At 38.4% G+C, this 72,089-nt stretch overlaps 1 long non-coding RNA gene across 2 annotated transcripts; it reads right to left on the bottom strand.

The window, feature by feature from the left end:
- Positions 1–32,843: 32,843 nt before the first annotated feature.
- LOC133282796 (uncharacterized) lies at positions 32,844–63,425 on the bottom strand. 2 transcript variants are annotated; one of them, XR_009747709.1, is made up of 4 exons: positions 61,721–63,425; positions 61,490–61,603; positions 36,150–36,294; positions 32,844–33,367 (listed from the first exon to the last, which is right to left on the bottom strand). It is a non-coding gene; the product is annotated as an uncharacterized LOC133282796 (long non-coding RNA). The 2 variants fall into 2 exon arrangements; XR_009747708.1 differs by lacking the exon at positions 32,844–33,367 and having other exon boundaries at positions 36,073–36,294.
- Between the last annotated feature and the right edge of the window lie 8,664 nt (positions 63,426–72,089).

Below are 72,089 nucleotides of genomic sequence, written 5' to 3'. Positions count from 1 at the left end.
GCAAATATTCAAGTTAACTCTTTTTTTTAACTAATTTTCTTCTCACAATTACTACATTTCACAGTGTTGACTTTGGAACACATTTTTTCAAATTGTCTCTTTTCTGGCTGTGAAGAATTAATTATTTAAAGTATTTAGTAAACCAATAGTCTGTGACATAGACCAGCCAACTCATTTTCACTTGCGGATTTGAACTCACAGGCCACATTCATCAATGCAATAATGAGACATTTTCTGTATTTCACTTTTTAGTAATTTTCATATCCATATCCATTAAACTTTAAAAGTTGATAAATAATGGATGGTTCTAGTGATGTCTCTTAAATAAATTCCATAAGAAGAGGAAACAAGGACTTCATAAATGTTGAATTGCATTATTGTTTAATTTCTAATGGGTTCACTTAAATGGATAAATGAGATTATTATTACCAAAACTATTCAATATTTATTAGTATTTGCATCTTAAAGGATAGAAATACTCATTTTTTGTTGAGAAATTGAAAGATTTGTAGTTGTTATTGCTTGTGATCAGCCCAGTTCTCTCTCTCTAAAGGTAAAATACAAATACAATAAACTTCATCTTCAGTTCTTGACTCAAAATGCCCTGCATATTTTTATGTTACCAAAAAATTCAGTGCTAAGTTTCATTTATTGTTTCACAATATTCACATGCCTCTGCATGTTAGAGAAAACTACATATTTCTACATCTTCATGATTCTTTGATTTTATACATAAATTACTTAAAGCTCTTTAGATAGTTTCTTTATAGTATTATAGAATACCAGAGTGGTTTGGGGTGGAAAGGAAATTAAAGCTTACCGGTTCCAGCCCCCTGGCATGGGCAAGGGCATCTTCCATTACAGCACGTTGCTCCAAGCACCATCCAACTGGCCTTGATGGGGCAGCCACAGCTTCACTGTACACCCTGTGCCGGGGCCTCACCACCCTCACAGGGAAGAACTTCTGCCTAAGATCTCATCTCAGTCTCCCCTCTGTCAGGTTAAAGCCATTCCCCCTTGTCCTGTCCTTACAGGCCCTTGTCCAAAGCCCCTCTGCAGCTTTCCTGTAGCCCCTTTAGGCACTGGCAGCTGCTCTAAGGTTTCCAGGAGCCTTCTCTTCTCCAGGCTGAACCAGCCCAGCTCTCTCAGCCTGTCTCCAGAGCAGAGCTGCTCCAGCCCTTGCAGCATCTCCATGACCTCCTCTGGACGTGCTCCAGCATCCTGCTTTTGTACTCTGTGTTTGCATGTTGACTACCACATCTATAACAATGGAGTGCTGCTACAGACAATAAATTAATGATTCAGCAGAAGTAAGTTACACAAGTGAGTAGACCAGGACAGCACTGCTCAGCAGTCATGCATTTCATCTTGCATGTCAGAAACTGATACTCAGCTTCTTCATCCCTGCAGGTTTATGTGGTTGATCCAATCTTAACCAGGCCTCTGCAGCATGTTATCCTCAGTAGAACAAGTGTGCCTAATAAATAAGTGACACCAATAGGACTGGAGTATTTGCTGCAATAACTTTGTATTTTGGAAAGGTTTGTTTCCTGCCTTTTCATTTTTACCTGCATTGCCAAGGGCGTGTATGTACCCAATGCCGCACATTACTAATGTAAGAGTAAAGGCAATGCACACCAGCAGTTATGGCATCAGAGAGGAAGCTCTGAAAGCCAAAACAGTGAGACATCTACAAGATCTCCTGTGTAGTCTAAGGTTCAATTGTCTCTGTCCATCCCTAGGCATCTATGTGAGGAACATGCTGCTAACAGTGCCATATATCACAGCTGTCTTAAGAAGGTTGAGCACCTGCATGTGTGGTGTTCAAGGAGCAGGTCTCCTGTGGGTGAGCTACTTGTTAACACAAACATGGAGACAAAGCACGAGGACTGGTAAATGTGTTCTGAGAAACCTCAGCCAGCTTGGATTTTACACAGGGACCAACACCACATCTTCTTTTAGGACTATTCACAGGTCTGTCCTGCCTCATCTGGAGTTCTGCTTTCCCTTGCTTCTTTAAAAAAGTTCTTTCAGTCCGTTAAAGCACAGAAAGAGTGGGATCCTGCACGTAGCATAAGGCCACTTGTGTAGAAAATTATTTTAAAGCCTGGTGATAATCTGTAAGGCAAGTGAAGCACTATAAATCAGTTTCAAATCTTGGACAAGACCAAATTAACTTAGTTCAAGTATTCCTAAGACTGTTCAACAGACTAAGAAAACGGAAGGAATCCTATTTAATTATGGTGAAAAAAAGGTGCTCAGACCTTAGTACTCACTGCACCTCAAACAACTTTCTGTAATGAAATACACCAAAACAAGTTTCACAGTGAGTTACTGGTTCAGGTGATAAGCCTGTCACAGAAGCATCCCCACCTAGCAGGATAAAGCCCCCTGTCCAAGGGAACATGTATTTTCCCTTGTGTCAAATTCCTGGAGCTCCGTGAGCCAGTGAAATGGGTATTTCTTCATGCCAAGGGTCAAGCAGATACAGCAGGTGATGAGGTAATGCCTATTTGTGTTTCAGAAAGCACCACATCTTCAGGTAGTGTGTACCCAGCCATGTTCATTACTCCATTTGAGAGACACATATTCAGAAGCTTCTTCTTTGAGATGTATTGACTATTTCAGAGGAGAAGAGCACCCAGATTTTGGTGGACCTGGGGCATTTAGTCCATCATAAAAGGATGGTGAAATAGTCCATGACTTCACAGTGTGCAGTCAAGGCAATAGTCTGCTCAAAACTTTACATGTATTTGAAGAGGTAAGATGCAGTTTGAATGTGAGAAAAAGTTGCCATTAGAAAAGATGGCATCATTTTTCAACCCAATTGCTTTGGTTTGTGTTTGATCTTTAATGAAGGAGATTGTGCTCAACTTAGGTCAGAAAAGGTAACACACATCATAGATCTTGACCATGGTCCAGCACAAAGGTACTAACAAATACAAAATCCTGCTCTGACTGGAGCATTTGGATATTTTCATTATTTCAACAGAGAACTCATTATATCTTCTGAAACTGATCATAAGCCTATTTTCTCACTGAAACATTTCAGCTTCTTTAAGCACGTGTACAATAAATGGCTTATGTCTTGAGGCACTCCTTCATCGTCTTCCATATCCCAGGGAGATCCTTCTTGAAACAAGTGCTCTGTCAAGACATCCCATTTAAAGAAGACTGATGACACATGTGAGATATTATTGGCATGCAGCACTGCAGCGCCTGCAAAGAATTTGAGCCTGGTTCTGCTACTCAAGAGCACACATGTCTGCACCAGCGCCTGTGAGTCTGCTATGTCATAAGCCACACACCTTTGACCTCCTCAAGAAAAATAAGGAAAAGAGAAAAAAAAAACTATCAGTGATTCCAAGAAGTGTAAGATGTCCTGGCCAAGGGGAGGTCAGTCAGTCTGGATAAGCAGAGGCAACCTAGACCAAGGGAGCATATATCTATCCAAGATTATACACTGTTATACACATACAGCCACATAGGCTGCTCCAGAGAAGCCATATGTTCTCATGCTCTCCCACAAGCAGTGAGAAGACAGTATAGGACATCGCACACGATTTCAGTGGTAAGCTGACATCAGCTGCCTATCACACTCTTGACCTAGCTGTTCCCTGGCATTTGCAGCTGCAACACCAGCTCCTGTGTATTTTATTGTGAGCTGAGCCATGACCAATTATTTTGTCAAGAGCTCATCCAAGCCTGGATCCTAATGCCACTTTTCATTTTCTTTGCAAGTGATTTAATTTGGCTCTTCAAAAAGATGAGATGAGCATCAAGGGCATGCTTGCTCCCTCCAAAAAGCAACAAAATGTCACTTTAGGACCACTTGCCACTGGGCCTTGGTTTCATTTTGCTGGTCTGGCTCACTAGCTGCAAAGTAAACACAGGAGATACAGAACACAGAACAATGCAGGAAATTACCATCTAAATAAATCATTAAAATAAAACATTATAAATGGATGCTCTGAGTCAGGTGTATTATTTAGTGTAATCCTGTTTATTTATCAAACATAGCTGATGTCTTCTTTCCACACTTGTAATGAGCATCAGAGGGCATTTTCCCAGGCCAGAACTCCCACATATGACACTGTGGTCAGCTTTGTGCCCAACAAGCTATCTAGAGGATCCTACTCTTAACTAACTTTCCAGACAGTCTGGGAGCCTTTTGCTGTAGCAGCTTTTAGGGTTGCAAAGGCAATGTCCTAGGCTCTGATTTTAAGTCACTTTCCTTACTTCTAACTCAGCACCCTCACCCATCATTTGCTGTTAGTTTTGACACATGCAGGGGCCTAATTTTTCTAGAGTCTGAGGAATTTTTAGAGGGATCCACTGATTGAAGAAAAACAAATTATCTGGGGGTTTGAAACTCACTTTAGGACTGCCATTAACACCATCATTAAAGCAGTGCTGTTGTACATCATGGCTGTCATCACATTTCTTGCCCATCACAGGGTAAAAACTTTATGAAACTTGCTGCTAGTGAAGAACTTGTTTTAAGCATATACCATGTCAAGATTTCAGTCTAAGATAGAGGTCTGTAAAGGCCAGGTTGGACGGGGTTTGGAGCAACCTGGTCTAGAGGAAGGTGTCCCTGCACATGGCAGGGGGTTTGGAATTAGGTGAAATTTATGGTCCCTTCCAACACAAACCATTCTGTGATTTTATGACTCTGAAAGTTTGCCTTCCTAGATAACCAACAACCTGAACACCTGCACTTCATATTCCCTTTTACAATAAAGTGCAGGGTGAATAAGCTCACTACATCCATTTGAGACTGTACAAAACCCATTTAGAAAAAGAGCTGTTATCTAAAGGTTCATGCATTGCTTTGCTTCACTTTTAATTCATAAAGCCATCATAATTAATTTAATTCATAAAGTACCATCAACAGTCTCCACTTGTGCAAATGTCTGTGCCTAGAAAACAAAAGTCTGACTCTGTTCTATTACAAGGCACTTCCATTGCCAAAACCTCCTGTGCAGGAGCCGCCATTTGGCAAAGCCTCCTCAGGGTCTTTCAAACCGTATTTCAGTTCAGTACCTTTCACACTGAACGAGGAGCAACCTGCACTATGTTGCTCTATTGCCATTGATTCCTGTGAGGTCTGGATCATGTTCTTGGTGAATGGAGCTAAAGATGTTGATCAAAATGGACGGCAAGATGATTACCACAAATATGAGTACTGATGCCATTTCTGAATAACTAACTCCTATGCTTACCTCCATTTTGTTTGAGAAAACTAGCAAGTATATTAGCATTGATTACGGAGTCAGAATTGAATTTTCCACACTATTTAAATATATTAAAAACACATTGACAAATTCTGGATTTTTTAATAAGATTTATTCAACTCATTTTAGGCTGAACTCTAACTGAACTTTATTCTACTTTTGCTGGAATAAGAATGGAGCAAGAATATGAGACCATCTCTAGGTACACATTTATGAGTTTTAATTGTCGACTATTTTGACCCTAGAATTTAATGTAAAAGTGAGACAGACTAATCTATTTTTTGCTAGTAATATCTACAGGACACTGAATGTTTGCTCTGATTATTTTGGTTTTATGTTAAGGAATAAATAAAAAACTGGGGACTATAGGTAAAAAAGAGATTTACATGCACAATTCCCATTACTGCTAGTGGAATCACAGTCCTAAAAACTCTTCATGCATTCACAGGAAAGCAAAAGCTCTACCTTGTTTTGCTAGCAAATGTAGCATATACTGTCAGTATTTAATCCAGAGATGTATGGATTTTCATAAATTAAAGGGGAGTTAAAATAATATGTGAATCTTGAGACAAAAAAAAAAAAGAAAGAAAAAACAGAAAAAAAGGAATCTGACAGTTTAACTAAGTTAACTGCATGGATTAGATAGCAAGAGGAAATTTGAACTAGTACAAAATGCTAACAAGCACAGAACAAATAAATGGATAACAGGAAGGGAACTGAACCAATATAAACAGCTGCAAAGGGTATTGTTGGCAGGATTTCAGGCCGAACAGTTTGAAGAGGACAGAAACATTTCATTGTTGAGCAGTATTTTTTAAAATGTGTTTTACCTCAACATAATTATATTTGAAAACTATTTTCAAAATTACAAGCTTCCTGTAACCATGGGGCTGCTGAATTAGCCTGGGCTTTCTCTAGGTCTTCCCTCTCTTTTCCCTCTACTGGTGAAGGAAAAAGGAGTTGTGTTTGTCTTGTCCTGAAATGTCAGACTGCAAGGAGACCCTAATGGTACCCATGTGAGATGCCATGCCTCTTGCACACTGTTCTCCTCAGTTCATTTTATCTCCACGGTTTGTGGCTTTCGCACTCTGCCCAGTCCTGAAGACCTTTGAGTCTGCCATAGAGGGCAGGTCCATCAATTAGCTACTACACTTAGAAGATTTATGAATTTTAATTTTTTTTAAGAAGTCTTTGTTGTTCTGCGTAAGAGTGATTTGTCTCACAGTCACTCCAAATTTGGATGAGAATTTGGTTCCCTTTGCAGGTCTCCAGCTACTGATGTTTTTTCACCACGCAGACCTGCAGATCATCCACCATTATGAAGAAAGCAGACAGCACAAATGGCAGTTTCCAAACAACAAAAACATAAATCCTGATAAGCTGCCTCCTCTGGATTCAGCCTGAGGTGAGGCTGCCAGCCTAGCAAACACTGGCTCCTCTTGGATGAAAACTAAGGGATTGCCAAAGTAATCTATTAAGAGTGGCTCTAGTTAGTCACCATCACCAGCAAGTCAATATTAGTAATCATTCTGTTGTATCAGAATATTCTTTTTTTTTAATTCACCTATTACATCTATTACATTTTTTAAGATATCTAATTAGTATCCAGACATGCAAATAATCCATATGCCTAACACATTTGTTCAAAGCTTTTTCATTTGTTCCAACTATTTTTTTCCCAACAAAACTCTTTTTACGGAGTGAGTGATTTCTGGGAAGACAGCCCTTTCCAGATGCTTGAGGCTGGTTATTCAAACTGGTCATCATTTCTGGATTATAATCTTATTTTAATACATAAATTAACTTTATTAATCAATAATTTTATTAAAATGCTTATGATTTCTACTACTGAGCCTTTTTCTTCACCATGCATACCCATTAGTAGTACTCCATCAAATAAATTTTAAAAGTGAACTTCTCCCAACTTTTGACACTAAAGTTTTGATTTTCTCTCAGAACAGATTCTGTTGTAACTTCAAGGTACAAATTCTGATTCTGTGCCATATATTTCTTTCTGTATTTTGGTTGTTTTCAATCCAAGTTAGACTGTATATTATATCTTGGCAGGTCATAAGAGTACAGAAGCCACCAGTGGGCTATTTCTGCAAAAATCAGGCAACTATTTGCTTTTAAAGAACTTCTAGCTGCTGATCAATTCTTTAGATGACTAGCATAGCTTAAAAAATCTAGACACAATTCACAAACCTTAATAACACTTAAATGTAGAATGAACTGGTAAGCAAACAGTGTTAGAAGAGCTTCATAAAGAACACATGTACAATAGTCAAAATTTAACCATTACTCTGCTTTGAATTGTCTTGCAGGCCAGATGACACGTAAGGAAACTTTCTCCATAGCTCTCAAATTATTATTCTAATTTTTTTTGTCATATTCACCAGGGAATTCTACTTCAGGTTTTCTTTGCTTAAGTGTTTATGTTGGGAAACTAAATGATTTCAGTTAGGGCTCTTGGTTCTCTAAAAAACAAAATGAAAGTTTAGAATTTTGGGGTACAAAATAGAACTGATTTTCTTTTTTCTGCTGACTCTGTAGGAAAGATCACTGATGATGTTGTAAAGCACTAAGCAGTCACCTTGATTTACAAGAATAATAAAAATGAAGCAACCTGACATGCATATTAGGAGGTCTGAGATTCCTTGAAATCTGAAGATGATGAGACTCCCTCTGCAATTTCATATTGTAATTAAATGAGCATAGGAATGAGAATCCAGAATAACTGAATTCTAGTTCAATTTCCACTCCCCATATGTTTGAAACATACCTCATGCTTATGCAGCACAACATTTACATACTTAATTTTTAAAAACCACAGCATTCTAGCAAAGCTTTATTCCTACGTGTTGCTCACATGTATATGTAAAACCTGTTTCTCCTTTAACAAACATTGTTGGAATCACTGCACTTGACATGACAGTGAAAGATATTCTGTGTTCACAGACCTAGGCAGTGCTGTTAGAAAATAATCTTATTATAGGACAATGCTAGTGTTTTGTTTTAATCTAATTGTTATGCTACAAGGGTGATACTGGAAAAACAAGTGAATACATGATTGTGGCAATAAAATGCTTTCAGAGACAGCTCACTTCTGCAGGCTTATGTGTTCACTGGTTTATTTTTAGCCATATTTCACCTCCATTGTAGCCAAAACTAGTACATGACAGTTCGGTCACCTCTTTGGGAAAAGATCACTTTATGTTTAATGAAGAGTTATCATTCTCTGCCCTTCCACAGTGTAAAGAGGACATTACAGCAGTATTTAGGAGCTCCTGTTTGGAGAAAACATTTAGCCCTATCCAAATAGTTGCACAGTCCAAAGCTTAGGATTCAAAATTCATTTTTATGAAGGACAATGAGGGATAAAGGCCTAGCAGCAAGGCATTGACTCTCCAACTCAGACAGAGATCTTCTGAACAACTCTTTGCTGCATTTAGCTTAGGCTGTTTCCAGCTGAAAAGAGAACCTAAAGGGCATTACTATTGCAGTAGGTTCAGAGTTATCATGATGGTGCAACATTGACAGCCACAAAGGCAGAAAGAGTTCAAACTGTGGCAGCATTTTCGCAGTGATACTGTCTTCCAGCTGGTTCATTTGATGAACTTGGTAACAGAATCGGGTACAAAAGGAATATTTAGGGAAAAAAAAAACAAACTTCTTTGGTAACTCTGGGCTTTGTTTCAGCCTGTAACTAACTCCAGTTACAGGAAGTATACAGTGAAAGATCAAAGTAAGAGACACTAACTGAGCCTGTTGAAATGAAGTGTTACAGGCATATGTTCCTCATATCACAGCTCCGTCAACTGGGTGCTGTAACAGCTGGGATATAAGGAAAATGTTTCAGGAAGATTCAGCAGAAGAGCCTGTACCTCATTTGGCCAGCTTAGAGCGTGCATCTCACCGAAGGACTACAGCAGCTTGATAGAGGAATGCTTTTTTGCAGCACATGGGCTGCATGGAGTTTATTCCTGCTAATCACTTTTACATAAACCAGTGCAAACCTCACTGTGTGGCAAGTAGCCAGCGTGACCCAGAAGTCCCTGGGCTTGGGGTGTGCATCCTTCTCCCATCCTTAAAAGCAGCACAAGCAGGGGACTGTGGGATACAGGTCCTATGTTGCCCTCCAGTCTCCCAAAGCAGGAATGAGGTCACCCCTTGGGTCCTGCACCAAGGCACCTCAACTTTACAGCACTACCCCCTTCTCCTCCAATTTTGCTCAAGAGTTGGTGACAGTCTGAGCATATGACAATACACATGATGCATCCCAGAGCACATAGCACCCCTGCTGGTGAAGTCACAGCAAATTAGGGTGATCTGTGCACCGGCTTCATGTGCCAATTAATTCCCTTTGCCATCAAGAGCAGCATAGTCAAGAGGATAAGTCTGAGAACTGGGAGAAGGGGGTCTCATGCTAACGAGACAGCTGACCCTCCACGTGCCTCAGGGCAAAGGGAGCTTCTCCCTCTGCCTTTACCTCTTGGGTCTATCCCATCTGCAGAGGGCAAGCGTCATTGCTGCCCAAGGCTTGTCTCCACACAGCCTTTGCACTGGTTCCACTAGTTTTTAAGGGTTGCATTAAATTAGTACATCTTTCTACAGAGGGAAGTCTGTAGCTGCATAGACATTGTTTTTGTAAGGATGTGCTGTACTTGATATTAAAGATATTCGTACCACACTGAATGTAAATATGTCTGAAAAGCCATCAGTCAACCCACTACTACAATATAGCTAATTGTTATTATCATTCCTGTTGTTGTTAGTCCTTTTATTAAAGGTATCTAGTACGTAGCAATATTGGCATTTAAAAAATCAGGTATGCACATGTATATGCCTAAATCTCCATGCTCTAATATCTGCATGTTTGTATTGGTATTTCTGTCAGGACTTTCCTATCTTGGAAATGCACTGCAGTGGCAGGAAGGATTTTAAAGTGCAAATGCATGTACTTGAGGTGGTTAATTTCTGTACAGTATGAAATCCTCAGTGTTAGAAGCCATACTACTGATTTGGATTTTAATACAACTTACAGGTGAACATAAAGGTTAGATAAGACAGAAATTGTAGAAGCAAATGCAGTCCAGGTATTTAGATCAGAGAGTAGCTCATGCTGTGTTGTAATATTTTTCTGACTTTTTGCGATCCTCCAGACTATTATATGACAGCTTAGCTTCTCACCAGGTAATATTAATCACTTCTTAATCAAGGTATATTGGTTTTCAGCTTAAGACTGAAGAGAACTCTTTAACAATACAGCTTTTAAAAAACGGTTGAATAATTCCCTGGCAGGTGTGGGAAGGGTGAATCTTTATTTACCTAAAGAATTAATATGTTTTCTACAAGCAAGGAATATTTTTTACCCCCTATATCCAACCCTGCCTGGCTGCCTGAAATTAAACTCTAATCACAGAGACTCAGCACACTAAGTACTTTCATTCCAGGCAGAGTGCTTTGTAACATGTAAATTTGAAGCAAGTTTTATTTAAATGAAGTCCAAATCCTGGTTTAAAAACAATTCTGTTGCCATAGCTAATTGCTGCATGTGACTAGCACTGTTAGTTCTTTATGCTTCTTTGTTCAGCCTCACACTGTACAGTAAGTGATTTTGCAGTACTGTACCCGCAGCACTGCCAAGAAATCAGCAACATATTACTTCTTGATTTCTGAAGTGAATCTGTATTTAGTGGATTTTGGGGGAGGAAGAAATTTGATCATTTCTCATGTGCTTAAAAGTAATATTGGCAATAGGGGTTGTATGAAAACCTTTTGTACCTACAAAACCGCACAACTCATTCACTCCTAAATTAAAGAACGGCTGATGGCTTCATTTGTACAGTGTTATGAAGTATGTTTTACATGTTTGCTCACAGACATTTGCAATATTAACATACAAGGTGTTAGCTTTGGCCCTCAACTAGTGCAGTCAACACACAAAACAGAGGGGTTTTTGACTTGAGCACAAAAGCAAAAAAGGAAGTTGCAGTCACCGGGCTATGAAGATACTGTCTAATCTTCCCAATATAAACATACCAATTATTTCAAACTTTGAGGGAGCTCTGCTTTTTAAAATCAATGGTATTCTACATTCCTCTGTCCAACTTCTTTTTGAAGCTCTTAAGCAGAGGCTGACAGCTTTTGCCGAAGTGTAACAATTTGCTTACCAGTGATTTCCTGTTTTCTCAACTGATATGAAAAACACAGAGTAAGTTTAATACAATGCAAAAAATACTCTTTTGGCAGCCTGCTTTTTAAAAGTCAAATTACAAAAATGTATTTTCTATCTAAGTTATATTTTAAAGTTTCTAGATTTCATTAAATAATTTTTCTTTTTTGACTTACATTGACTAACATGCTGTCAGTCAGTTTCCAAAGCATAATAGATGCAAATAAACTGAGTTTGATATTGATACAACATGTTGATTTTATCTCAAAAGCAACATGTTAATCAGAGGGACATATATCAAAAATACAGACATATGAAAGTGTCCTGGGTTCAGCAGTAGCAGTCATGTTTTTCCTTTGTGTTAGCTGGTGCAGTGCTGTGTTTTGACTTCCAGCCTGGGAACAGTGTTGGTGAAGCCGATGTTTTTGGTTGTTGCTAAGTGATGTTTACCCTGACCAAGGACTCTGTGAGGCTCATGCTCTGCCACGGAGGAGGGGAAGCCGTGAGGAAGCAGAGACAGGGCGCCTGACCTGGGCTAGCCAGGGAGGTATTCCATACCACAGCACGTCATGCCCGGGGTGGGGGGTAACTGGGAGTTACCCGGAACGACGCGGGTTCCAGGTGGGACTCATTTTCTTGGCCGGTGGTATCGTATTCTCTTCCCTTGTTATTTTCCCTTATCATTGTTGTAGTTGGTAGTAGCTGTGGTGATTTGTGTTGTACATTGGTTGCTGGACTGTTCTTGTCTCAACCCGTAGGAGTTGCACTCTTTCGATCCTCCTCCCCGTTCCTCCGGGAGCGGGGAAGGGGAGAGCCCCGGTGGGGGGGGGACACGGACCTCGATTGTTGTCAGCTCGGCACCACTCACTGGGAGTGAGTGAACAAGTTACCTGACTGGGTTTAAGCCACGACAGTTCTTTTGGCGCCCAACGTGGGGCACGAGGGGTTGAGATAAGAACAGATCTGACTGGATTGATAGTCACTCGTCACAATGCTGATTTATTGGCTGTCAAGGTTGTTCCTCTTGATCTCACAGTTTCAGTATATCGTATCTCACGTCCATCCGGTATTTGCTGTATTAGTGTTTTTCAAGTGTGGGGCTTGGGCTAAGGCTTTTGTCCCATTGTACTTTATGGTAATGACTTGTAATACAATAGAATCATTGATCATGAAACTGATCTGGCTTATGTTCCCAGTGTGGTCACCACCTTTATACTTTGGGAGGTATATGATGGAGGTGCTTAGCAATTACACATCTTTTTTCTCCTTCTCAGGTGCTCAACCTGTGAAGGAGACATCCTTTTACCCTCCCAGTCCTCCCCCCAGACTATTTACATTTGAGAGTTTTGAAGTTTTTGAATGGCCTTTTAAGGCTGTTGAGACTCGTTTGCTGATCGTGATGGGAATCACCATGCTAGCACGCATACAGAGTGTGTTTTGCCCGCGACTGATTTCAAGAGTTAAGCAGAGTCAGGTTTGGGTCTTGTCTGGGGTCAAACGACGATGTAGGAGGACCAAGAGATTTTCCCTGAGGCTAGACAGCCATGAGTGGCAGGGTGTGTGGGACAGTATGGGCAAGTATCTAGGTCAGTGGGCCCCTCCAGTACTTTGGAATTTCACTACCGAACAACTGCAAAATCCAGAAGAATTAGTAAAACACTTAAATGAGGTGTGTGGTCATTCTGGCCATACCAGAGAGGGACAAATCATGGCAACGTGCTGGGGCTTGGCCTATGCTTACAAGGCCTTGTTCAACACTATCCAGCACCTTCAAAAGGAAAAGAACTGTCGTGGCTTAAACCCAGTCAGGTAACTTGTTCACTCACTCCCAGTGAGTGGTGCCGAGCTGACAACAATCGAGGTCCGTGTCCCCCCCCCACCGGGGCTCTCCCCTTCCCCGCTCCCGGTGGAACGGGGAGGAGGATCGAAAGAGTGCAACTCCTACGGGTTGAGACAAGAACAGTCCAGCAACCAATGTACAACACAAATCACCACAGCTACTACCAACTACAACAATGATAAGGGAAAATAACAAGGGAAGAGAATACGATACCACCGGCCAAGAAAATGAGTCCCACCTGGAACCCGTGTCGTTCCGGGTAACTCCCAGTTACCCCCCACCCCGGGCATGACGTGCTGTGGTATGGAATACCTCCCTGGCTAGCCCAGGTCAGGCGCCCCGTCTCTGCTTCCTCACGGCTTCCCCTCCTCCGTGGCAGAGCATGAGCCTCACAGAGTCCTTGGTCAGGGTAAACATCACTTAGCAACAACCAAAAACATCGGCTTCACCAACACTGTTCCCAGGCTGGAAGTCAAAACACAGCACTGCACCAGCTAACACAAAGGAAAAACATGACTGCTACTGCTGAACCCAGGACAGAAAGATTGAGTTTTCCCTCTTGGTACAGACAAGGTGTATTTCAAGTCACCTTAGAGGATGTCTATAGGTATAGACAACACACACTGTTAACTTAATTTCTGTTTACAAACTGCTAGGTGAAAGGGCAGAGCCTGTTTATTCTGTTTTATGTCTCATGACAACTTGAAGCTTTCTGTTAATGGTACTTATCAGTGATGAGGGTAGGAGGTAAAGTCATGAAAAACTCTTGGCAGAGTAAGGCGAAACACTTCATCTGAGAGCCTGGAAAGTTAGCATCCAGGTGCATCACTTTCAGGTTTTGGAGCAGCTGAGAAGATTGCCCTTGGAAAAAAAATGGTTGTAAATTTTAAAATGAGCCCAAAGCATGCTGGCACAGCAGTGTGGGAGCTTATTCAAAACCACATAGATACCGATGCAGTGGACACATTCAATACAGCTTTTAGTTCTGTACCTTGATATCAATTCTCAACACTCTGATTCAAGGAAAAGCTGGTAATGAGGAACAGAGAACAACTTTCCACATTGATTAGTTTGGTTTCTTTGACTCTAAGGGAAAGACCTATTGATCTTTCTGTTCCAGGACACTGCCTCCTGACAAAGTTAACAATAAAACCTCAACAAACATACTAAACGATAGTGGCGAGCATAATCATGAAGGCAATTCATAGACAAAATGTACTGAAGTAAATAATGCACTAACAACTCTGAAACAAACTCTTTACCTCCATTCTTGCACATACTGACCTTTACTTTTTGTATAGCCTTAAGAACACCACTAAAAGTGTCACCATTCATTCAGCCAGAGCTGAAGATTTTAATGCAACACTTAAAAGCTGAAACTGCAGTAGATAAAGTCTTTGACACAGCACTTTCAGAGAATGGGCTTCTTTAAACGGTCATAGATACTCTGATTAGTTTACCAGCCCTCCCTTTCCTCAAAATATCACTACTAAATCAGGGTACTATTTCTCAAGGTACATAATTTGTGACCATATTACAGCTGAAAAAACACTGGTTTGGGGACTCTTTTAGCACTTAATTAGAATTTTTTAGCTTTTTTTTTTTTTTTAAATAAGAAAAGGCAAAACTGAATTGCTGAAATCCCACTGACAGCCTTCCGGCACTGATAGTCCTGGCTGCAGCAGAAGAAAAAGCAGCTGTTGGGAAGCTGCTATGGAAAGCCCACCTTCAGTGTGGGGGCATAGCCCAGGATGGGTTTGATCATGAGCCATGGGAAGCCGAAGACCAGTAGAGACATCAAGGGCCATCTAGGGTTGCCAACTTACCCCTGATTGCCATGTGGAAATTGTTCTGCTTAGCTCAAGCTGACCTGTACTCTGAATACTAATGATGGTCAGTTAAGTAAAACAACATGAACTGTTTCACTGGAGTTCTTTTAGCAGAAATTCAGGTCATAAAGGAAAGGGGGGAGCTAGCTGCTCTCTCAGTCTGTTGGAGCGGAGACAGATATAGTCAACCTCCCCCCCATTAACTAGTTTCAAAGTTACCCTCGTTTCTCGCCTATGGGTGGGAAAAGGCATGTACAGCTCTTTCCCATCAAACCGCTGTGATTTGTGGTCATTGAAAAACAGAGCAGGTTCAGCGTGCTTTCCTTGGTCACAGAACCGCAAGCCCACTTGCACAGTCAATTACCTGAACACAGGGGCTCAGCCCTAATATATTTGCTTTAATTTTAAGATTTAAAAGCAGAATAAACCAGCCATTTTTCATTATTGTCATATTTATTATTTACTAATTGTTGTAAGAATTATTTCAGAATAAAAAATTACCTTGCATAAATTGCAGCTGGTGAATGGAATAAAGGGGAAAGCAGAGTTGTGGGAAGGTTTCTGTGTCATAAATAATATTTGCATGCCACATAGGAAGTGATAGCTTAACTAGATTTGAAGATATTATATGTTGAAGGCTATACGACACAGTTGATATGTCATCTAACTCATCTGGGATCAGCGGTCTCCTTTGCTGCAATCTTAGAAGTGCATCTCCTTGTACATTTGTAAACTGTAAAAAGTATAGAAGTAATTTTAAAAGAAATCCACCTTGTGAGTAGTCATTAAATTTCTCTCCCTAGTGGGTGAGGCTCTGGTGCCACTGTATGTTTTAAAAATCACCAGCCACTCTTGCAGTTAAACATACCTATATGCCAGCTAAGGAATTGAAGATCACTGTCGTCGGGTTATTTAAATCAGGCTAATTCCAAGCTTTAGGACAACTCTTTATTGGAATGATATTCATTAACACTACACACCAGTGCATTGATTTTGGTGGTCTTTAGTGGCTAAGGACAAGGCAGCCAATCGCAACATTGCTTTGATGGAGGAAGACAGAACCAAAGCAAGCTGCTTGCTTTCTACCCAATCCTTCATTCATTGTTAATGTGATTGTTTTCCCCCTGGCCCCTGGCCCCTAAAAAGAAGGGAGGGCTCATTTCATTTGCCTTTGACGTCTTATTTTCAGGATGAGGACTTTTTCCATTTTCATTTATTCTGCCAGATTATTCTGCAGACATCCTGCTTGTTCTGCAGGCTTATTTTGGTTTTGCCAGACATCTTATCTCCCCGTTCTTTCATAGAATCATAGAATCATGGAATGGTTTGGGTTGCAAAGAACCTTAAGAGCATCTAGTTCCAACCCTCAGTCATGGGCAGGGGTGCCTCACAGGCATATTGCCCAGGGCTCTGCCCAACCTGGCCATGAACACTGACAGGGGTGGAGCATTTACCACTTCCCTGGGCAGCACATTCCAGTGCCTCACCACTCACACAGTAAAAAACTTCTTCCTTATATCTAACCTGAACTCCCCCTGTTTAAGTTTAAAGCCATTATGCCTTGTGCTACCACTACAGTCCCTGATGAAGAGACCCTCTCCACCATCCTTGTAGGCCCTCTTCAGATACTGGAAGGCTGCTATGAGGTCTCCATACAGCCTTCTCTCCTCCAAGTGGAACAGCTCCAACTTTCTCAACATGTTTTCATACTGGAGTTGCTCCAGCCCCCTTGTCATCCTCTTGGCCTCCTCTGCACTTGCTCCAACAGCTCCATGTTCTTATTGTGTTGAGAAAACCAGTTGCAAGCAGCAATCCAAGTGGGGTTACACGAAAGCAGAATAGAGGGGCAGGATTACCTCCTTCAACCTGCTGGTAACGCTCCTTTTGATGCAGCCCAAGATACAGGTGGCTTTCTGGGCCGCGAGCAGATATGGAAGCTGGTTCATATTCGTTTTCTCATTGACCAACACCCACAAGTCCTTTTCCTCAGGCTGCTCTGAATCTCTTCACCCAATCTGTAGCTGTGCCTGGGGTTGCCGCAACCCATGTGTAAGACCTTGCACTTGGCCTTGCTGAACTTCAGAAGGTTGGCAATGGCCACCTCACAAGCATGTCAAGGTCACTCTGGATGGCATCCCTTCCCTCCAGCATATCAACCAAGCTGTACAGCTTGGTGTTGTCATCAAACTTGCTGAGGGTGCTCGATCCCACTGTCCATGTCCCCAGCAAAGATGTTGAACAGGATTGGTCCCAACACTGACCCCCAAGGAACATCACTCATTACCCATCTCCAGTTAACATTGAGCCATTTATCACAACTCTCTGCATGTGGCCATCCAGCCAATATCTTATCCCCCGGGTGGTCCATTCAACTAATTCATGTCTCTCCAGTTTAGAGACAAAGATGTCACGTGAGTGTCCTCTCTCACAGACTACTTTTTGCACGTTTTCCTATTCCTCATTTGGGCAATTATACCACAACTCTCAGTATGACCTTTTGCAATTGTGGCTGTTGCTTATATACTTAAGGCAAGCTGTTTTACTAAATGTTACCAGTGTTAACTATGGTATAAAATGCCTATACATTCACTGATTACATTGATTTAGTGTGCTTATTTCTTGTTTCCAAGACAAGAAATTATTAATTTTATTATAATTAGACTGTTTCTACTTTTTCAATACAACAGAATTCTGCTTGGTCTATAGTGACAGGCACAGCCCTTATCAAAACAAGATAAGGACAAAGAGTTATCACCACCCCCACCCCCACCCCCCCCCCCGCAATGTGTAATGCAGAAGATGCAGAAGAAGCTGCCATATTGGCCAGTGCTAACAGACTCAGTTATGCAATTTCAGATGCCATTTCATACCCTTGGTATAAGAACTCCTACCTGCATCTTTGTTTTCATTAGCTCATGGTGCCATTCAGCTCTTTGAACCAATATCAGAGCCCTGATCTGCTGAGTCCCAGCAGGCACAAAAAAAACACCTTTGCCTAAAGAAATAAAAATGTAAAGTGGTGAGATGGTCCTGGAGCTCATCAACATCACAAAGATCATAGAATCATAGAATCGAACCATAGAATCATGGAATCATAGAATAGTTAGGGTTGGAAAGGACCTTAAGATCATCTAGTTCCAACCCCCCTGCCATGGGCAGGGACACCTCACACTAAACCATGTCACTCAAGGCTTCGTCCAACCTGGCTATGAACACCACCAGGGATGGAGCATTCACAACCTCCATGGGAAACCCATTCCAGTGCCTCACCACTCTAACAGGAAAGAATTTCCTCCTTATATCCAATCTAAACTTCCCCTGTTTAAGTTTTAACCCATTACCCCTTGTCCTATCACTACAGTCCCTAATGCAGAGTCCCTCCCCAGCATCCCTATAGGCCCCTTCAGATACTGGAAAGCTGCTATGAGGTCTCCACGCAGCCTTCTCTTCTCCAGGCTGAACAGACCCAACTTTCTCAGCCTATCTTCATATGGGAGGTGCTCCAGTCCCCTGATCATCCTTGTGGCCCTTCTCTGGGCTTGTTCCAAGAGTTCCATGTCCTTTTTATGTTGAGGACAGCAGAGTTGCACACAAGACTCCAGGTGAGGTCTCACGAGAGCAGAGTAGAGGGGCAAGATCACCTCCTTTGACCTGCTGGTCACACTCTTTTTGATGCAGCCCAGGATACGGTTGGCTTTCTGGGCTGCGAGCGCACACTGAAGCTCGCTCATGTTCATTTTCTCATCAATGAACACCCCCAGGTCCTTCTCCTCAGGGCTGCTCTGAATCTCTTCTCTGCCCAACCTGTAGCTGTGCCTGGGATTGCCACAACCCAGGTGCAGGACCTTGCATTGGCATGGTTCAACTTCATGGGGTTGGCATCAGCCCACCTCACAAGCGTGTCAAGGTCCCTCTGGATGGCATTCCTTCCCTCCAGCATATCAACCGAACCACACAGCTTGGTGTCATTGGCAAACTTGCTGAGGGTGCACTCAATCCCACTGTCCATGTCAGCGACGAAGATGTTAAACAAGACCGGTTCCAACACCGATCCCTGAGGGACACCACTCGTTACTGGTCTCCAGCTGGCTATTGAGCCATTGACCACAACTCTTTGAGTGAGTGGCCATCCAGCCAGTTCTTTATCCACCAAGTGGTCCATCCATCAAATTGATGTCCCTCCAATTTAGAGACAAGGATGTCATGTGGGAAAGTGTTGAATGCTTTGCACAAGTCCAGGTAGATGACATCAACTGCTCTACCCCTGTCCATCAGTTCTGTAGCCCCATCATAGAAGGCACTAAATTGGTCAGGCAGGATTTCCTCTTAGTGAAGGCTTAGTGCTGGCTGTCACCAAGCACATTCTTGTTTTTCATGTGCCTTAGCATGCCTTCCAGGAGAATCTGCTCCAAGATTTTGCCAGGCACAGAGGTGAGACTGACTGGTCTGTAATTCCCCGGGTCATCCATTTTCCCCTTCTTGAAAATGGGGGTTATATTTCCCTTCTTCCAGTCGTCAGGAACTTCACCTGACTGCCATGATTTCTCAAATATGATGGCCAATGGCTTAGCAACTTCATTTGCCAGCTCCTGCAGGATCCACGGATGGATTTCATCAGGTCCCATGGACTTGTGTACGTTTAGGTTTGATTGTCTTGATATCAGCCAGGAAAGTTTCTGTACAGCTGGAAAAGAAATTAGTCTAATGAACCATAACTTTTGATAGATAGCCAGGCAGACAGGCAGGCAGGCAGGCTGGTAAGGCAGGCAGAGATGATAGATAGAGATAGATAGATAGATAGATAGATAGATAGATAGATAGATAGATAGATAGATGCATACAATACGTACGTACATACATGATTGATAGATGATAGATAGATTGATACATAGATGCATAGATGCATAGATCCATAGATGCATAGATGCATAGATTAGGTGCATAGATACATAGATACATATTCTGCCTTACGAGGGCAAGCCTGAGCACATATTTTGATTTAACAAGATGTTTTGCATACATACTGTACAGAAAGCACTTCCTTCAGGTTTTCTTACGTAAAATTGGGATAAAACTATGATTTTCTCCTTAGTATGGACCTCTCCATAGCTACCTGCTCTGTGAGTAGACAGATACTCTTGCATAGCTGCTCCAACAAATCCTACCTGCACAGAGTGATGCTACACAGTGCTGTAGGAGCAAATGCGATCTATAGCAGAGATTGCATCTGACTGTGGAGCAAGCAAAGGTTCTCTGTGCAGCTATAGGCACCTCTGCATAGTTCAGCATGCCCAAACCTGGCTTCTAAAGCCAGACCATCAGGACCGTGTCACTGCAGACCAGACAACCATCTTGTTGTAGAGTTGTCGTGGTTTAAGCCGAGCCGTAAATCAGAACCACACAGTCTCTCTCTCACTCCCCGCCTTCCCCCCCACCACTGCTGGAGAGATGGGAAGGAGAATTGAAATAATGTAACCCCTGCGGGTTGAGATAAGAAGAGTCCAGTAACTAAGGTATAACAGAAACCACTACTGCTACAACCACTCACGACCCGCCTACCGATACACTGATACCCCCCCCCCCCCCCCCGCCGACCGAGCAGTGAACTAGCCCTTCCGGGTAACTGCCCCCAGCATGAGACTCACAAAGTCTTGGTCAGACTAAACATTACTAAGTAGCAACTAAAAACATTGGTGTTATCAGTGCTGTTCCCAGGCCGAAAGTCAAAAACATAGCACTGCACCAGCTACTAAGAAGGAAAAAAATGACTGCTACTGCTGAACCCAGGACAAGAGTGTGATTGATTTTCAGTTTAATTGTTATTTATACATTTGCATCTCAACCTTAGATATATATCAATCAACTGCAATGCACAATTCATATCCTTTTCAGTGGGGCTAACATAATTACATTATGCAATGTTAGGTGAAATAAATTCACGCTGCCAAGTACTATAATTAAGACTGTGCTGGCCAGTCCATTTCTAAGGCCTTTCTTCAGTCAAGAGGTTTTTTTAAAATGTATCTTGTCTAGCAAACTATATGACATATATCCATGTCAGCGGATGGGAATAATTACTCCAAGTATAATTAATGCAATCTGAAGGGCTTCAATAGTCATGGAATTATTATGTAACTGCACAATAATTAAATGATCAAGTAACTACTCAGTAATTTCATGGTGATTTGTACAATATATTTGCCTTGCACAAACAGACAATGCTGTCATAAAACTCAGAATGAATACCTGCATGTCGATACTAAAATACATTCCAGATTTTTTAGTGGCTTGCTCCTGTAACAGACACTGCTTCTAAGCCTGTTTTATATAAGCATGAAGATCAAGAAGTAGTCTATTTTTAATGCAAAGTGTATATTCATATAAACTTCCATGGCAAAGATGGAACTATGTCATATTTAAGACTTTAAAATGTTTGATACACAAAACATAATGATGCACATCTGGGCTCTAAAATCAGGCCCCTGGCCCTGGAGAAGGTTCTTCACAAACCTGATGTATACATGAGGTGGAACACGTGGACCAAGTTCTATTTTAGTGTTCACATTTGCAAATCCCATATTGAGAGCTCACCTACAGCAACCAAGTTCACAAACGTTTTGGTAGCTCTGTGCTGTGGAAAGTCAGACCATGCTATTGGAAGTTCTAACAGTCTTTAAAATATGAGAGTTTAAGAGTGTCATACCTGGATTTCATCTTTAAAAGACCAGATAGGGGCACATTTTTTCTGAATTTTGAGGGGGAGAGTGGTGTGTGTTTTGGTGTGCAGAAAGAGGTTCTTGCTGGTTTCTCTTTTACATGCATGTTATTAAGTATTGTCTGGTGAAACAATAATATAGTAGTTGCAAATACAGCTTGTCATTGAAAAGTTCATTTTATTTTTTGTTTCAATGAAATCACTACTCTAATGACACAGATATTATCATCTCACTTTCTGCATTATACTAATAAAGTGACTGTGTCTCATCATATATGAGCACACAGGGAACAGAAAATATCCTGGGCCATACTCAAAATGCCTATACAAATCTAAACCAGAATGTATTGATTCTAGTTAAATAATTGCATGCATTTTTGGTATTTGTTTGTACCTATGTAGAATAATGCCAGTGAGAAGCCTTCTGGCTTCCTTTACATCTGATACTGAGGACATGCCCCAAAACTATGAATACATGGTATATGAATAATTCACGTGCCATGTAAACTGAGTCAGAAATGTGCGAATGCTATCGGAGGAAGGAGATCCTGTCTATTCAAGTAGGCTGCAGATAAAGAATATTTTTGGAAGCTAATCTCTGCAATGTTTTATGTCATCTCCACTTTTACTTTTGCATCTTTTTTGATAAGGCTGTGCTTGGTTTGTGCTGGCTGCAGGGATCAGCACAGAAATTGGTGGTGAAAAAAAAAGGGGAAGGGGAAGGTGGGGGAAGGGGAAGGGGAAGGGGAAGGGGAAGGGAAAGGTTTATTTTCATTTTTGTATTATGTTTTTAAATATATTTCACAAATTCCTTTATATAGAGAACATGAGGAGAAAAAAAAAGTCTGCTAAAACTGTGAATAACCTTTAGTTATTATTCAGAGAATAGAATCACAGGTAGGTTGCTTGAGGTTTTTTTGATGAATTTCGTTTATTACAGTGTAACAAAGCCTAACACATTGGAGTTATGTTCCTCCCCCTATGGATCAGTAGACTTGAGTTAGTGACCTTAACAACATTTATCGATTTATTTCTTTTGTCATAAGAAATATTCACAGATTGAATTTTCTTCCATACCAGCATATGTATAGTTTAATGCAGTGCTATTTCAAAGAGGCATTGCTATCTTCCTAAATGTCTTAATCCTAATTGCTTGTTAGCTTCCAAAATTTCATTCCCCTGACTCGCAAACATGTAACTTTTGCTGAGGTGGTGGTTCAGAAGATAAGCCTGACTAGTTCTAAAGATGTCAGTGAAACCTCCTCCACAGTAATATGCGCTGAAAACTTCCTAATAACTCCAGCTGTCTGATGGGATCTCTCATGGGTCTCCCAGGCCTGAATTCATGACAAAACCCTAACCCCTGCTCCTTCTGAGGAAGAAAGGTAAACTTAAGGAACATACACACTACAATTAATGAGAAGAAAGAGTAATGCATACCTAAACAGAGCAAGCCACCTGGACCAAACTATGTCTACACATATAATTAATCTTTGCATTCACAGTCCAAATGCACAACAAAACTGCAGCTGCCATACTCTAAGTGGCAGGAAGAAGAAGACAGAGTGAGGAGACTATGCTGGTCAGCAAGGTCATGGCATGCAATTTTTACCTGGAGGCTTTTAATCTGGGGGGGAAGCTTCTCTCTCTCTCGGGGGAGAACCACTCTGAGACAATACTTCCTCTTGATTTTTAGATTTCCAGAGACCACTCGTGCAAATAGCAGGAAAGAGGAATTAATATCTCCATGCCTATTTCCAGCTATAACCAGAAAGTGTTTGCAGTGTTCCCAAAGCTGCTTGCCAGTGGCAGCCCAGACTATTGGAACTGGCTGCCCTGATCTAAAAAATAAGGCTACAGTCTTAAGGTTAATGCCATACAGAGGTCTCAGAGGGTTTGTGATTGTAATTAGAATGTCATCAGTACTACTTCATGAGCCAAAATGTCTGAGCTACTATGTCCATTGCTTGTAGGAGTGGATAGCTTTTCACTACCATTATCTACACAACCACTCGAGTGGCATGGCCACAGTGAGAAAACACAGAAGGGTGCTTGGATGTTTGTGTTACACCAGTGAGGAGCAAGTTTCATCTGCTCTGTTTTAGGTTTTGCTTTTTACCAAAAATTTAAATATTTAGGAAAAGTGATCACAGGGAAAGAGAGGAAAAAAATACAGGGGAAAAAAAAAAAAGAGAAGAGCATCTGCTTTCCATGCAAGCCACAAATGCACAAATGGAGGCTGACTGTATGAAAACATCCTCAGGAACAATAAACTACTAGGTGAGAATTTATTTGACTTCAATTAAAGAGAACAACAATTGTATCTAATTCAGGACAGAGATCCTGGTTTTGAGGAATGTTTTTGATAAAGCCAGATCTGCTGCCTATCCAGATGAAGGAATTAGCACATGCAAATAATTCTTTATATCCTGCAGAAGTACTGCCATACTTTGTCCCTGCTTTGAATATAATTCTTTACTTCTTTCTTCTATCTCAAACTCCTGTACTGTATTCCTAGCCACTAATGGCACAACACCACGCATTTATCCCAAAGTACACAAGTAGATTAATGATGCAAAGCCTCCCAGTTTCCTTTCTGGGGGACCAATACTGATTTATACACATCCTCTGCAAAAATGGTGTACCCCCTTTGTCCACTCTGTCATTTTGCTGACCTATTTCCCGCTTCAAATGCTGAAGTTGAACAGGTTGAACAAGTACAAATTCCCTTTATGCAAAGTAAAACACAAGTTTAAAAAAAAAAATCCTCTTGGATGTGCTAATATCTCATTAGGTTGGGTTTGTTCATTAATCGAGGAATTATTCCTCATGAAGACAGATATAGATGTCTAATCATTGTAACAACAGTGATAACAAATGCACTATCAGTGCTTCATCAGTTTTTGCAAGAAAGTGTTCCGAAAGTATTTTTGCAAGTCCTTGTATCTTGTATCCTCAGAAGGGAGACAGCTGATGCACTTTGCATAGCTAGATTCAAAAATAAATTGCTATCAATTTCTTAAACACTTGAATTCCTAAAGCTTCAACATTCATCCTGCTGGTATAGCTGGTGAATCAGGAAGAAGCCAAGGATAACTAAGATCTCACTGGCATAGCGCTGAAAAATGTACGTGTGACATCACGTGTTCTCAGAAAGAGGAGTACTAATATTTCCAACCAGGACATTGGTGAAAATATGTACAGAAGTCTGTGATATATTGGTTTTGTGTAACTCTGAGAAGGAGAAAACCAAATTGCAGGAATTAAGTTAGTCAGGGAAATATCGTGGGATAGGGGACTGAGGAAGCAGGATATTTTCGTGACACGTTGGCTTATGCAAAGTTGGGGCCAAGCAGGGTTAGAATTGTTCCCTATAAATACATGCATGTATAAATACCAGAGGGAGAGTCAAACTGCTCAAGTCAAAATACTGAAAAGAAAACACATTAATTTCCACCATGCATGAGCATTTTTCTAGCAGAAATTAGAACTATGAAAGCACCAAGCTTCCAGATTAGTTACACAAGTTGGAGGAAATGGCTTGAAACAGCAAATTTTAAGCAGGAGATGTTTATTTTTAAGAAGGCATTGCATGATGCAAGTGGTGGCAATATTTGGGGGCTGGACTCAACAACCTTTGAGTCAGAAATCCTTATGTCACCCACTGCTCCCATTTTGAAAGCTGTACTTTTAGGGTATTTTTTCCCAGGATGCTGGTCAGGTTCCATATTGATTTGCCAGTACTTTGCCCTCACTTCCATTCCATGAGTCTCCTTAGCAGCTGTATTCTTTATTTTTCTTAAAGTTTCAGGCCATGGCAGTACACATTCATATCAGCATACCTAAATAAGTCATATGCCAACTTTAACCTTTTTCATCTGCACAATCTGCTCACATTTTCCTGTATGACACAGGTATCACACTGGTTTCAACAAACCTGCTATTAAAACACACAATAAAATTAATAGATATAATACTGTGAAAATACCAAAGAAAAATAGTCATCTCTGTAAACTGCATTATGGGTTCCTTATATATGTTGTAAATATGTCTTTTATTCTGCACACACATTTTCTAGCTGTCCAAGACAATGCTTGAATCTGCTATGCTCTGAAGATTAGGGATAGGAACATTTACTGTAAGACTATATAAATTTCCATGTTAAGCATTTTCTATCTTCAAGTGCTTGCTGAGGTACAGATAAGGAGACGTAGCCAAATGAAACCATACTAATCTGTATGGCAGTTTCTTTCCTTCAGGTGCTTTCTCTTCACAAAAACTGATTAACTGCAACATCATGTTCTCTCTTCCAACTGTATTAGCGATTCAGGTCTAAGTAAAACTACGTTGTGCCAGCACAAAAAGCTCAGAAACATTTTATTTGATAGCAATACTAATCATGCAGTCTGGAGAACTCATCGGCATTTTATGGCTTGAGTGTAATTAATAGTCTTTGTTATGCACCTGTGGCATTTGAGGAATTCAGTTCCAAACACCATATTTTATCTTAAACTGAACCAGAGGGCTGTTTACACAGGAACTTTAGGTTCGGAGCAACACAGGAAAGCTAATACTTTGCAGAAACGTGTCTGGAGACCAAAAGAAATTTTTCAAGTGTCCAGCAAAATGTGCTCTCCAGACTGCTGGGGAGTCAATGATCTGATTCTCACTACAAGCAGCTAAGTCTTTAAAGTCCAGCAGTTAAAAGCAGTGGTCAAGCCTCAGAGAGTAGATATTCCCACATGAAACATAATATGGCATGAAATGGAGAGAAAGGAGATCCTATGCTTTTAACCAACAACTCTTTGACAATGAGGCTGAGTGTAAGCAGATGTTGTTGCTTCATAAACAACCAAGTCCTTTGTCCATATAGGCCATAAGATCTTAGCTTCTAATGGAAGGGTGGATGGCCTTGATTTACACAGCTGGGCTATAAGGCTAGAAATACCTTTTTATAGCCTAAAGATAACTATCTTCTTAAAGCCACACATTTTGTGACCAATTTACAACTCTTATAGATGGCAAATTTATTGCAACGAAGCAAATGTTTAAGGGATTTTGCTAATTAGGTTTTCCACCCTTATCAGAGGCCAGGTCCTGAAAACCAACTTCTAGTTCAAAGTGAAAGCTCCAGACCTTCAAGCAATTTGCTTGAAGGACTATGGACTTAAGAGGCCAGTAGGTAAAATTCAGAAATACTTCAGAACCGTTTTTTTTATAAAACCTGTGTCTCTGTGCACCTAGGTTCTGTTTTTTCTGACATGGTACACAGGCTAGCTGGCCTCAACATGGGCTACCATGGAATCCATGTATCAGTTTTTCATATATCTGAGGTCTATGCTTGTCTAGGCAAAGGTTCTGAGGTCCAAATTCTGGCTAAAAGCTACTCTGAAGTGAAGCATGAGAGCAGGATCCGTCCTCTAGCCATCCATCAAAAGTATTCACCAAACGCCCTTGAACTTTGCTTCCTGATACATTTCTACTGAGGGATGCATGGACGCATCATCCCACACAAGGAATTACCTCCCTTATCCCCAAAAGCTGATGTAAAATCATACAACGTGCATGGCAGTATTGGGTTATGGCTGAGCAGCCCCCTACACAAGTGAAGAAAGGTGTTTTGTCCATTTTCTATCTATCTTGTATATTTTATACACTGAGCAGAACAAGGCAGGCAAGGCAGTTGCACTTCTCCTGTTGCTCTAGAGGGCACATTAACTGTTGTTTGTCACAGTATTGCATGTTTAGCCTCCAAAACCATAAGTTTGAATAAGAGAACTGTTTCCTTTTCCTAACAAATGCAGCGTGTTTATAAAAACAAACCACTGAAGCAACAGAAACAGAATGGAGGAAAGTTTTCTGAGCAAAACAGCAATGCTGTCATGATTAATCTTTCTGAATGTTGTGACTGATTCCAAGACTTGTTTCCCTGTAAGTCTGTGTGATTTGCTGATGATAAATGCACATTTCTGACCAGAACACAGAAAGCAAAGCACTGAGAAAAAGCCTGATAAAATATTATCCAAAGAACAAGTAACTGGTAACTGCAGGTAAAATCAGTTTCTGTGATATTTATTACTGCAGATATTAGAAATATACTTTATCAGTTTAAATGTTGCATGTTTTGCTTTTTGAATATGACAGAAATATATGTTTCTGATCATAATACAAAGTGCAAGTCATTGTAAAAACGTTGTTACAATATTATGCAAATAATAACTGATAACTAACTACAGGTAAAATTGGTTCCTGTGATATTAATTGCAGCATGTATTAGAAATATATTTTATCATTTTAAGTGTTGCATGTTTTGTTTTTCTTATCTGACAAGATGACAAAATATTTACCTGGAAATAACCCTGAAATTAAATTGTTTTAAAGGGAAAAAATACAATAAGTTTTTTAACATGTAGGTTCTTGTGTGTGTCATTGCCACTTTAATATGAGATAATAAAGTTTAAATAAAAGAACAGATGTCACTATAAGCAAAATAGGCTTTAAATTATGCTTAAATTTAGACTTCAGCTTTCTTTTAAAATAAAAATAATTTTTTAATAAAGATTTTCAGCTTTTTTAAATATAGAAACTTTTCAGTACTGGATTAAATAATGCCCTTAATATATTTGCCTATTTAAAGAAGTAATGCATAAATCAGATAAGAAGGATGTAAATTCTGAGTCCTCTGAGTCATATTTTACCACTGTTTTTCATAAGGAAATGCATTTGTTATTTATTTTAAATCTTTTTACAAAGTTCTTAGACAAAACAAGGTCAAATCACATATAACACCAGATCAGCAAAGAGCAAAGGTCAATGGTTTGCAATGCTGTTTTTTAAAGGTGGTAGGTCAATGTGCAAAGCCATAGGATTTTTGAAAATAAAGAAACACATCTTGCACTGAGGGTACAGCAAAAGAGAGATCCTTTTTTAAAGCATTTATTTTAAAAGGCAAATACCTCCCTAACAACAAGCCCTTGATGTCTCTGACACAAGAGACATGCAAAAGTCATTAAGGCTGTCCCAGTGGAGCTCCTACGGTTGCTTCACTTTAGGGTGGGTGTGAGTATGCTTAAAATTAAATTACTTTAAAATAAAGTTAGAGCAGTAAGCAATATCCTGCTTTTGACTCAGCAGGGTTTCCCATGAGAAAAGAAAGTGGGCAAAGAGAGCTTAGAAAGACAGACAAACGTATTTACCCCTAGGTAGAAAGTACAAATTAAATTAGCTTGCCACAAAAGGGAGATGTTTTCTCCTTCTGTTCAGATGTCATGGTAGTGAGGAAACATCGTCTGGGGCCAAGAAAAATGGCACAAATGCATTCATCTAAGCTACCATTCATCCTGTTCCAAGGTCTAAACAGAGCACATAAAAGAACAGTGCTGCTGAAGTACTTCCTTTCCTTAGTTACCAAATGGGGACTTGCTGCGGAACATGGGAGAGGAGGGTGGGGATATTTCCAGTGTGGATTTCGCTATTGTGGTGGAAATGACAGGGGATGTCAGAGACCTGATGAAGCTGGATGTGAAATGCAGTTGCCACAATCTGATTGCCTCTTTGCCACGGGGGGAAGCTTCATGTTGCACTCGGTGCAGTATATTGAAAGGTGCACTGCAAACTTTTCCTCTTCCTCTATAAAGCTGGAAAACAATAGAAGCGCTTCCTGAACCTCAAGTATATCTTTTATTGTGCCTCATTAATATGTATGGTTTTGGCATTTAGTAGGGTTCAGCTGGTATGCTTTCTAGTATCTCATTCTTTATTTATATTAGACTGGGAGGCGTGACCTATGGAGCCAGTTGGCTGTCATGAATTGGAATATTCATTAAGCCTTGTGAATTATGCATTGGGCTGCTTATAAACCAAGATCCACAGTTGATCCAGCCAGGACTCTTAACTGCTTCCCATTAGGTAGAATGATCCACAGATTGGTAGAAACATACATGTGTGCTGTGTGCTACAGAAGTGCTTGGGGATTTTGTGACTAATGCTCAATAAAGTCAGTCTAACCTTTGGTTTTGTATTTATTTTAGGAGTTTTAGAGTTGATTTTCTGCTCTTGCAAGTCAAGCCACACTGTGTTCCTCTAGATTTTAAGCTTTCCTTCTAACCATTCAGCAGCCTGTATAACAAATTGTTTTCTTGTCAGGCTTAGAGGTCTGCATCTGGCAAGAAACTCTCTTTATATAGATATCAAGGGCTACTTGTGTGAGAAACTCAGTGCTAAGAAAGAACTCTCAAGAATACAGATATTCATAAATATTCACAAAAGGAAAATTCTTGCTTGCCTTCAAGGTCATTTCTTATTTTATTAGGTTAACACATAGAGGCTAGATTCGATTTTCAACCATTACTTCTGAGTTTTGTACGTGTATTAAGGTCATATTTGTCTTAGTGTTTATGAACTAAAGTTGTTCTTCTAAAGCCAGTGGTCAGCATCTTATTTGTGTTTTGAAAAGCATCAATTGCATACTCTTCTTAAACTCTATTATTTACCTAAAGAAGACTTATAATGGAAACAAGTGGTTAAAATAAATTAAAAAGAAATTCTCAGAAATTTGGCATGAGGAAGTAATGAAGGATTTTTAAAACTTTGGTTAGTTTAAAAGCAACAACAGATTGATGAAAATGATGCAGAAAATTTGTCTTGTCACTTTATGATCTTTTAGCTTGAGATTTATAGTTGCAGTATGATTCACGCAAGACAAAACCGTAAAAAAAAAAAAATTAAAACAAAAAAAAAAAAGAGAAAAATAAACCCCCCAAAAAGCTTCCACTAAAAGGTCTCTGTGTGGATTTTCCATTTGCCATGATGCATTACTCCCTATATTTAAGTGGTAGCCTTTCTGCTAAGTATACCTGCCAAACGAGTAGCAGCATTACTTGAAGCAACCGGGAGAAGCAAAGCCCTTCTTGTGCAATCTGAATTCACTGCATTGTTTTTGATAAGTTCTGTGGCCTGGCCTGAAAGTGGATAGCCTCATCTATGAAAAGGTCATGGGTGAGGCCTGTGTAAAATGGCATTGTTTACCTTTTTTTTAGTGAAGAGATTAGCTGTCATTTATTTCCACATACCTTAACGGAAGAGCTTTAAAGGTTCCCAGCAAGAGCATGTTCTTTTCTCTTTCTCAGCCTGTCACATACTTGTCAGATTCAATAAAATTCCTTACCTGAATTATGCAGATGAGGTTTTGTTGTGTCCAGCACCCATCATTGTTCATCTCCACTACAGCTGAAACTTCTGGCAGCCCTCTTGCTTATACTGCCTGATTTCCGCACTCTTTAGGTCAAGACCTTTCAACCTCAGGGCTTGACTTATGCCACAACCATTTGACAGATCGCCCAGGCCTTCACAAAAGCTGGTTGAGCTCCAAAGTGACTGCTCTCTATACACCACTGTTTCACTGTTTTGACATTTCCTTCTCACTTTTCCCCTCAGTAATTAGACAAAGGAAGAAAAAGACATTTGTGTCCAAGGAATGCTTTCATTTAGGACTGTGATAAATGGCTACCCTTTCCAAGAAGCTACAGTCCCACCACAGGAGAAAGTTTCTTCACAAGGAAGCTGAGCAGGGGCAACTACTCACTTTCTGCCTTGGAGGGAAGAGGGCGTGTGGAATACACAGCATCTTCTACTGTAAAATCTGCACAGCACATCTATTGATCTTATTTAGCTTTTTCACTCAGGCAATGCAATGGAGTTGAACAAGTTGTCCAAATTCCATCTTCATTCATTGTTCATGAGACGGCATAGGACAATGTGTCATATTAGTATAATGGACGGAATAGCAAACCAACCTGGACTGAAATGTAAATTGCAAAAACAAATGAAAGCATGTCTCTGACATTTTTTTAAAAAGAATTCTGGGGTTTGTAGGATGGACAGAAAATATAAGAATATTTCATTCCAATTTTGACACTGATTCTTTTTGTTTCTCTGGTCAATTTGTTTCTTGGCTTTAGTTTCTGCATACATGACCTGCAAAATATAAGTCTGATATTCACAGTCTTGGTAAAGTGTTTGGGAATCTCTGATTGAAGAGCTCTGAGTGAAGCAAAAGACATTATTAGAAGCAGCAGTGGCTGTAGCATCATTCTTCTACTGAGTGTATCCAATTTAAAACACTGCTTAATTCAGAAGAGCTCATTCCCATCCGAGCATGTTAACCCCTGCTGCCCATAATTTTTCATGAATTTCTCCTAAAATAACACTAGTTTATTAGGCTATCAATGATCTGACATATTAGTGGAGCATGACAAATTTGAAAGCATTTTTAAGGTATTCAGATTAAGATCTTTTAACTGCAGAAATTAGTATGGTTAAAACAAAAGCAGCATGTAACGTCAAATATTTTTTAATAGACGAAACTTATGTCACACATGTTTTAATAAGCTTCTTTCAGATTATTGTGTTAATGCTTATTGTTCCTTTGGGAAGAATGGCTGCCAAACATGTGAAATAATTGAAACTGCATGTGACTCAGTTGTTAGAGCCACAATGAGGAATTAGTGTGTTACAATTCATGGTATGGTTAATCTGTCTCTTCTGTTCATGGTAACGCATAAATCAGAGCATTACCAAATCACATTACCAAATCACTCAAATTGTTTTTATGATCTGATACTACAATGGGATTAATAAGCCAACAAAGCTGCCCTTGGAGTTCTGTGCATGATAGATGACCCTTTTCTCCAAGGCTTGTAATTAAGAGCAGTGCAAACACCAGAATCCTGAGTACTGAATTTTGTGACACAAGACTAGCATGCCTTCCTCTGCTTGCAATATTGCCATCTCATTACACTACTTGTTCCTCAAGAAACAAGGGAGCTGGAGTACATTACTTATTATAAGGTAGGTTAGATGGCCTTGCAATGTTATTGGTGTAAAGTGTGAACATAATGGGGGAAAATAATTGCATCTGTATATGTTGGCTTTCAGGAAACTGAAAGTCATACGTGTTCTTCCTTTTCTCTTCCTATGTACGTCATGTAACCAAATCCACAGTATAATTATTTTGGAAACAATCTTACTATTAAAACATAAAAAAAAAAACAAGCATGGATTTGGCTTGGGTCTTTGTCTCAGAAAAAGGAAAGGCTTTCTAGAAGTTTCCTAGGTTAACAAGCTGGACCAGATAGCTTTATATACCTGAAATAACGTAGCCCCAGGGCTGGTAAGGGGACACATTCCAGCTCTCACTTCCCTCCTTGCACTGCATGCAAATGCATTCAGTAGGGAGGTAGAGTGGATTGGGAAACCATGAGAACCTGATTGGGAAAACTTTAACCAGTATAGCATTATCAAAACAGTTAACTGAGCTGAACCAACCATTGCAAATCTAATGCTGCTAGAAAGCAGAACACCTATGTCTGCACTGCTTTCTAAAAGAAAGAGTCATGCTGCCATTAGGATCTTAACCTGCCTTCACTTACCAAGCTCAGTCAGATGCAGACTGACACATTCCTGGCTGTTTTTATGAACTGGCACTATTCACATTTTCAGGGGATGTTCATCATGTTGTCTTCTTCCAGCTTTCTTGAATCTGCAGGATCTTGTTACGTGGGACTCAGTGAACTTAAGTTTAACTTTTTGTTAATTTCCTACTTGCATCTTGAATGAGTCCATCACCAGCTTTAAAGTCTTAAATCTCCATTAACAAATACATTTTGTGGCTTGCATTAAGAACTAATCATGCATTGGTCCTAAGGAAGTGCAATAAGCAATAAGATAAAATTCCCATCAAAGACTGTCCTACTGAAAAAGGACCAAGGATTTTGACACCATTAGAGAATTTAGATTGATAAATGTTTTAACACTTGTGTAATAAGCATTATATCTATTAGCTCTTTTCACAGCCATAAAAGAATAGATTGCTGTGAATAATTTTCCACTAAACTATTTCCAAAATAAATTTTCCACTAAACTTGTTTCAACTTGCATTCAAAAATGCAAAAAAAAAAAATTAATATATTATATTTAGATATGTTAACATCAGCAATTCAGCATAAATAAGAATACCAGAGTAACTATTGTGAAACATACCTTCAAAAATATTCTCAGAGAGAAAAACATCAACCTTCTTAAAGGTAAATATTGCTCAATTTTTTTGTTCAGTCAGGCTAACTGGAAATAAAAAGGATTCATCCCATTTTTTATTATATGAAAGCTTAAGTGGCTTAAGTGTTGGCATCATCCTGTTAGAGACTTCTACAACCTCAAGCAAGGAACAGTAGCTTATTTCATGTGTGTGCATCTGCCTTTCTACTCTTTTACAGAGCAAAATTAGAACTTTGAAAAAGAAACGTGGTTTCTGAAGAATTAATTTGCTCATCAGCCTTTTGATCATGATTACCTCTTCCTACCTCTTCTAGAATTAAATGAACCACCTTGTATCTAGACTTATAGTTAACTAAATCCAGTTTATACCAAATTAATGTAGTTTGTTCAAGATGGGCAGGCATAATTTGGTCTCATTTGTCTAGGCAGTGTTCAGGTAGGCTACAATTAGTGACAGGCAATTAGTGACCTAGCAAAAGCAGTACTATGGTGGATAAATACAGCTGAAAACGCAAAAGAAATGAGCCGGTTGTGCAATGAAAAGTGGTCACTTATGTACATGATACTGAGGTTTGACACACAGGCATCTTTTTTTTTTCTTTTCTTTTCTTTCCTTTTCTCTTTTCTTTCCTTTTCCCCTTTTCTTTTCTCTTTTCTTTTCTATTTTCTTTTCTCTTTTCCTTTTTCTTTTCTTTTCTTTTCTTTTCTTTTCTTTTCTCTTTTCTTTTTTTCTTTTCATTTCATTTCGTTTCCTTTTCTTTCTTTTTCTTTTCTTTCCTTTCTTTTTGTTTGTTTGTTTATTTGTTTTCTGTCACTGGAATGTGGCCACAGAATTTTTAGGGAGTTCTGTATGCATCCACTGTTTTAATAACATTGGGACACTGATAAATGTTAGGGCATAGGTATGCAACAAGGACTACAGATAAAACTTTGTGAAAGCAAATCCATGAGTCCACACAGTAGTGAGCCTCAGACACTTATGAGAGGCATGGCAGAGGTCAAGCAACTTTTTGAGTCAGATACATTTGCAGCATGGCTTGCATTTGTTGAAACTGGGTGTGAGAGTAGACAGATGTGATGTGTAAGGTTACATAGTATTTGAGCAGTTTTTGCCTTGGATCTTCTGGCTAAAAAGTACAGAGACCTGTTGAAAACAGAACTGAAAGAATTGTGTAGACTTGGTAAGTAAGAAAACTGTGTGAGGACGTTGGAAACGCTCTCCAAGAGAGTCTCACCTTGTGTGCAATTTGTTGATATTTAATTTGAGAAATAAAAGTTCTGATTGTTTTTTGATCATGTAACTTCACGTAAAGGAACCACTTAGCTCTGCAGTGCTCTCTCTTCCATATATAAGTTGCTACACAAGATAAATTCTCCTTTCACTTGGCAGAAGAGCAACGTTAAGCTGAAAGAAAAGGAATTGATGTCTTCACTGTTTCAGGTCTTTATATATCATGATTATATATGTTCATTTTCACATACATGGTGTCAAAAACATTAGAACAAGCTGATCACAAGTTGTGGCTTGTGATTGTTGCTAGTGCTTCATAAAGTTTTGAAACATTAGTAGAGACTTATTCATTACTGCAGTAAGGTCCATGAACAATGTTCTTACTCCTTTGTTAGAAAGATATTTGTTGAGTTTCCTTTTAACTAGATCAGCCCAGTGAAGATTATCCTTCCTGTCTCCTTTGCTCTTTTCCACATTTATCAAGGGATTTCTCTTTCCAGAATGCCAAAAATTTCCTCTTTTTCTCTTACTTCCTCCCAATGCAAGGCAAAATATAATTTGAAACAATAAGCCAATGTTGTTTTTAAAAAAGCAAAAAATAGTCCATTCAAAGCAACTTAAACATAAACATTAGCAATTATTTTAAAATATTTTAACACTGTAAATATAAACAGGTACACGTTAGGTTTGCAGACAAAATACTACTGGAAAAAAAAGAATTTTTAAGGATGATTTATTTGAAAATTTTTGTATATATATTTTTAAATTTTCAGAGGTAGAAGACTGACTATAATTGTAATACCTTCTTTTTGCATGAGGATTATAGTAAACTGAGGAAAATAGATTTATATTCCCAAAGTGCCACTGATCCAGACTGTGGTCACCATGATTCTCTGCACAGCTAAGCACAAAACTCAACTCTAGAAATACATTTTCTACCCCTCCTCAGTTAACAGCAGCAATAGTTCCCAAATACCTCTTTTTCTTTAACTATGCATAAAAATGGGCCAGGTCTGAAAGCTGGACAAGTTACAGACTTTGCCTTAAAAATAAATTTTCTTAACCTACCCTAAGAAGGCATCCTTTTGCTGATCACACTGGAAGGTCTTGACTGGGTCTCCTGCATTGACCACTGCTCAGCAAAAAAACACAGTGTGATCTAGCTTTCTCTGTGTTGATGACAAAGCAGGTGTTACTGGTTTTGGTCTGCTAACTATTGAGAAGTTAAGGTTCAAATCATATCATACATACAGATAGAAAGAGAAGGTAAAACACTGATGTACATCTGGCCATCTAACACATGGTCTTGTGTCTGCTTCTGGATCTTTGTGTCATCATCCCATAGGTGAAGTTACCATTCCCATATCATCTCAGATCCAGCTTGGTTAGGTGCCTGAACAGAGCTTGTATTTAGGTGAGCTCCTGAAGGCAGCTTACAGAAATCCGTCTAAGACATTGGAAGGTTATTTTCTTAGCAGTGCACCACAAGAGATCACACGTGACTACTTCAAGATGCAGCTACAAGAGAAGAAAGTGTATGTGCATGAAAGTGAAAAGATGTTTTCAGTCTGAATTCCTCGAAATCACAAATAAAAATCCCAGCTGTGTAGCTATTATTTGCACTGATCTGTAACTGCTCTGTTGAAGGTTGTATTTCATAGAATCACAGAAGCCCAGACCGGTTTGGGTTGAAAGGACCTTAAAGATCATTCCAACTCCTGCCATGGGCAGGGACACCTTCCACTAGACCAGGTTGCTCCAAGCCCTGTCCAACCTGGCCTTGAGCACTGCCAGGGATGGGGTGGCCACAGCTTCTCTGGGCAACCTGTGCCAGGTCCTCACCACCCTCACAGGGAAGAACTTCTGCCTAAGAGCTCATCTCAGCCTCCCTTCAGTCAGGTTAAAGCCATTCCCCTTGTCCTGTCCCTACAGGCCCTTGTCCAAAGCCCCTCTCCAGGTTTCTTGTAGCCCCTTTAGGCACTGGCAGCTGCTCTAAGGTCTCCTTTAAGGATCCTTCTCTTCTCCAGGCTGAACCAGCCCAGCTCTCTCAGCCTGTCACCAGAGCAGAGCTGCTCCAGCCCTCGCAGCATCCCTGTGGCCTCCTCTGGACGCATTCCAACAGCTCCACATCCCTTTTATGATGTGATAAAGGCCAAACTTAAATATAAATATCTGTATTTTTTTCAGTTGTAGCTTCAACTCATATATTAGTCCAGAGAAACTGCATGTTCCTGCAGGACCCATATCAAGTTTGATGTTAAGAGCCACAAACCCTGAATCTTTGACACATTGTCAAAGGCTAATGCTTGTAAACCATGCTGGACTACCAGAGAAAAATAATTAAATATAGATAAGAGAATATTTCAAGAGTCAATTTCAGCATGTTAATTTTCTATTATGTTCTTTGAACATTTTTTTTCTGAATTTCAAACCTTTCCTTTTCTTTTTTTTTTTTTTTTGCACTAATAGAATTCCTTCAGGACTTTACAACTAGTCCTTCCATACAGGAACAAATTGAGTCCTACATGGAGATAAACACAGAGGGACTATCACTACCTTCACTGTAGTTATTCTTACTTTACTTCACTGCTCTTGGAAACCTTGTTTTTTAACTCAACTATGCTTTATACTGACAATCTTTCTCTTGAAAGATTTGATGTATCTAAAAAAGTTACCATTCCTTGGAATCATACATGTGTCCTACTCCTCAGCTGGTGTAAATCAGAGCAGCTACACTGACAGCCTAAGATATGGCCCATGCTGAATGTTGTTCATAACAGCCGCTAACAAGATTGCTGTCATATGAGTTATTCTTCTGTAACACACATGCTACAGATAAGAGATCTTCTGTAGTTCCCTTTCTAAATGTAGCCCATTGAGAAATTGGAAAAATACCACATCCTGAGAGTAGTAAAAGAAATACGTAAACTGACCAGCACAATTTACAGGTAATTAACTTTAATGGATGGTTGGTTACAATCTTTTAACTACCAAACACTAAATACTAGTCAATTAAAAGGTTATAAAATGTGACTATTGAATACAATTAAGGTATGTTAGAATAATATTTCCATACAGACATAGTGTTATGCAGCTCATTTATAAACTATGCTTTTAATACGTACTGAAGTGTGAACATGCACAGTATTGCAGTTGTGCTGACAGCAGCAACATCTGGGTGATTGCATTCTTTAAAACAAGAATGTGTGGAATACTACTAATTCTCTAATCAGCAAATGTCATTCTCACTTCCTTCTTTTAGTGACAGAAAGTGAAAATGAGATTATGTTCATCGTGGGGTGTGCAAAGGGAGAATACAAATTTAAGTAACTTATGTCTCAAGCCATATTTTGCAATAAGTGTGCTTTAAGATTTCACTTTATACTAAAGAAGAACAAAAATACCCACAAAAGATGTGCTGCTTTGGACAAGCTTGTACGAGAAAAGAAATTTTTACTGTGCTGCCTGCTATTTCTACTTATGCTTTCCAACCTCTTGTTCACCTAGTAAAAACTACAGATCACCAACTATTAAATGCCGTTAGTAACTGTGGCTAATACAGAAGCATTTTTACTTAGTTTCACTCGGCTGCAATCAGATCTATAGTTTGTGTTGCCGGGTTTTCCCTTTTGATCTTTTGCTGAAGTTTTGGCATGGAGAATATGATGTAAAAGCTAAGAAAATAAAAGGGAAATTAAGGAAGAGAGTGCAATAGAGGTATGGAAAGTAGAGAAAATGCCAAAGTGGAAAGGTGTCTTTGTACTTTGTAGGGCATGTAGGGCTCTAACCCTACAAATGGTGGAAATTTATAGATGGGGGTAGGGAAGGCAGTTTTGTTAAGACAAAGAAACATGAGAAAGGAAGAAATGGTAAAGTTGAGGAAAGAACAATACAAAAAGAAGAAACAGGGAACAAATAAAGGAAAGGGAGACATTGTAATAAAAGAAAGATGAAACTGAGAGGTCTGGAGAAAACTGGGGCACTTGTTTCTGACTTGCGCTTTCTTCTGCTCTTTGTCTCAGAGCCCAGGGGAGCTGACAACTTTTCCTCATCTTGAGGCTCTGCTGGGGCCTGAGTCACTGTTTTAGAGCGTCCTACACCAGGATGTTGAACACTTCACATCCATGATTCATCTGCCTCCTTACTGCCTTCTCACCACACTTTCATCCATAAGCAGACATCCTTTACAGCTTCCACAATCTTCTGTTACTCTATTTAAAGGGTTCCCTTTTTTCTACTTTTTCAGAATGCAGCCATCCTCTATATCTGTCCAAGAAATTCTCCCATCCAGACTTCAGGTGATGGCTAATTCCACAAAGTGTGTGAGAAGATGAACATCAGCAGAGATGAAATCTCTGCACTCTTCCACATATTTTATGAGCCTTTGCCATGTTTCTGTCCTACTCTTACATTTTTTGAGATATGAGTCAAAGATCTACAGTGCCTTTCCAGGAAAGCCATGTTCAGTGCTGTGCAGAAACTCTCATTCCTCAAAGACCTTTGGAAAACTGACTCAGAGTTACCTCAGACTTTCACAGTGTCTTATGGACAGAGGTCTCTGCAGCCACCCACGTCTTGTGTATTCATTGAAAGTTTCTCAGTGACCAGCAAAGTTCCTATTTCAAGCTTCTTGGTTGCTATCTTTGTGTTTAAATCTTCCTCCTTCTATTTCTCTTTCTTACTCTGTATCAGCTGTTCAGGTTTCGCTATTTTTTGCCTCTTTCTAATGCCATGTTTTCCATGGTGCAGTCAGTATATCGTCTCTTTCCTCTCCCATTGTATATCTCATAGAAAGATCTCTTTACTGTGCCTGAGAAATTTCAATGCAACATGAAATTGCTGAAATGGCTTACAATTTTTTGGGTACCATTTCATTTACTGACAGTGCCTTACTCTGAATTTAGTTTTTCTTGCTTATTTTAGATAGTTTGAATGCTCTCTTTCTCAGCCTTTTTTTTTTTTCCTTTAAATGGAGAATAGATTTTTTCCAACATCTGATTTTATAGGACTGGGCTTCACAGGACCACATTTTTATAGGAGCTGATCTTTTACAACCCAATTTCCCTTATTTCTAAGATTATTTTGCTATGTCCTACCTGCTGATCTCTTCCTCTTTTCTTTCCTCTCTTCATTCCTTCAAATTGAGTTTGGTTTTAAACCAAGGGGATCATGTGAGGAAAAAAATATCAAATAATATAGCACTATTGAGTGCTTTGGGTTGGAAAGGACCATGAGATCATGTAGTTCCAACTCTCTGCCATGGGCAGGGATACAATGGAATTAGGTTGGTTGCTTGTGCTGCTGTTGATTCCCTCTCCCTCCCGCAACAGGAGTGTTCCCAATGCTGCGGGCTGGCTATTGGCAACTGAAGGAACAAGTAGAAGTCTCTCCCCTCATTGCCCCTCCCCCCCCACCTCCCCACCCTGTTTTGAGAAATAGCACCTTGTAAATGAAAGATCAGTAGAAAGGCTTTTGAAGGGTTAAAATCCACCACCCACCACCCACCCTACAATGCATGTGACAGTTTTCTTTCAGTCTTCTTGGGTCATGACTTCGGATTATTTTTGAGCCTGTCATGATTATGATTTATTTTTTTAGAAGAAGATGTGTTGTTCTAATTTTATGCCACCATGTTGAGTTTCAAGAAGAGTAACAAGTATGATAAAGTTTCTCAGAACGGCTTTCTCCCAGAGAGCCCCCAAAATAATGAGAAGTGAGATGAAACCCTCCGTTTCTCCACAAGAACTTTACTCACTTTGCTCCAGCCCTCGCTCCATGCTTTTTTTTTTTCCTCCCATCACCAGCAGTGGGTGTTAACCAGTTTTGAAACTTTGCTGTAATTAGGACATAAAAACCACTTTCCTTTGTGTTTCTGGGAAGTATAACAGAGGTCAGCTTTACTTTCTGATGTAGGAAACATTCAGGGCTTTGTCTTCACTAAGTGAAAATGGGAGTTAAAGGAGGGCTCAGTAATCACAACTTTGAAACCACAGCACACAAAATCTAACTTCTCCCACTCACAATTCCTACTTCAGGTAAAATGAGAGTGTGTTTGTTGTTTTCCCTAATACCTTGTTGGTCCAAGAGTCAGGGGCTTCTGCATTGTTAAATTCAGGACACCCAAGACAGTCTGGTTGTCCCATAAAAATTTCTGTGTATTGTACACTGATCAGAGAAGCACCTCTAATCAAACACCTTCAAGTCATAAAAAACAGAAAGAAACCAGAGTTCTGGCTGAGTAAAGGTCTCTGGTGGTGGGTAGTAGAGACCTTACAAAAAGTAAAATTTTGTGCAGTAGGATCAGGCTTTAAACAGCTATTTGACCAAAACCGTAGAATAAAAACCTTTCATCAATTTCTACAAAAGGCTCCTGTGGACTAATCCTCATCATTCTGTGGTCCTTTTACAGTATAGAACTGAGAAATAAGGAGCACCAGGAGAGTTGGTGAAAATGTTAGGCTTTGATTTTTCATATACTTTCTCCTATACAGCCTAGTATTTATGTTTTGATGATCTGAGCTGAAGGAGCCTTCATCCTGAAATGTTGCTGAGCAAGCTGTTTTATTATAAAATATGGGCAAGTATCGAGGAGACATTTGAGTTTCCCTAGTCTTTTTTATCTTAAAACTTCATAACTTTGGGCAGATTTAGAAGTTCAAAGATGTTTTTAAAGAAAGTGTATATTCATTTTGAAGAATTTGGGGAAAATTTTTATGAATTCCCGTGTTTGTTCTGATAGCTCCCTTTAATATTTCTTTATTTATTTTTTTCTCTCTTAATGGAGACATTTCTTTATCCCTACATCTGCTGTCTAGCCAGGGCATGATACCTTTTTTTACCCTCTGCACATGTGGTCCTGTAAAAATGTCACAGATTGCAGAGTCCAAGTGCTCCAAAATGTGAAGCCAAACAGCTGCGCCTAATCACTTGCACAAGGAAGATTTTTGGAGCTTCAGTTTCAGCTCTCATCTGCCCAGAATCCTGCATTTCCTGTGTCCAGATCCAGTGGCAACAATGTCAGAGGTCTTTGATATGTGGGCATCATATTCAGAACCAGTGCAGGAGGCACTTCGTTAACAGCCACAGCATGTTTTTTAATTTGATATAACTTCCAGACATTTTGTTTGGATTCAAGTAAGTGTACTTCCCTTAGAGAGAAGCACACAGTTTTTAGCAGTCGTTCATCAAGCCAGAGGCAATTCATATTATTTAATTGAAGGAGATTTTATGCATCACTCACTCATGCAAGTCACGGAGAACTTCAGGCACACAGCCACTTGCAGAGAAGGGTCCATTCCCTTCATTTCTTTAATGTACCTTGAACGTTGTCCCATGAGGACAGCCTTCCCTCAGGTTATGCTGTACACTTCACTTAAATGGTCTTCTTGAGCTGAACTGTCAGTCCTTTTACCTTGATGCATCTTGGCCACACAAAGTATGCAAAGACTGCATATTGAGTTTATTTTGAGTAACTGAGTAAAGTCATGCAGGGAGCTATATGACCATAGAATAAGGTCCTCCTTATCTGATTGACTAGTTGCGTGATAAATCGTCTTAGCTAATGAAGTAGAAAACTGAGTGTGAGCAAATTATTTCATTCTGGGTGATATATATCGCACAGAGTCATCCATAAACTTTCTGATTAAATAATAAAGTTTAAAAAGTGAAATTAATAGAAAACAAACAAGAAATGAAAAAACAGTTCTCCTCCAGTGTGTAGCTACCTTTGAATATCTTGCTGGTCAAACTTAAACACAATTTGAAAAGTATGTGCAGACAAAACATGACACATGAAATTGGAAGTAAGAGAAATTGTGACTGATGAGACTTCAAAAAAAAGAAAATAAAATTACCAAAGGACAATTAGATGTATTTTATTATGTACTGCCATTGCATTTATTTATTTAGATGTGATAAATTACTGCTCAAATGGTTTGGTTTAACCTTTGCTACAATATTTTATTAAACTGATCTTTGTGATCACTGATGCTTTGGAATGTGAACTGTGCAGAAGGCAATGCTGGATGTTCAGCACTTTCAAACCCAGCTCTGTTTACCAAGCATAAATGCAAATGCCAGTTAAACTACTCCCAGTTCTATCCGTCTGCTGTTCAAATGCAGGAACAATTATCTCCATCAATATTTATTGGCCTAATCCTAAACAGACAGTTCCATAAGTACAGGCAATAGTCCTGTTAGCGTGCTGTTAATTTTCAAGCATAGAGGCTGAAATGGACTATAGAATTACTGAAAATAAGGAGAAGTACATTTCCCTAAGGTAAAATACACTCAGCAGCCACTGAATAATGGAATTAGATTTTTTTCCATGGCTCTGTTTAGTGGATTAAATCTGTGCAGTCCTCTCCATTCATCCCTGGAATCTGCCATTTCCAGCTTTTTCCTGGCGTTCATTGCAAAAAAGACCTTGAATGCCTTGCTCCCCAGCTGGTCATTGTGAAGACTGAGAATGATACAGCTTGAGGAGAGGTTATTTATTTTACTTCTTCTTGATTTAGCTCATTACAAACCATCCTTAGATCCTCTGTCCTAATGTAAGTCAGAACTTGGTCTGTTGATGTCTCCCCTGTAGCAGAATTGAATGACACCTCAGTACATGATGGGAGTCACTGATTTCTGCCAGCAAAAATAAAGGGGGTTACCAATGTAAGAGCATGGGCCTTCATAAATACATTTTTTTGAGGAGAGATATAACCTTTTAAAGTTGTGTCAAGACTGTTTGCTTTATTTCTGAAATCAGACATTTTTAAGTAAATAACTGGCTGCCACATAAATACACATTCAAGTTAACCATTAACAGAGGGAACAAATTACTTAGAAAGATGCAAGGGGTAGCAGTAGCGGAAACAAAAGCTCCATTTTTATTCTCAGGCTAAATACAGCACACAGCAGCTGCACTGCATGCTAAACCCATATTATTCTCTTTATGACCTCTGTTTTCACCTTAGATGGGGTTTCATGCTCCACCTAAAAGCAGATAGTATTTTTGTTTCTAACCTGACTTCTCAAGAGGCTTCTTTGAACAGAAGGCACACTTAACCTTGTAAAAATAAGATAAATACCTGAGTTTGAGGTTATAGACTTCTTTATTTATGGGAAGGTAAAGCCACCCTGTATGAGTCCATGAGATGACTTTCTTTGCAAGCCACAAAGCCAAAAGTCAATGTTTGTCTGTTCCACAGTGTATGCCCAGAAGATATAACTAAGAACCCACCTGCTTTCACATTAAAATGTAAAACCTAGCTATAAATCTATTTATTTATAGTGTCCTCTTAGAGAAGCCATTCAAGAACATGTTTCACATAGCCAGAGTTTTAGGATTCCTCTATGCTCATCAGTCTGAGCAACTCTCTAATCCCAGCATGGTAATAAAACATTAAAGATATTAATTTAGGAAATCAAATATAATAAATAGTCTTTGCTTTGTACAATAATAAGTCACTTTGTACTTTCTTGATAAAGGACAGGAAAGCTGACTCTATTTGAATGCCAGACTGAGTAATGTGAATGCAAAATTGACTGAAAATGTTAAGATCTTTTTCTCAATGTGTACAGAGTGCTGAACACCCAGAAGTCCAAACTTCTTAGGAATTTGATAGGTGAGAATTTGCTTTTCAAAGAAAGTAAGAGAAGGTACAAGGAAAGGTGAGAAAACACATAATTAAGTTTGGCAGTTCTTTGTAGGGTACGCAAATAAATCCAACAAGGGAGCTTCATGTACAGTTTTGGTTTTCAGGATTAGGCACTGGGTGCTTGAAGTCTAATTGTTGCACTTGGGTGAACATTAAGCACCAGATTCCTTTTGAACTTGCTCTTTCTGCACACAAAGATGAAAGACGTGCTATGTTTCTATGACACAGCATTAATGCTGTATTATTGATAAGCTGATTAACCTTCCATTTGGACCTATTTCATTCATATGCAGGCTTAGTCTTAATCTGTTCTTGGGCTAAAATTTCCTGTTTGGATCAAATACTGTCAGTTGATAATAGTTTTTATTTTATTTTACATACAAATGTACAAGTATCATTACACATCCTTCCAACTTTTCATTCAAACTTCACCAGCTCACACTTCAGATGCACTAGAATTCAGTTCAATATTCAACAATAAAGGCAGAACCTTCCGTCCGGAACTTCAGGGCTGTTCAAGGTTTTCTGTGCTACAAAGGGTAAGAATCAAAAGAAATTTGAGCTGGCAGTGATAAGAAACACCAAAATTCACAAACTGCCTGTGGAAAACTTCTGCAATACAAATACAGAAAATTACGTATATCTAACCTGTGACTCTATTCATCTTTCCAATTGTTTAGAAACAGGAACTCTGTATTAAAGCATACTGATTATATTTAGGATTGTCTCTTTCTATATCATATTATTTTTTGGTATATTGATCCAAAACTGACCAACAGGCATCAGAAGTACTTCTTTCTTCATTAATATCTTGTTAGTTTTAGATGCAGAATTCTTCTTAAAATACTGCTGTTTAAATTTGGTATATTTTCCAAAACAAGGAAAATGTCTTTTACAGCTGTAAATTTCACTCTTCTCACAATCCTAACTGAGGATCTAGAATTTTTTTTATACTTAGAAAATGAAAAAGTTGAAAGAAATTTGCACATTGTACCCATCACAAATAAAATATTTTGAAGTGTTTAAGGAAGGTTTTGTTTTTCCTTTTGGGGTTGCTCTGCTTTGCATAACTATCAATTCAAAAAGAATTATCCAGCATTATTGCAGTATTTGTAATTCTACCTGGTGTCAAACTTCAGAAATACATTGAAAGAGTGCGTTCCTGTGAGAAATCTAGCTTAAGTTTAGATGAAACGTGGATAGGATTCAAATTAACTTTGAAACTTTCCCTGAACAAAACCTTCAAAAAATCTTTTGCTCTTATACTTCTAGGCTTCAACCTTTCTTAGTCTGCAGAAATACCTAAACAAATTTAGACCTGCTTGTAAATGAGATTCTATTTTCTTAGGTTTCTGTCACAGATTTGTGAGGAATGTGGGATAGACTTCCCACCTGAAAGCCACAATGATAAACTAACAGCTATAGGTTTGGACCATGGGATATAGACAATGGGGTCTTCTCAAACTGATCACCTCGGAAGGCTGAGAATAGCATGAAAAATGGTGGGGATTTCAATGGACAGTCAGTCTACTAGGAACAGTCCTTTTCATAAACAAAGTGAGGGTGAGAATTACTATTCTCTGTATTTTATTCTATATTATACTGTGTAATATAATCCAAGACATGGGATGGTAGGCATCTCACTCCTTATTTCCGGTATCTATTCCGTGATAGTTTTGTAACTGGTCAGGAGCCCAGTCAGCTATCACTCACTGTTAAACAGTGAAGAGCAAAGCATGGAATCATCAGTGGACTCATGACAGTGCCCTTGAAAATGCCGGGTGATCAATAATGGCATATGTGGCCAACTTTTGTTCTTCACTCTGAGACAAGCTTAGGGTGTTCTGTGGAAACTTATGGTAAAAAAAACACTCTTCTTTGCTTTGGGAAGACTGTCTGCCTTGCTTTTATGTAAGCACACACAGCAGGCTAAAACAAGACCACAGCTGTCAGCGCCAGCTCTGCAGATTGGTGAGAGATCATATTCAACTCCTGTTACTTGTTTGCAGACCCTCTTATGTGTAAATCAGTGGTCGGCACTGTGTACCTTAACCTATGAGTTAAAAGAAATAAGGAGTTGATAGTTTTTCCTATATTTCATTACTAGAGAAAGATACTTCTATAGGAGGTTGCAAGTCAAGTTATTGACTTGAGAAGTGTCTTTTGGATCTGTTCCAGGCTTTCAGATAAATATACATTTTGGCAGCCTTAAAAATATGCATTATGCTTATGACAGACTTGTCTATCACTTTAAGTAATATGTATGAGTTCTTTTAAAAGCAAATTATTATTTAACCACCAGTGCTCCTCTGTTCTACAGCTGGTTATAAATATATTTATTAATAACCATTCACTTACCTGATGGATTTAAACAGTTCATGCTCAGCCATTCTTGAGCTTCATGTAAGTATAATTTAGGGCATAGGATATGCTTATTAAAACTGCATCCTTAAAATACTTATGAAAATGACCAGCTGCTAAAGCCATTTTTTCAGCAGACTTAGTAAATTTTATATTTCTTTCCCTTCACTATGTCAAATGCAGTTATATGCTATTATGGACTAAAATCTTGCTAAATTAGATGTATCTAATCAGGGTAACACACACCAGTGAATTACTACAATGAAGAAGAGGCAGCACTAAAAGGTGTTTTAAATGCCCTACCCTTTCACTTTTGATGCCTGGGGCTCAATTTCTTGCTTTGATCACAAGTGAAAACAAGTCTGGTGGTCAGAGATAGGTCTGACAGAAAATCCTCATCACCACTAGCCATTTCTGCTTGAGAAAGACCAAGAGCTTGAGCAGCAGGTAGCACAGACGCTGAAACTCGTTTGGGTGGGGGTTTGGGTAAAATTAATTAAATCTGCTTTAAGCTTCACCAGGAAAATAAAAAAAAAAAAGACTTTTGATTACAAAGAGTTGAAAGTTCTTTTTTTTTTTTTTTTCAGTTCTTCTTTACTGTTAGTCTGACAGGTTCCCATCAACCTTAGAATTTCTGGTGCATAAAAGAAGGAACATAAAAACTGAAAAGGAAATGCCAAACTGATTTCTGTGAATTGGTTAAAAGTTAGTCTTCACTGTGTTCAAATTACCACTGTGACTGATTTAAGATTTTAACTTTATGAAAAGTTTAGCTGTTCCTCCCTCTCCCAAAAATAATTCATTATCAATTGTTATTCTGGCCTTGTAATTAATCAGCTTTGTAAAGTGCTTCATTTGGTGCACTCATATTGTTTAAATAAATTTGAAAACACTAACCTTGTCATGTTCAGGGGTCGAGTGTGGGAATGAAGTTTTAGAGTACAGAGGGGAAAATACTTCAAGACGTATGCACAAGAGATTTCTTACGGACAATCGAAATTTATTTTCCAAGTAGATGGTGTACCCAGTGTAAGTGAGCACTGTGACATGTTTTAAGGTCTCCTTAACCTGTCTGTGCAAATTGCATAAATCACAGCAATAAAATCTCTCTATTCAACATGCTGAAGCTGAAGAACACTGACCAGCTTTTGACCTCCTATGCTGGGCCCCAGCTGACCCTCACTTGGAAGTTCAGGCGGTCAATAGCAGGTCACCAGGGGCATCTGCAGTCTTGCTTAAATCCAGTTTGATTGTAAGGTTAAAAATAAGCTGCACAGGTATACTTTGTCACCTTCTTTAAGTCTTCCTGACCACCACAGCACATGTGGCTCTTATGAAGCCACAAAAGAAGTGGGGAGTATGCAGGGAAATGGGGGAGGAAAAAAATGAAAACCAAGGTTGCATTCTCACTGCCCATCTCCAGTTTGGCATAGACCAAGTTGGTCATTTGTCAGTATAATGGATCTATAGACAGCTCTAAACAATTGCCAAACATTCTTTCAAAAGTCATTAGTTTTTCAACTAATATATGTCTGTTTTCTGCATTTGTTGAACCCTTCACTTCTCACTGAAAAGGGCCTGTTAAACTAAACAGAGGCCTGATCAGTTTTCAGTGAGCTCTGAGCCTCAGAGTTCACCTGGGTCACCTACAAGATTTATGAGACCCTGGTACCAGCATCCGACTGGAACTGTGAGTCCAGCAGTGAGTCAAGCCTCCCCCCGCATGCCAAGTCCTGCAAGGCTGCCCTTCCTTTCCCAGAGGCTGTCAAAGTGGCAGCAAAATTGATGACCTGTGTAGATACCAAAGTGGACATCAATAAAAGGAGATGGATGTGAACCATCAGAGTGACATGCCTCACTGCTGGGATGGCTGGGGAGAGGGGGGAACAGGTTAACAAACCACAGGAAAGTTATTTATACAGGCTTCAAGGACAAGGAGTTTGTCACTACTTGCTTGAGAATTTAATCTTTTCATGTTCTTTTTTTTGGTTTCCATCACCCTCCAGCTGATAAAAAGACTGTCAAGGTATTGCAGCCATGAGACAACTCTGTTGTGGTCTCAAGTGATGGAAATTGTGTTTGCAAGGAAATTGTTAATACAGTCATAAAAAATAATGAAAAGTGGCCTTTTCCAACAAGCACCAAATAATGTTCTCAGCTTGACAGAGCAGGAGTTGGGGGTCTTGCTTAATTGGGACTTGAAAACTTCAGGCAAAAGATTTTATTATGTTTCTAGAAAATTGACTGGTTTTATGCAGATGTCATCAGGAGCTGAATTCCTGAAATTCACTTGTGTGAGGGATGTTCCTGCAGCAGGATGAGCAATATTTTCATACAAAGGAATCTTTACATGCAGATAGATTGAGAAAAACTTTGTTACATGCAATAACCATCTCTTAGTTTTAAAAACATTCTAAAGAAACCAACAAGGAAACAGCTCTCCAAATTTCTTTCTATTTTATGCTCAAAGTGTTTACTTGCCCTCTGGGACATTTTCTGAATTCTTATGAATTATGTAAATGAGATCTAAATCTAAAATGTGATTTGTGTACTTGGAAGCATTATGCATTCATCCACATAAGAAGGAATGGCAGATGTTTACAAAGAACTTCTCTGCTCTCCACACACAACATTCTACTACCCTCCTTCCCTTAAAATGGTGTTCTAAGGTACAGAAGCTGAGATATACAAAGGGTTGAAAGAAAAAAACGTATCCTGAAGAAGAGGTATTTTTAAGCAGAGATAATGTTAAGCATGACTTAACATCTGAAGAGATTGAAAACTCTTTATTTAAACTGTATTTCTGTTTGTGACTGAAATCTCTTGTACACACATGTTTCAGCTTCCTAAGAGTGATTTAAAAGTTCAATAACATAAATGTAGGCTTCTATTTATGACATGCTGATACCCTTAATGGAAGACCTTACACATCAGTATTTGACTGATTTTTTTTCTTGTATCAGAGGAAAATGGAATAGTTACCAGAGATCTTTTGAAGCTGATGCAATCAATTACACACTTCCTGTGAGAAGGGAGATGTGTGAGGACTCTTTCCCCTTAGATCAGTGCCCAATGTACTAACACTTTGTGATGACTCATGTTTTGTCTGATGACTGAAATACATGTTTTGTAGCAGCAGGGATGAAAGCCAAGGAATGGCTTGCATTTTCTTGCACTCAGAAAAACAAATACTGAGTACTTTCTAAAGAACTTCATATAGCTGACGACTCAAAAACCTTTTTTGGCAATTTTTAAAGGATCCCATGGAGCAAAAGATACAAAAAGCTTTTTTTTTTTTTTTTTTTTAACCTGTGCAACTGATATAAAACACTGTTTTTTTTCAGGTTGTTTCTATCACAGACCAACAATGGCTGGATTAATTTTCAATCAAGTGCTCTTCACTTCTGTTTCTCATGGGAAAAATGTTTTATTTCCAGTAGACCCACTGATTTAAAATTTTACAGTATTTGTTTGCCAAATGAGTACAGTTACGTTTGTCTGGAATGTGGTAATAAAGAGAATATCATTAATCTCTTAAGACTTTTTTTCATCTTCAGCATGTAGACAGAAACTCTGTAATCTGGTGATTCTTCATGTCCTCAATTGCTCCTACAAATATCTGAATGATGTTAGAAAGTACATTACAATTTTGTAAAGGTTAGTTGTATTTCTCTCTGTGAAATACTAATACTGTGAACAATTCAAAACTCCTGGTGGGCTTTGTAACTGCTGCAGGAACCTCAGACTTTGTTTAAGGTCCAGCCAGAGTTTATAAACTCTGCAGGACCTCACTGAAAGTTTAGAAGTTCCACAAGATCTCACGTGGATCTAACAAAACCTCAGGAGTCCAAGAGGTTTTATAGCCTCCATAGGAGATCCTGCCGTTTTATAAACTTTGCAGAAGAACTTGTGTGGGTACATAAACGTATTTGTAGTTCATCAGGACTTCATAAAATCATCAGGAGCTTTTATTCTTTGTCACATCAATCCCCTCACCTCAGGATTCACAGCCTGAACATACAAAGCAACCATCTCTACCCTGACACTACATGTTTTGTAAGATCACCAGCAGTCCTTTTCATCACACAGTTGTTAGATACTTTCACCCAGTTAGTTCTGCTATGAAAGATCCTAAAGCTCCAATATTTTCACTGGTTTTGAGAAACTCAGGTTCGAATAAAACAGCAGTGCAAAATGATACAAGTGCATATAGTGGAAAATTTAATGTCAAAAACTATAGCAAATTACTACAAAATTCTGAATCAAATAAAAATGCTAGTTTTCAGGGACAAAAGTAAAACCAACTTTTCAAAAAAGGAAAACAACATCAAGTCATTTCATTGTAACACATTCACATAAAAGAGTTATAAATCTTCTGTGACATGAAAGATTTTTTATTTCAACATCACCTGATTAATTTTAAATTCCCATTTGTTTTAATTTCCCTACCCAATGAAATATACAGACCTCATGAGGAATTGCTTATATTTGTCTGCATAATTTAGAAATGTATAATTGTGAAGGTAAAGCTCACAGTGGAAACCTATTAAAGTGTTCATTGCGGAAAAATTCTACAGTAATCAGCTTTTGAAGGTAAGAGTGTGCTTTCTAATTTGCATTAATTTTGAGGGATTTCATACTGCCAAACACAGTGTTAAAACTCTGCCATTTATGAATAAAAAAAAATATGCTCAAATGCCAGGTATTTTCAATCAAAAGTTTTACACCAAGACTGTAAACAGACCCAGTCCTAAATTCATTACTTGGAAGAATCTCTTTTCATTATTTTCAGTTTGAGATTCATTAGAGTAGAGATCAAGACTAAGCCCAGCATTTCTTTACTTTCATTAAAAGTAATGCTCCTTCTCACTGTTCATCAGTTGCTGCTACATGGCAAACATGTTAAATACAGGAACAACCACCACTGATTTTTTACTTAATGACAGAAACAATGTGGGCTTTCAGATGTGTATAACCTATCATCTAGAGGCAGACAATTTATGAAATATTACTGATGAACACACGGTACACACACACACACGCATTCCCCTGATGAGATTAGGAATTAACATCTCCAGAGGAGGCATATGATGTCTGTTAACAGGATATCACACCCCACATATATACTTTTAATGTATGTGAAATTATAACCTCAATTTTTTTTCCTTTCTCTGCAAACTTCTCATATTGCACTAAACAAAGATTACACTGCCATCAGGTTTTTATCATTATTCTAAATAGACTTAATAGGTAGATATCATTATAGTTTTGATGGGTGATAGTGAGATAGAGGCAGCAGTAACTTTTCATTATCACTAAATCTTTGTAATCTGATTGCCTACTTTTGGTGACTGTAGCTGTCATTAAGCACAGAGTGAGCAAACTGGACAAAACCAAACCTTGGAAATGCATTTTTTCTTTTACTCTTGCTTGTCTGTGTATGTGGCTTATCATCTGAGGAGTGAAGCTAAAGGAGACAGGTATAACTCAAATCCACAAATGGCACATTTTTCCTTCTGCAAATTGGGTATTTTTTCCCAGATAAATATAAAATATAAAACCTATTTTTATATTTTGTTTGCAGTGATTCATGGTATCTTGACATAATTGTCTGCTGTGTTTTCGTAGGCTGTATTCTGTTACTGAAAAGTAGAAATTTTAGGGTCAGATGATGATGAATCAAACAGACATACTTCTGAGGAGATAACAAGTTATGCGCATTTCAGACAAACCAGAAGAGTAAATGCTGGTTATGCATTCTCATTCCCTAATATAGCTGCCTTTTTGGTAGCTTTTTGGATCACTATAAATTCTGTCAATGGGAAATTTTGGCAGCTTCCAGGAATAAACCAATAATGTAAACACATTTGCATTTTCTTCCTTTATAGCCTCTGATGTATCACGTGTCTTTTTCCTGCTATTTCACCTCTTTCTGGACACTGCAGCAGATAACTCGTTGTGAAGTGACATTTTTTTTTTCCATAATTTAAGTTCAATTTTATATTTACTGCTTTTTCATATTACACACACACAAGTCCCATGCTCAATATCAGATTTTTACTCTTAATAGAAAGAATGTGGGTTTTGGAAGGGGGAGGGTTGTCATGAGTACAGGAAAAAATTCTGGAAACTTGATTCAGAAACTGTAATATACATACAATTTTTTTAAACATCGTGGGTTTTATAGTGCTTCTCATCATTTTCTGTGACAAAGTGTAAAAGCTTTGTGACTAGAGGTATCGCTATCTTGTCCATGTCTTGGCCTTTAGATTTTTGTCCTTAAGCTCTTCTGAGCAGGAATTGTAATGTTCTTTATACTTCTGTGCCTAGCACACTGGGATTGACAAGATTTGGGGCTCTGTCAGCTGCCAACATATACAAGTGAAATAAAAAGGGCTGAAAACAAAACAAAGACTCTCTTTAACATCTTTCATCCTTTGAGTGAAGGGATTTAGAAGAAAAGAAAAACATTAATTCCTCTGCTTTGTAGCTATTGCACTGGGATAGTGGAAAGGCAAAGAATAAGGTCTCTTTCATTTAAATAACTACTTTTGTGCTTGTCTGTAATTCAGACTTCATTGCAGTATTCACATATCCTAATATACAAGCACATGGGCAGTTGTCCTGCTGCAAAAACAGTACTCCTTCTCCTTGCTACCCAAACTAGCAGGAAAAAAAAAGAAAAATGAAAAAGAAAAGAAAAGAAAAGAAGAAAAGAAAAGAAAAGAAAAGAGAAAGAAAAGAAAAGAGAAAAGGAAAGAAAAGAGAAAAGAAAAGAAAAGAAAAGAAAAGAAAAGAAAAGAAAAGGAAAAGAAAAGAAAAGAAAAGAAAAGAAAAGAAAAGAAAAGAAAAGAAAAGAAAAGAAAAGAAAAGAAAAGAAAAGAAAAGAAAAGAAAAGAAAAGAAAAGAAAAGAAAAGAAAAGAAAAGAAAAGAAAAGAAAAGAAAAGAAAAGAAAAGAAAAGAAAAGAAAAGAAAAGAAAAGAAAAAAACCCACACCTTCTAAAACTTTCCAAAGGCTTCAGGGAATTCTTCAGGTTGTATTCTAGGTCCTTTGAGTCCTGTTAATACCATATGATGTGGCCCATGTATGTGGCCACAGAGTAAGGAAGTACCCTGATTGTTTCTAAGGTATGGTATAGTCTCAGGTAGGAGATGCTTAAAGCTTCAGTTCTGATTGTTCTAGTTAGCTATAATTAGCTACTTATCTCACTTTTTTATTGAATGGGTAAGTGCTTTCATCACTTTTCTTTTTTTTTTTATAATGGATAACACAGTGAGTACTGAAAGATGGAGAGTACACAAGGTGCCTCCCAGCTAAACTGGTAAAACTTAATGTTTGTCTGGCAAAACCTCAAAACCTCTTGACTGTTGTCTACAATTAGGCAGTACAAATGTGATGATGATGGTGATGATGTTGATGAGGATGAAGTTGCTGAAGAAGAAGATGAAGAAAGAAGAAGAAGAGAAGAAGAAGAAGAAAAGAAGAAGAAGAAGAAGAAAAGAAGAAGAAGAAAGAAGAAGATAAAGAAGAAGAAAAAAAGAAGATGAAACAAGAAAAAGAAGAAGAAGAAGAAATGAAGAAGAAGAAGAAGAGGAAGAAGAAGAGGAAGAGGAAGAGGAGGAAGAGGAAGAAGAAGAGGGAGAAGAAGAGGAGGAAGAGGAAGAAGAAGGAGAAGAAGGAGAACAGAATCAGCTGCGTTTATCCTATTTCACCTGAAACAACTAGGCATATTTCCTTTTTTGTAAATTTTTCATAAAGTAAATCCTTTTCAAGGGGCCAGTGACAACTCTGTCACTGGATAATTTACAGTCTTCTGAGATTCTGGATTAAATAACAGTAAACCAACAGGCTTCAGAGGAAACATGAGTAATTTGTTTATTGCCCTCTCTCAGTTTCCCAATTACAATTATCTCCTCTTAGCAGTCTAGTGCTGCTAATTGTTTGGAAAAGAATGAAATGACTTAATCTTTTTAGGCATCTTCTAGCCTAGGGTTTAACTTCGTAATTCACTGTGTCAATCTCTCTCAAGCAAAGATAAGTGTAGCGCATAGTTACATACTATAATTTAACAAATACTTAATTTATAAACAGTAAAGCCTAGACAGTCTCTGCTAAGAATCTGACAAAACGGTGCCACTCATGGCATCTGCCTTTATGCCACTCATAGGCAGGCAAGAATAAGTCTAAGAGAGCACTTGTCTGTGCCGCTGTCCTGGCAAGGCTTGTGCTTAAGTCAAAATTTAATCAGCTCTTTATCTCCTTATCACTTTAGGGTGTCAATCGCTGCAAGTGTTTAACATGGGGAGGAACCTCTGCAGATGCAATCAATTCAAAAGGTTTCATGAGCTGTTTCTTTATATTATTTTTAGCTGAAGACTTCTTAATTACAAATACTTGCATTTTCAGAACACAAAGACACAAGGACTTTCAGTGATAAGGTCTCTAAAATCTTATTCATTTATGTATTTATTTATTGAAATTAAATTTTATTTAATCATTTTAAGTACTAAAAATTCAGTATTTGGGAATCTATTTCCACGCTGTCTCTGGATCTCTTTGATACTGCACAATCTCTTGTAATTGCAAGTTGCACCAAACAATATCGGTGTACAAGGGAAGGACCCCTCTTCAGCTTTGTGGATGGGGTGTTCATGCAGAAGTCACAAATTCTGACACTTGCCCCTGTTCAGGTTGGAAAGAGATCATGTTGTTGAAAACAGTTTTTGCAAAAGTAGAATAGCTTGGGAATTATCACTTTTCTTATGTTTTTTAATGCAGTGGACAGAGTATTCATTTGTGAGCTAGAAAGTCTTGTAGGAAGACAGACGGATTAGAAATCCTACCACTTTTACTCAACTGAATGCTTTTTCTTCAATGATACTACAAAAAGTATATAAAATAAAATAAAAGGACAGCCTGCTAATATTTAAGCCCTGTACATTTTCTTTCAGTAACCTTAGGGTTGACGTGCTCACTTTGCAGGGGGTTTTCTAACATCCCTTAGGAACAGGATTCAAAACTCTCCAAACGCCTGAATGTATGATTTGCATCCTTTTCAAGGCAGTAGATTCATTAATGAAATATTAAGCAAGATGTGGTTTTGCAGTATCCCATAGCTGTATTTTAGAATAATCACCAGTAAATCTGTGCCGTATTCTGTGCTGGCTTTGCCTGTATTCAGTATCATTATTTCAGCTTCCAAAATTTATTTTTCACATTTTCACACCATAGAGGTCATACAAAGAATCTTACTCTAGTCACTTTTTTTTGTTTGTTTGTTGTTCTCCAGTCATATAGAGATGCTTTCACTTGGATCATAGAATAATTAAATGGCAGGATAGGTTTATTGCAGATACATGTTTGCATATGCTCTTTCCCAGGTTTCAACTCTCATTTTCTGAGTCGACTTGATTATGTTGTGTGGGATAAGCTTAGGGGGCATCAGGAGAAATCATTGCACTTGCCAAAGAATCAGCAGTGGAGGATCAACAGTCAATAAGACAGGATCATTAGAACTGATTCAGATAGGGTCTCTTGGGATAAAATAGTTGGTCAGAGCAAGAAAATCAGTCTGCTAAAATATGCTGATAGCTAAGTGACAGAGCCTTCAACAGGGTGATTAGTAAGGTATACCTCACAAAGGGGGCTGGAACTAAATGATCCTTAAGGTCTTTTCCAGCCCAATCCCTTCTATGATTTTACGAAAAGTGGCTGCAACTTCATAAAAAGGGGATTCTGCTATTAATTACTAAAAAAAAAAAAAGAGGTCAGAAAAAGAAGGACTGAAGAAAAAAAGAGGAAGGTGATAGCAGACAGGTTTTTGTTGTTTGTTTTCTTTTTTAAGTAATGAAAGTTACAGAGCTTTTATCATTATTTGATGGAAGAGAACAGGGACAGAGGAGAATATTTACGTGTTCTGTTTGCACCTTACTGTGAGCCCCGGTGCCCATAAATGTGCTCCTGAGGTATTGTGAAGGTTTAATGCCAGGCCTGGCTGAGGACCTAGGTGCAGCAAATGAGATAAGAGAAATAACAGCAAGGTGGTTCTGAAGTCCAACAGAACAGTGAAAACACATGAGCTGATGTGCAGTCAGTTCAAACAGACCAGCAGCTCAGTGCATGTCTATCACAAAAAGAGTGGTTTGAACTTCATGACTATTTTCCAGTCGCAAGACACAAACCTGTTAAAGTACATCAGCTGACACAGAAGTGAGCTTATGTAGCTCCCAACAATTTCAGGTGGTGAAATGAATATATACATCCAGAGCAAGAGTATAATCTTGTGTCACGAGTATATTTGATCTAAAATAAATTGCAGTGAAACTTACACTAAGGAGGAATTCCAGAGTCAATATCCTCTCTTAAGACTGCTTCAAAGTATCCTCAAGATTTCCAGTACAATTATATCCAGACTTAGTAAAATGCCAGCTTCACTTGGTAACTGACTTTTTTGTATATTGTCCCTGGAGTGGTAGCTTAAGACATCTCTTCGTATACTTCACCTGTCTGAAACACTTTCACATGTTCATAGGGCTAAATTAAACTGAAATTACTCTTCTTTTTATAATCCATAGTATAGCTCTTACATAATCCCTAATATAATTCTGAATAAAAATATGCCATCAAACAAGCTTTCAACATCTGCTTATTAAACTGTCTAAACTTAGTATGCAATATATTTTTCATTCTCTCAATTGTTTTCCTCAGATTTATCCTAATTCTATGCTAATGAGTACTAAATTCACAATTCTTCTGTGGTAAATAACACATTTAAAATCTCAAGTGAAAGGTTTAGATCTGGAAGTAAACTGACTCTGCAGTATAGTAACGGCTGAGAAAATCTTTGAGAGGTTGTAGATATGTGAGAATGAATTTGCCCAAATTTATGCTTATAAATTTGAATTTGAAATAATATCATCTGAATAGAGATTAACTACTTAAAAGCACCACATTCACCAGGACTTCAAATTGGATTCTAGTAGAAGGGGTAAATGAAAAAAAAAAGTCATCTGCCCTCCAAAATCCACTTTTTTCTTGTTTCAGGATTATTTACTTACAACAAAATATACCCGGTGTCATTGGAAACCTGTCTTCCCTTCACACTATTATCTGAAGCACAGTGCAATGCCTAATTTTTGCCTCATTTGAACTTAGAGCTAAACCTGTGATTCATGGAACAAATTTTTATCCTCCAAATTTGGTTACATCTTTGCACCCGTGCAGTCACTGTGAGATGGTCATTCTCTTTAAAGTGATCCTCAGCAGAGCCCTTAACTGGGCACAACCATCATGTGGGCCTTGCTGTTAAATGCTCACTTTACTCCTGAGCCTTGTCAGTACCTTGACAAGGTACTGACAAGGCTCATTGGTGTCAAGGTGCTGACACCAATGGAGGTCTAGAAGTAACTTTTTACATTTCTTTGGGCTTACGGTTCACACTGGACCTAAGCACTTCCAGTTCTGTTTCTAATTTATTCCAATTTTTATTAAGAAAGTACCATCTATACGCTAGTAAGCAAACAATACTGAAAAGGGATTCTGGCAAAATAATGTTGAGTGTTACATTTTATTTTTCAATGAGTTTTTTAGATTCCTGTTCTGAATTATAAGATATCTGAAGCAGTATTAAGTTAACAGTGCTAAGTAACTGTCTTGGAGGTATGAAACAATGAAAAACACAATGAATGTCTATTATTCATGCAGTATGGATGCTTCCTAAAAATAACTTAGATGCTTTCATTTTTACTTGATATTGCCTTTTTTTTCCTCTATTAAATAGTGCTTAAAAAACACAACTTCAGTCAATCAGTAAACAAGATCATTACTTCTAAGTGTTTCAGATTCTGAATCAAGGGTTTCATTTAATTTTCCAAGTGGAATAATGCATATAAATGAGGATGTCAAGTTGCAAATAACCTGTATTAGAATGGCGTGTACAGTGCTTATGGTAAGTAATCATCATTATTGACTTCGCTTAGGGATTTAAAATGCTGAAAAACACTAGCAGAATAAATTTATTGGAAGAACGGAGATGTGCATCACTGTGTTAAAAATTTGAAATGAGAGTAAAATTATACAATAGTATTTTGTAATTCAGAAATATATATGCATAGATATACATATAGGTATATATGGATAATGCCAGTATTATTGATATAAATTTCCATAGGGACAAAAGAAAGCATAATGACTTTGATTTGAATGGCTATGTTGGGATTCATTATCAATACATTAAAATACAAATTGTTGGCTACATCATGCCCCTGCTGAACTTTTTCCGTTAGTAGCTAACAGCATTCAAGTCTTTCTTTTCACAGTTTTGAATGCTATTTACTTTTTCTTCCTTCTATAATCATAATTGTGGTGCTGTAAACCTTTCCAGAGATAGTGTCAAAATTCAAATGATTCATTTATAAATCCAAAGACTGTAGACTTGTATCTGTCAGTAGGAGTATTACCATGTAATTTAGCTATTTCTTGTATTTCATTTTGAACAGCCAAGGCTGCCATGGTAAAGTGCCTCTCAGCATTTTCATAATGGACTGGTTTTGAGGTCTTTCTGTAACCCAGAAGTATACTTGGTCTCATCTCAGAAACAGAGTTTTATGCATAAGAGTGCATCATACTTGTGCCATAAACAAGCTTAGACAGGAAAGATAGCATTTCTTGTAAGGATTTCATTTAATATTTTCAGCTGTAGATGCATGTGATCCCTGGATTTGTTTGTTGTTTGTCTTTTATGGGATTCTGTGTATCAAATACAACACATGCCAAAACCCAGTGGTGATATTCTTGCCAATATTAAAAAGCTCTTTAATGCCACGGGTTGTCTTATTGATTTCATTGAGACTATTTGCTGCGTAAAATGTTAATTGCAAGGAGTATATTACAATCTTGCCCTGAGTGGATAGAGGCTGCCTGCATAGGAATTCCATTTCACAAGTGTTTTCACTGCAGAGTCACCTTGGGTTGATATCTTGTCAGATTTCATAAATGCCACATACCCCTTACCTAGGAGCTGAGTGACACAACCTGGAGGGAAACCCAGGTTTCCCACTGGTGCTCTGGGGCAGAGGTGGGTGAATAGCCCCATTTGTATCTGGGGTAGGATAAAAGCAGATGATGCTTATGTTCCTTAAATGTCTGCTTTAATTTCATTTTATTTTATTTAGAAATGAGTTATTAAACTCCACTTTCCCCAACTGACATAGTTAGATGCTGATCCAAGATCACCGCTACCCTCCTGAACTGGTGTGCATGGTTTCTGCTGCACTTTACTCTTTAGGTCACTAAGTTTGCCATGGAAAACATATTATCTATCTACCTGTAAGAAGGTACAATCCAGAAAGCAGCAGGGGATTTTGTGGGATGGAAAGTGTTATATAATGGCCCAGTCCTGCAATTGTTCCTTGAGGCTATGCTAGCGGCAAGTAGTAATGGGTCAATGCCTCCCTCTGGTTTTGAAAGCATTATTGGAAATTTTGCCTGAGTGGAAACTGTGCCATTAGGCCTTTGTGTCAGATGCTTTCTGTACACCTTTTCTATCAGGCAATGCTTATACTAAATAGTAATGCTATATCATTGCTGTCCATCTATGTTAAGCTATTTTATAAACCGCCCTAGTGAAATGAATAATCCTTTTCCCTGCTTTGCACAGCAGACATCATTTGTAGTCTAAGTTCACCCAAACATTTACATCTATATGTGCCTGAGTGTGTGTGTGTGGAAATAAATATTTTAATTACAAATACCCCTACGTTAGTCTTGCAAATGAAACCATGTTCAGTTAAGCACGTGAAAACTGTGATGCATGAAATGCCAGACCTCTTGCTGCTTGAGCAACTTAATTTGGACTTCTAGGGTGTCCTGTGTATCTGCTTACTGATAAAGGGGGAATATTTTGAATAGTATGCTCAAATAATTCTTTTCCAATTTTTCTTTTCAGCTGACAGGCACAATGGACTATGAAGTTTTGTGGATGGTGGTAAACAACATGTTTCTTGTGTTCAAAATGCATGAGTTTAATCCTGAACATTGCTTCTAATTTTTATCTTTTTTTTTAATGACACCACATAAAATAATAATAAAACTCCTCCCTGTGAGGGTGCTGAGGCCCTGGCACAGGTTGCCCAGAGAAGCTGCAGCTGCCCCATCCCTGGCAGTGTTCAAGGCCAGGTTGGATGGGGCTTGGAGAAACCTGGTCTAGTGGAAGGTGCCCCTGCCTCTGGCAGTGGTTGGAACTGGATGAGCTTTAAGGTCACTTCCAACCCAAACCATTCTATAATGGTGGCTCTATAATAAGTATCTTCTTCAAGAGAAAAGTCAAGAAAAATTTGTATTATTATAGCTGTAAAAGACCTAAATAGCACAAAAAAAAAGAATCCAAACACCCTACCTCCAGTCCCAGAAATTCTCTTCTCAACTGCAGAAACCCTCCTTGTCAACAAGTGTTCTTGGTCTTCATTACTCTTGAAGTTTTGCTTCAGTCAGCAGCTGATGAAGGCTTCAGCTACAAGAAAAGAAAGGGAAAACATGACCAGCCACTAAGCTGGTCAGTGGCATTGAAGTACCCCATTGTGGTACTTCTTCATCCCCATCCCCATGCATTCTCACACCCTGTACACACCTGTGAAGGTGACCTGCTATCTCGCGAACCCCGCCAGGACAGCTGTGCTGCCTGCAGCTGCTGCCTCACAGCTCCCCACCCTGCTTGCCTTCGGTGGGGTTGGCAGCCAGCTGCGATTTCCTGGGGAACACAAGCGAGTGGAAGGAAATGGCAATTATCAGCTATTCATATGGCAGCAGAACCTGAATGGGATTTCATAGGATGAATAAAAGAACACTTCTCCCGCCCAGGAGCCTCTGACGGTTCAAGCAGTGGAGGTTTTAGAGCTACAAGAATTTATTATAGTGGAAAGCTGGAGCTCCAACTTCCCCTGTAGTGTTGGGTTTATTTATCACCACTCATAATACTAAATTCAATCAATTCAGCTGGCTACTCTCTATTTTTGGGGCGCTCCCACGTTGTAGCTATCTTAGCCATTGGTGGTAAACTGGGTTTATTCTGGAGTGTAGAAATGTCCAGAAAAGGCCAAAGCTTGTTTCCGCTCTGACTGCTTGCTGTTGCATTTTACGCCTTTCGGCTCCAAGTATCAGAGCATCCATTCAGCTTCTAACTAGGATTGCACAATTTAATTCTTCTCCCCTGGGCTATAAGATGACATGCTTCATATAACAGCAGCTTTGAGCATATACATCCTTGTAATATATTTGTAACTGGTGCTTTAGATGATCTGAGTACCAGCACTTCTGATGTTTCAAGCTGCATTTGGGCATTCACCAGGGATCATTTCCCCAGCATGGTGGAAGAGCACTCCGTGAACCTCCTGCCGTGTTTCCCCAGTTGAGACCAATGTTACTGCTGTTACAGATGAGCTATGCTTCTGTTAGCAATAACGACTCAGTACATTATGGTAGATTTTGCTTTTTCTCCAAGTTCTGTTCAGAGACTATCATGTGGCTAATATTACCCTCAGTCAGGTTTGCTGCTCTCCTCTCTGTGGTTTGCATATCATCCTTATCAGGAAAAATTACACAGAAATTTATTGCATCAGGTCAGGGTTAATTGAAGAGAGAATTTATATCTTAATCAGTTTGTAACATGGAAAGTGTGGAGGTGTATTAAAGCTAGGTATTGGGACCTCACACTATTATGCAATGGGTCTGATCCATCCAAAGCACTTTCCCACATTCAAAGGTGGTTTCTGTTTAACAACATGATGGGAAAGGCTAAGATAGCACAACCTTCAAATTTCACTGAATATAGTATAACTTCATAAAAATTTACAATCCTCAGATTATTCAGAGGGTGTTTATTTCTGTTCCTTGGCCATTGTTACTAAGGTTATGCTTATTATTGCTATTCACTGTTACATGAACTTTATATATTATTTAAATTCACATATGAAAAGCCTGCATATATACAATTTCACATTCTCTCACTTGAAATCTCAAGCAATTTTGAGCATATTAGGACTTGTGGATGCCTTTATTTTTATTTTTTCTTTTTACCAAGAGATTTGCTCAGACTTATATAGCCAGCATTTTAAAAGACTATAATAAATGAAAGTGCTGATGCAAGCCTACTGCGCTCCTCTATTAAGATAATGATATCTAAGTTTTCCGTTCTTCCTCTTTGAGATACTTACAATCTTTAAATATTTTCCAAAAAAAAGTTCCAGCATATTGTCTTTTATGTACTATAGACAGCTAAAACGTTGCTTCTCTAATACTGTTTTTTCCAACAAAATTTGAAATTTGCGAGAGACCAAATGAATGACTTACTTACAAACTTAAAGAAGGAGCGGTAATCTTATTCAGACCAGCTCCTCTAGCATGAACCTGGAACCAGTCCCTTACTTTCATAAAACTGGTCACAGAAGACCTGTCCAAAGGCATCTTTGCAGTCTCAGCCTTAAGGGGAGGTCAGAATTAGCATGGAAAAATTATGCTCCACAGTTTCTGAAGATAGGATGTGATTCAGAGTTCACATGGCTTCTTCTTATCACTAACACAACAAAACACACAATTATGGTATTGAATGTGCTTTACCCTAGCATGGCTTTTCTTTGAGTTAGTTGGCATTTGCACCACTTGCCAAAAGAGAGCATCTGCCATCACCTCTGAAACAAGGGTCCACCCCCAGCAGTGTTTTACTTTGTGAGGAACAGGTAAAAAGGGTAGCTTCAGCTTACTGAAAAGCTTTTCATGGTTAGGAATTTCCAAAACACAGAATACTCTTAAAAATGTTGCAATAAAAATGTATTCCAAGTATAACTAAATGACTTTACAGGAAGATGTGCAAAGGATCTAATTTAGTAACAGCCTGCACCATAAAATATTAGTCAAATGCGAGCATATCCATTAATACTCTTAAAACAAAGCAATTTCACAGCCTCATTTACTAACTGGAATCTCCTAAGTCTAGTTGGTAATTGTGCTTTTTATTCATCTCAGTAAATTCCACTTAGTGCTTTTTAACAGTTTCTTAGCATAAATGCATTGAATGTTGTTAAATTGGATTAATAGCTTTTATATGAGATGTATGTTATATATATATTTAACTGAAGATGTTTCAACTCATGACAGGATTTTTTTTTATAATGCACACTTTTATATTTTTAATGATTTTTCCCTTCCCACTGGTAATATTTTTGTAATAGATATTTATGATATATAATTTATAAATAGGGTCTTGCAAGGGTCATAGGGTTACCGTCATCTTTAGCTCATTTTATATTGTTTTGTCATAAAGCAAGACTAGGGGTAAAATATTTTCAGGCAGGTAAGAATAAATAATTAGATATAAAGAACTGGATAAATAATTAGAAGAGTTATACAGTTGTGCAGTTTATAAATTTACATCTGTCTAATTTTGCTTAAAAAGGATGTAACATGGGAGTATTGTGCACTGGCCACATATTTTAAAATGCTCCTTTGGAGCGCATTTCCAGAATCATAACCAGATGTTTACTTCAGTCTCTCTTGAGTTCCTTCATCCTGTAATTTTTTAAGTGAAATCTTGATAAAGACTGAAATTGTTAAATTGGGTATATACTGCTCAAGCACTTTCAAATGCTATGGTATTCAACAACCTAAGTATGTCACTTGAATTGGTGTGTGTCTGTATGAGATGACTTTTCATCCTGCAATTTATTAACTAGTCAGTCAGTACTTGAAAATAGCTGACTGATTAACTGACATCATGAAGCACCATCCTCATTTATCTTTTGTGTCCTGTTACCAGCTTTCCTACTGCTAAAAGACATGATTGGGGCAGAAGTACACAATTGCCTAATTGTGCCTCTTTAAGCCCATTATGAAGCAGCATGAGAAGGCCAACACAGCATCAGGTCTTGGCCCTGGTAAGTAGGGGTTGAACAAATAACCTTGTAGACAATAAGATGGAGGAAGAGAGTTTCCAATTACAAGTACCCCATGAGGAGGAAGAGGAATACAATAGTTCCTGATGGCACCAGCTCATGCCTGTCCCAACAATGCATAACTCTCCATGAACTCATGATGCCAGCCCAGACCCTGCCCTCAACAGCATCTCCTGAGCTCTCGTCCTCACAGATCTGCATTATTGGCAAAGGAAGCTCAACAAAGCTGCAGATAGAGGGGAATAGTAACCCAGAAGTGGAAAGCTTAGGGCCTGAATGTAGTTCAACTGTAAATCAAGATAAAAAACTGATGCTGAGAAATACAAGACATAGTCCCAGTAAAAATATCTACATTCATACTTTCATATTTATAAATACTTGCTGTTGTAATTTGAACCATAGTTGGTAGACAAACAGCAAACACAAAAACAGTTTGTGGATGCCACTGGCATCTGTTTGGGTTGATCTTTATCCCTTGTTCTGGCTTCCCCACTTGAAAAAAAGGCTCCTATCCTAGCTTCCATGGTATATTTAACATGGACTCTGATGCTCTGAAATACCAGCTCTTTTATGAAAAGCCATAATTGTCATAATATTATTTAGGTATATCTCATTCGCTTTTCTAGAATGTATTATGGAAACAAATGTGGCAAAAACTCTTTACAGTGTAAAGTCTGTAATCTGTTGTATCCCTTCAGCTTTTGCAAGTCTTTTTTCATTTCTGAGAATGTGGTGCAACAAATATGTCTGTGCTCTCACATTTCTGCGAGATTCGAACACCCCCTGCAGTTAGGAAAACTTCCTTTATGTTCTGAAATCTGCTGACAAAACTGGAAACTGATCTATTGTTGGGCATAGATTTCTAAGCTCAAGCAATAGCTAGCGTGCAGCTCTAACGTATGATTTCTTTTGCAATAAACAAGACTGCTTTCACCTGATGTCACCAAAGCATATGCCTTTTGTCTTCTTTAATGATCTATGGCAAAGAGTTGGGCATAGAAAAATGTTCTTTTTTGAGAGACAGGAGGTGTGGTTGATGGAAAGTAATATCAAGCAAGCTGCAGTGGTCACAGGTGAATTCAGTAGAAGCAGGAGGAGATAGTAAGACGTCATCGTGACATTTTCTTCATCAAAAGGAGTCTATATATTCTGATTTCTTCCTTCAAATCAAGCTGGAAGCATCCCAGTAGCTCAGTTCTAGTTTCTGTCTTAATATTGTTGTACAATAAAATGATACTCTTCACTCTTGAGAAATATCACCAGCTTTGTTCCCAGGGTGAATAGTCCCATTCCTGACAACTGCCATGCACTAATAAAAGTTGAGTGATATTTGTGATCCTTTATTTTCTTTCTTTTGAAAGAAAGAAACAATGATTCACTTTTAATCATCCAGCTTTCTATTTCAGAAAACCGTTTCCATCTTTGTTTCAATTCAAAAAGTAGTCTTATTATTTGCATACAGAGCATATTTTATTATGATGTTTTTATCTGTGAAGTCTGTAACATTTTATTACTGTACTCAGGACAGATGTCAGTGATATATTTCTTTCTTGCATGCAGAAATCCATTATAGGTGGTGAATACACAAAACTGACATCAATTGGCATTGAAGACATGGCAAGCTTGATTTTTTGAGTGCAGAATGTCAGCCTATGTTTGAGCTAGTTTTGCTTTTATTTAAATCCCATGAATATATTTTTCTTTATTTTGTAGCTAATTGCAGAATTTTAACTGCATGGTCAGATCCTGTCCAGCTGAAATCAACGTTTAAGAAACAGAGCTGTGGTAAGGAACAGTCCGAGCTCTTCAAACTTCCAACCAAACTTCAGACCTTGCCAATCAGAGGTCAATACATGCAGGCAGACAGGCAGGGAGACTGAAGGACTGATTGTTGACTACACTGACAGATCTCTTTCATGACTTTTGAAGTGGTTAAGGGAGATTTTATTTTTCTTTAATAACCATAGTGATTAATTTGGAATTCAAAGTATTGTTGGAATACAAAATCATGACCAACAGAAAAATTGAAGCATATTGTTTCTGTCAACTGAGATGTTTTTTTCTTCCACGCTATGTTTGACAGTAGTTTATATCTTTTGCAAAAATGCTGCCAAAAAACTTTTAAGACCTTTCCATTTTTTCTTTGTTGAATGAGCATCACAAGAGTTGGATGAAAGACAGAAACCCTCCCATATGCCCCAAAATCTTTAATTTAGGAAAATTCAAGTTCTGACTCTATTTTTGTATTGTTTACTCTCTTGATCAGGCAATCCTAGCACATTTCAAAATATGATCACCCCAGAACATTAATCAGGATGACTCAAGTTTGGGTGGGTTCATTTATTTTTATTTATTTTTAGCTATGTGGCCTTATACTGGTAACGTTACAGGTAGCATAAGGGAAAAAAAAATTAAATAAAATTCAAAGAGGAAAGTGAAGGAAATTAAAACAATAGCAGCTTCCTCTACTAAGGAGAAAGGGAAGGAAATGTGTTTTTCCTGTTAACAAAATGCTGTTTAATATTTAAGTAAAATAATTTTAATAGAAAGACTGGAAAATCCTGCCTAGTAAGAAACAGATTCTTTTCTACTTCTCAAAACATAACTATTTAACTGTGACATCTAACCCCTCTGTTACTTCACACAATGTTAGTAAAGAGATTGCCACTACTTCTAAGTGTTTTTTTTAATTAAAAGTTGACACCTTTTTAGTACAAGGCTTTAAATAAAGGATTGATCTTCTGATGAATAAGAAACTTCTCTTTTTCTCTCTGTTGCATTTATATTTGTGAAATACATGTTGTAGTCTTTCTTATGTGGCAAAATGCACATTAAGTACTTGCACCACAAAAAAAAATCATCCAAGCAAGTGCTGAAATCTCCTTTTCTATGAGCCCCTGGGTCAAAACTATTTTATTCAAATGAATATTTGAGTAATGGGGATAAAAAAGAGGCTGTCTGTCCGTGCATGACCAGTAAGTATTCATCTCACTTTCTGAACAGCCCACATTAGTAGAAAAATCAGAAAATTTTGGCTATTTTATTTAATAGTTCCTTCATTTATTCCTGAAGGGTTTTGCAACTAACCTGCTTTCACCTGTGACAGCCACAGGTAAATCTCAGATTAAAATTTATGTTCCAACCTAAAATAGATCCTTTCTAATATTGCCTGAGGCTGCTTAGGTTATGAAATTTGTGGTGTGTTAGGATACTCTTCAGTGATAAGAAAAAAAGCAGAAATTGGATATGTTCCAGGCTGTGTATGTTCTCTCTTTCAAATGATTGAGAGAAGCAGCCTTTAAAGGAATGTATCCCCATTTTTTTTTTTTTTTTTGCCTGAATTGATATGTGGCGCATTTCTTTCTTACACAAGGTGACAGCCTGTCTGAGATGTAAAGACTAGTTTGCTCAGGCAATTACCCCTTGTTGATAACAGATTATTTCCTCTGGCAAACTTGAAAATAACTTGTTAGTGTATAAGTTACTGCTGTTCTGGGAATGCAGTAATTTACTCTCCTGTCTCTTTTATGAGCACATTTATTTTAATCAGTAGAGTTTGGAATGACTCTTTTTCATCTAACTCCGTTTCTCTTGGAGTTATGCACCCTCTTATAATGTAACAAAGGAGAGTGTATTTGCACACACAGGAGAAAAGAGGTTTGATGTATTGCAGATGGACATTCCTTATATCGGAAATTGTATCCCATGCTCTTTTTCTGCGTTCAGAATGTAACATTCATTTTCTACAGCAGTGGCCCAAATTATTTTTCTGAATAAGGCAATGTTTCACCTCAGTGAGTTACCAGACATTAGCACTCACAGCTGAGAACAGTCTCAGAAAGTAGTGATCACTAACAACTGGGCTGTGGGATTGTGCCCTAGAAAATCAAGACTTGATTTCTTTTGGGCTGTTTGCTTCTTTTCGTTTCTTTCTTTTTTTTGCTTACTTTAAAAGGTTTAATATGCATTTTGTGGAGTATGTAATGAATGGAATATTTTGCAGAAAAAAATCACATACCATAAATAAAATTTATCCGTCAAAGTACTCATTGTACATGTGAAGGTGAAAACAGAAAATTAAGTAAAAATTCAAAGCCCTTAGCTGGAGAGCTTCCTCAATGTAGAGATACTTAGAATTTGTTTCTACCATATAAACCTCAAGATTTGTTTCACTGAAGTATGTGAAGCTATTTCCATGGCAAGGTACTATTTCAGCTGAGTGTAGCAGACACTGGATTAAATATGAAGTAAAAATGTACCTTACAATAGTTTGTACAGCTTGGGCCAATATACAATTATATCATCATTGATAAAATATTAACACCAAACTACCACAGTACCTAGTTAAATACATTAATAATACAAAACATTGTCAAACAAACATGTTTTCAGCTCCTACTTAAAAATTAAGAGCCTTCACTGATGCATGTGAATAGCCCACATTAAAATCGATGGTACTTTTGTGAACATTATAGCTTTTTAGAATAGGAAATAAGTGTGATCACACACTCTTGCTACTGTTGCCAAATATTAACCTTTTTAGTAACCTCACTGTGGCTGAGGACTCTTAACCTTTTTGCATCAATCTTACATGACTTATGTTTTGTTTGTTTAGTGCTGTCATCACTTCTGCTGATATCCCTTTCACTCTGTAGAACAAAATCAGAATTTTTCTGCGCATTATGCTTAGAAAACAAGTGAGCTTTGCACAACCCTGTGCACTCTGGCGAAGTATACTCTACCCTTGATCTGTTTGTTTGCATAAGTTACATTTATTTTTCTTTCGTATGTGACGTTCTTCTGAGATCTATTATGGTCAATTCATGATTCAATAGTCATATGCTGTACATTGGAAACACATTATTTCCCATAATTTGTCTTTTTCTCCCTAACGTTGTTGATGCGTGTTCTCCATTACTGCTTTGTCCTGATTCTGAGGGGAAAAAAATTAGATCTGTGAGTATTTCTATCTACATCCCTTCTTGATGGTACGAATACTAGCTATTTCCCTGTCACAAAATTACCTGCTGATATTTGTTGATTCCATGTGTCAGTTGCTTAATTCAATTAAAGGGCTCTGTGTTTTCTTTTCCTAAGAATTCACATGTGAGAGTGTCACAGTTTCTGATGAAAACCTATGGTGGGAATTTTTTGTGATTCAAAAAGGTTATATGCATTTTTGTTTTAATCTTTCTCAACATTTTAATATTATGGTCTAGAACAGCCAGGCAGAAGTGCCAAAATACCAGAACACAAAGAGCCATTGTGGCTGTAACTTAATTAAGCCTGGAAAATAACTGAAATAAACCATGTTAATATGCTACAGTTTCTCAGCACGTTGTTGAAAATTAAGACATTTGAACAGACTATGTAAAGTCTACAATGTGATACAAAGTTACTTTGGTATTAACATAAGACTAGGAGAGTTTGAAATAGTGAAGAAAACATTGCAGGAGCTCTTGCCTTTGCTATGTGTTCATGTCAGATGCATATGAAGGAGGAGTAGACGTTAGAATGAAAAGTCAGTTCTCATGGATATTATTTCTGAAATATCAAAAGGAAAGACAGGTAAATCCTATCAGCAGGGAACAGAGCTGCTTGATGCAGCAGGCATGGCAGTGAAATAGCAGTTCGCTGCTGAAGAGCAAATTGGTGTCAAGCTGAAATGAAGGAAGACCAGACTTTGGAGAAAAGTGACTGCCAAGTGTGATCAACATTCCTCTTACAGTGAGGCCAATGTGAGATGATAAACCACTAAAGCTATTTATCACATCGAAATCCACGCGCCATTCAATACAAACACTGAAATCTTACAGAGGTGGTCCTGTTTGAGAAGGACTTGAGACATTCTTGTGACAGACTACTCCACGAAGGACATTAATCAAAGGTCACAATGGAGATTTGAAATGATAAATAGCAAGAAAAAAATCTTTCAGAACTGTTGATATACTTTAATTTTTAAAGATTATTTTCCTGGTCTACTATAGGCTATATATTCCTCTAAAAAAAAAGCCATGGGAATGTAAAAACATGCACAGGCACTATGCACTTGTGTAACCCTTGAAAAGTTTGATACATCATTCCCTTCAGACCAAAAGACTGGTACTAATGAAAGAAAGGCAGCCAGCATTTTTTATATAGCATTATGTCCCATGATCCCTCTTTGACTTATATTGAGATATAGCACATGATCTCTGAGTTTTATGTTCAGTTGCACTCAACTGCCATTTAGACCTTCTAAACAAGAGGTGAAATCTCACTTCCTGATCATTTTGCCATCCCTGACTTGTTCAAAGTGCCTGGGAAAGATAGAATGCACAGATGGGAACTTCTGTTCATCAGAGCAGTGGTGGCTTACAGAGGAGATCGAGACATTTTGCAGCATGATGCTCTGGAAGTATGACATAACTGAATTTCACAGCTTTTCTACCATGTCTACTTGAGTGGAGCAAAACCACATAATCAGCTATCCAGTGTCTATCACTTTTCACACACTGAACAAAGCCCTTTTTCAATGATGGGGAACCAGTCATCCTGAATACAAAAGGGCTTTTTTACGTCCTGTGTATGGATAAGTTAGTATGTCTTTAAATTGTTTGTGAGCCCTCTAGCTGTGCATTCAGTGCTGTAGGCAAGAAACAGAATAGGAGACAACTACTGAGTCAGAACTAGAGCCTGAATATTTGTGAATAACCCATCAAAGCCATTTATTTGAAGACTACTCAGCTGATGTGGTTTTCTCCTATTTGGTAAAGGCATAAAGGATGCAACATTTCTTTACTGATGAATACTGATTAAGACAGACAATCACCTTGTCTTCTTTCAGTAAAAAAAAAAGTGAATAGATCTCCCTCGCAGCAATTACAAACATTTTTTATGTGTGTATACTAGTCTCATGTGTAACAGTGCAATGCAGGATATGGTTACAGTTCATACAATATTTGAAATAGTATTTTTGCACCTCTGTGTTATACTTTCCTAAGGTTCTATACCCTGAGGGACCTTGGTCACTGTGAAAAAAATGAAAGCAACAAAACAAAAAATGTCTCTATC

This window comes from Pezoporus flaviventris, unplaced genomic scaffold, assembly GCF_033815535.1.
Source record: "Pezoporus flaviventris isolate CSIRO_AGI_PZ_B2104156 unplaced genomic scaffold, CSIRO_AGI_Pfla_v1 ptg000141l, whole genome shotgun sequence".
Lineage (NCBI taxonomy): Eukaryota > Metazoa > Chordata > Aves > Psittaciformes > Psittacidae > Pezoporus > Pezoporus flaviventris.
The sequence above is the reverse complement of the archived record's forward strand: the minus strand, read 5'-3'. Positions and strand labels throughout refer to the sequence as shown.